The sequence below is a fragment of the Peromyscus californicus genome, unplaced genomic scaffold (genome assembly GCF_007827085.1).
Source record: "Peromyscus californicus insignis strain IS unplaced genomic scaffold, ASM782708v3 Scaffold_9__1_contigs__length_137607984, whole genome shotgun sequence".
Lineage (NCBI taxonomy): Eukaryota > Metazoa > Chordata > Mammalia > Rodentia > Cricetidae > Peromyscus > Peromyscus californicus.
Genome location: NW_026294617.1, coordinates 70,059,129 through 70,114,524, shown reverse-complemented (window position 1 = coordinate 70,114,524; position 55,396 = coordinate 70,059,129). Strand labels below are relative to the sequence as shown.

At 47.9% G+C, this 55,396-nt stretch overlaps 3 protein-coding genes and 1 non-coding gene across 5 annotated transcripts; 3 read left to right on the top strand and 1 right to left on the bottom strand.

Moving 5' to 3' along the window:
- The first annotated feature begins 9,256 nt into the window (after positions 1-9,256).
- Snapin (SNAP associated protein) lies at positions 9,257-12,174 on the top strand. The gene is made up of 4 exons (XM_052731074.1): positions 9,257-9,453; positions 9,712-9,758; positions 10,044-10,162; positions 10,970-12,174. Exons 1-4 carry the CDS (start codon positions 9,311-9,313, stop codon positions 11,069-11,071), a joined length of 411 nt encoding a protein of 136 aa, XP_052587034.1. The 5' UTR covers positions 9,257-9,310; the 3' UTR covers positions 11,072-12,174.
- A 472-nt stretch (positions 12,175-12,646) lies between these two features.
- On the bottom strand, positions 12,647-24,043 carry Ilf2 (interleukin enhancer binding factor 2). Its single transcript, XM_052731073.1, has 14 exons — positions 23,921-24,043; positions 23,102-23,161; positions 22,732-22,774; positions 19,633-19,737; positions 19,064-19,141; positions 18,684-18,786; positions 17,384-17,449; positions 15,382-15,498; positions 14,899-14,977; positions 14,408-14,495; positions 13,740-13,801; positions 13,549-13,663; positions 13,288-13,378; positions 12,647-13,149 (listed from the first exon to the last, which is right to left on the bottom strand). The coding sequence occupies exons 1-14, from the start codon at positions 23,923-23,925 to the stop codon at positions 12,989-12,991; spliced, it is 1,173 nt and encodes a 390-aa protein (XP_052587033.1). The 5' UTR covers positions 23,926-24,043; the 3' UTR covers positions 12,647-12,988.
- Positions 24,044-24,209: 166 nt separating this feature from the next.
- Positions 24,210-24,281, top strand: Trnam-cau (transfer RNA methionine (anticodon CAU)). Its single transcript has one exon. It is a non-coding gene; the product is annotated as a tRNA-Met (tRNA).
- Positions 24,282-32,100: 7,819 nt separating this feature from the next.
- Positions 32,101-47,116, top strand: Npr1 (natriuretic peptide receptor 1). 2 transcript variants are annotated; one of them, XM_052731391.1, is made up of 22 exons: positions 32,101-33,238; positions 33,945-34,144; positions 34,731-34,844; positions 35,246-35,381; positions 35,689-35,780; positions 36,453-36,588; positions 36,772-36,856; positions 37,398-37,518; positions 38,304-38,378; positions 38,601-38,678; positions 38,989-39,093; positions 39,367-39,441; positions 39,538-39,694; positions 40,090-40,245; positions 40,490-40,658; positions 41,319-41,465; positions 41,587-41,710; positions 41,830-41,898; positions 42,344-42,518; positions 42,711-42,809; positions 46,284-46,375; positions 46,501-47,116. In XM_052731391.1, the coding sequence occupies exons 1-22, from the start codon at positions 32,530-32,532 to the stop codon at positions 46,561-46,563; spliced, it is 3,177 nt and encodes a 1,058-aa protein (XP_052587351.1). In that variant the 5' UTR covers positions 32,101-32,529; the 3' UTR covers positions 46,564-47,116. The 2 variants fall into 2 exon arrangements, with proteins under 2 accessions (XP_052587351.1, XP_052587352.1); XM_052731392.1 differs by having other exon boundaries at positions 32,109-33,238; positions 39,370-39,441.
- Positions 47,117-55,396: the final 8,280 nt, after the last annotated feature.

Below are 55,396 nucleotides of genomic sequence, written 5' to 3'. Positions count from 1 at the left end.
CACTGCTGCCTCATGGAAAAGTTCAATTCCCCCGCCAGCCATAGGCCCTTGAGCCTCACCTGCTGTGTGCAATTCTCAGCGTCTCTCCTAAGGCCTGTTTCCATGCCTGCCATCCTCATTTGATGATAATGTCCTAGATGGACCGACCAGAGAGCAAACCTTCCTGACTCCTGATCAGCCTTTGAAACCTCAGTTGCTATCTACTGAGGACTTGCCTTCCAGAATTAAACAAGGCCTCATTGTGCCCCATTGTGCACTGGGAGCCTAGAAAGTTAGTTGACCAGCTGGAGCTCTACTGAAATTTGAAGCTGAGGAAGGACGAGCCAGGACAAGGGCAAAAGGCTTGTTTGTAATCCCAGCACTCTGGAGACTGAGGCAAGAGGATTACATACAAGTTGAGGCTAGCCTGGGCTACGTGTCAAAATTATAAGAAAAGGCAGTAAGTGCAGTTACAGCAGATAAAAATATGTTAAGTGTCTTGGAGCCACATGGGTGTGAGAGATTTCTGTGTGTTAATATTTCGTCTGCATGTGTGTGTATGTACCATGTGTGCCTGCTGCCCTCGGGTCACAAGGAAGACATCAAATCCCCCAGAACTAGAGTTGCAGATGGTTGTTAGCCACACACTGCTGAAGCACCACCCCCATTCAAATATCACAGTCCTGGTGGGAGATGGGACTACAGGGTCAAAGCCCTAGCTACCCAGTCACTATGGTAAGAGCCCTAAGGTACCTCCTACCCTGGGTCTCTCGGGACCTAATTTCCTGGCAACCAAGCAGCATTCAGACTGGCAGGCCTAAGAAGGCAAGGGCCCTAAAATGCCTGGGACTCTGAGAGGGCCACACCTGGCATCTAGCTTCTCCCTTCCTGTCCAACTTCAGCCCTAGTGTTCCCACTATCCAAGGGGGCTTGAGCCTCATTTTCATTGCCTCAAATAACCTCATGTGCAAACACTGTCATCATGACAATACTATTCTCTGGACTCTGGTCCCATACCTCCTGCCCATACCCAGCACTACTCTATTAACTAGGGATCCGCATCCAGATGTGTGATGTTCTGCCTCCTGTTTTGTATTTTGAGACTGATTCTTGTTTTTTGTTTTCGAGACAGGGTTTCACTGTGTAGCCCTGGCTGTCCTGGAACTCAACTCTAGATAGGCTGGCCTCAAACCCAGAAATCTGCCTCCCTCCTAGAATTAAAGGATTAAAGGCGTGCACCACCACCACCTAGTGGTAAAACTAGTTCTTACTGATACAGCATAAACTGCCTGAATTCATGGTCCTGCCTCATCCTCCTGAATGTGATTATAGGCACGTGCCACCATGCCCATCTGGTTCCAAGACTCTTTTGCTTGGTACGCCAGTGGGGAGTGATTCTGGTGCCCCCCTGCTCACTATAGATGGTAGAGTGGAGAGGGATAGGGATGGAAGTTCCCACTCCTTGGGTGGCCTCCAACCTCCTTCACACCCTGGCTAGTGATTCAACCAAGCATGCTGGGGAATCCAGGATGACCACATAGCTTGGGGCAATGTAAGGACAGAGGGATACCATGAAGCAGGCCAAAATGACACCTAGGGAATGGAGACAAGCCAAGAGCAGCTGTGGGGTCTGTGCTGTTAGCAGCAAATGCCCATCAGGCCCAGGCCATAACTAAAGGGTGCTTTTGATGCCTTTTTACGGGACTCACTTCATTTAGGTTTGACTTGTGTCTGCCTTTTTAACCCTGACTATCAAATCAAGACAGATATCCATGGGAAGGGGATGCAATGGAAAAGCTTTCTGGAAGTGTGATGAGTTGGGTTCTCCCCAAATGCCCTGCAGTCTTAAATTCATTAGCAGATTCTCCAAAGGGAAGAAAAACACGGCTGAGAACAGATGAGGGAAGGCCAAGGCCAGGACCACACCCTCATTTCTCATCCTTCGTGATTAGCAGCAGTTGGGGCATCATCTGAGATTTCACCCAAACAGATGGCTGCTCTCCAGGAATAACTGTCAGTAAGCAACTAGAGCCACATGCTGCCTGACTGGCTGTGCTTAACCTTTCCAACACTCACCCTACTACTCTTTCAGTTCCTCCACTGAAATGTGGGGGACCTTAAAGTTCTGGCCTCCTAGAAGGGCAAGCCCAGAATATCCCCATCTTTGTTCTTTGGACTTGACAAGAGACCAAAGGTATCTGGTGCCAAAGTCCTTGGGTAAAGTTAGGCATGATTCTCATGCACCTTCCCCTTCCACAAGTGCACACTATCTCACCCAGGAGAAGTACAGGGTGCAGATGGCCTCCAGGCAGAGACTTTGTGCTACCTGAGCCCACACAAGTATTCTTGCAAAGCTTCCTTATGCACCTACCTTAAGGCAAGGAAAGCAGAAGGCAAGTCAGCCTAACCACTGCTGAAGGGGTGGGGAAGTAAAGTCTGAAAAGGGAGCTTGAAGTGAGGCAGGGCCAGAGCCTCCAGGACAAACAAGCTTGGGAGCAGTGGCATCCTACAGCACCAGCCCAGCTGGTTAGAAATCCAGGCAGAAGGGAGGGTTGACAGCACAGCTAGGTCAGAGTATACGGTGCACCAGCCTGCTTACAGAAATTTGTGTCATCTGACCTATGACAAAGCAGCCAAGACCACAACTTAAGACACTGTCATGGTGGGCAACATCTCCAGGCTGACTCGAGGAGTCATCCCTGCCATGACTGGGGAGAGAGGCACTGGATTGAGGTGGTTGGGGAGCAGTGGGATTACCTAACAGACCATAAAAAACGAAGTGATTTCTCCTCGTGGAGAAGTTGGAAGGATTAGGGAGATACCTGTCCAGGCTGAAGGTGGCTTGTTTGGGTAGGTCTGATACAGGGGATTCTTGAGTTAAAAGTCAGGGAGGAAATGAAATGTGACGCTGAAGAACTGAGGCCCAAATTGGAGGCTAAGAAGTCATCCAGCCCCACCTTGTAAGAAGCTGTTGGCATTGTGATGGTGGACAGTACCTGTAAACCCTCTGCCTAATCTTTGTGAACACTTAGCAGTCACATTAATGGCATCAGATCATCACACATCCAGTCTGAACACATGCTGTTATACCAGGTACCACTGTTGCTGCACTGTGGGGGTTTGGGGAGGAGGCAGGGCAGACTGCAGATTGCAGAAGTGAAAAGGCTTGATAAACCCCAAATGTCCCATGCTGGACCACCCTGGAGAAAACAAAAATCAAAGACAGACCCACCAAAAAGTGAGTTTGCAGAGGACCACAGGGTTATCGGGATGTGAGAGGATCATGATCTCTGCATTTTCTTGTACAACTCCCCATTAATTCTGCCCTTTTCTTCCTTCCCTCTCCTAACTTCAGGTACTGTCTGCCCTTTTCATACTTTGTAAACATTTTGATACAGTTCTCTCTAAGAAAACTAAATAGTCCAGGTGTGATGGTGTAGGTCTCAGCACGAGGAAGGTAGGAGCAGGTGGATCCCTGTGAGTTCAAGGCCCATCTGGTCTACAAAGGAAGTTGCAGGCCAGCCAGGACTACACAATGAAGCCTTGTCTCAAACAAATGAAAGAAAGATACCCTCACAATACTATATTAACTCTTTGTCTACTAGTAAAAATAGTTCTGGATCCCTTGAATGTTTCCTTTGCCATCTGACAGAGAAGGCTGGAAAAACATTGAGGAGGAAATGCTGCTTTATGGCTCTGGTCGCTTCTCCCACACCAAAGGTCCTGGAATGCAGAACAGCCATTGGCACCCAGGGTCCTCAAGATGTTTAATGTCAGCATGCTAAGAGGGCTATCTCCCATAAACAGCTTTAGCAGGAACTCCAGAGGGCAGAATCCAGCACAGTCCACCAACATGGCATTACAGTAATTTCTATGCCACTCAGTGAGCTTGATCTATGCCCTTTTCAACAATATCTGTACCTCAGATCTGAGATACAGGAATTTAGATCTCTAGTGGCTGCTGCTACTCTGCTTATCTGCTTTTCCCCTGTATGCTTGATCTTTGTGAGCTCTAGACCAGCCAAGGCTACATAGTGAGACCTGCCTCAAAAACAAAACAAGAAGTGTGCATAACACGATCCACTTTAAGTATGTTTAAATATACAGTTTAGTAGCAGCAAGTGCATAGCCATGTATCTTCCTAAACCGGGACTCTACCCATTAAGCAATCCTATTCTTCACTCCACCCAGTCCAGTTGTACTTTTGTTGTTTCGCAATGCTGAGAATCTAACCCGGAGCCTCGGGCATGCCCCATCCTACATTTTTATCTCTATGAATTTGACCATTCATATAAGTGAAACCATATGATATTTGTCCTTTGGAGGCCAGGTTATTTTGTCCTTAAGGGCCATACCTAGCCTAGCCGATATCCGGATTTCATTCTTTTTTTTTTTTTTTTTTTTTTTTTCTTTTCGTTTTTCGAGACAGGGTTTCTCTGTGTAGCTTTGCGCCTTTCCTGGGACTCACTTGGTAGCCCAGGCTGGCCTCGAACTCACAGAGATCCGCCGGCCTCTGCCTCCCGAGTGCTGGGATTAAAGGCGTGCGCCACCACCGCCCGGCCGGATTTCATTCTTTTTGTTTTGTTTTAAGATTTATTTATTTAGCCAGGCAGTGGTGGCGCACACCTTTAATCCCAGCACTTGGGAGGCAGAGCCAGGCGAACGAATCTCTGTGAGTTCGAGGCCAGCCTGGTCTAAAAAGCGAGTTCCAGGAAAGGCGCAAAGCTACACAGAGAAACCCTGTCTCGAAAAACCAAAAAAAAAAAAAAAAAAAAAAAAAAGATTTATTTATTCATTAATTATATGCAGTGTTCTGCCTGCATGTATGCCTGCATGCCAGAAGAGGGCACCAGATCTCATTATAGATGGTTGTGAGCCACCACGTGGTTGCTGGGAATTGAACTCAGGACCTCTGGAAGAGCTGCCTGCTGGTGCTCTTAAGCTCTGAACCACCTCTCCAGCCCCCAGATTTCATTCTTAAATCCATTCCTTTTAAAGGCATATACAGCTTTTTTTGTTTGCCAAAAAACCAAAAAACTAACTTGGAAAGAAAAATACTCAACTTCATATGGAAAATCAAAAGACCCAGGATAGCTAAAAGAATCCTGTATAATAAAGCAACCTCTGGAGGCATCACCATCCCTAACATCAAGCTCTACTATAGAGCTATGGTAATAAAAACAGCTTGGTACTGGTATAAAAACCGACATACAGACCAATGGAATAGAATTGACCCTGACATTAATCCACGCACATATGAACACCTGATTTTTGACAAAGAAGCCAAAACTATAAAATGGAAAAAAGAAAGCATCTTCAACAAATGGTGCTGGCATAAATGGATGTCAATATGTAAAAGATTACAAATAGATCCATATCTGTCACCATGCACAAAACTCAAGTCCAAGTAGATCAAAGACCTCAACATAAATCCAGCTACACTAAACTTAATAGAAGAAAAAGTAGGAAGTACTCTTGAACACATTGGCACAGGAGATCACTTCCTAAATATAATACCAGCAGCATAGACACTGAGCACAACAATTAATAAAGGGACCTCTTGAAACTGAGAAGCTTTTTAGGGCAAAAGACACGGTCAATAAGACAAAAAGACAGCCTACAGAATGGGAAAAGACCTTCACCAACCCCACATCTGACAGAGGACTGATCTCCAAAGTATATAAAGAACTCAAGAAACTAGACATCAAAATACTGAACAATCCAATTAAAAAATGGGCTAAAGAACTAAACAGAATTCTCAAAAGAAGAATCACAAATGGCTGAAAGACATTTAAAGAAATGCTCAACATCTTTAATCATCAGAGAAATGCAAATCAAAACAACTGAGATACCACCTTATACCTGTCAGAATGGCTAAGATAAAAAAACATTAATGACAGTCAATGTTGGAGAGGATACGGAGCAAAGGGAACACTCCTCCACTGTTGGTGGGAGTGCAAGCTTGTACAACCACTGTGGAAATCAGTATGGCGGTTTCTCAGAAAATTGGGAATCGATCTACCTCAAGACCCAGCCATACCACTCTTGGGCATATACCCAAGGGATGCTCAATCATACCACAAAGATACATGCTCAACTATGTTCATAGCAGCACTATTTGTAATAGCCAGAACCTGGAAACAACCTAGATGCCTGTCAACTGAAGAATGGATTAAGAAAATATACATATACACAATGGAGCACTACTCAGCAGAGAAAAACAATGACAGCATGAAATTTGCAGGCAAATGGATGGATCTAGAAAAAAATCATCCTGAGTGAGGTAACCCAGACTCAGAAAGACAAACATGGTATGTACTCACTCATAGGAGGATACTAGATGTAAAACAAAGATGACTAGACTGCTACTCACAACTCCAGGGAGGCTACCTACCAGGGGGGACCCTAGGATGACTATGGCTTATAATAAGTTTTGGTTTTACTCAATCACTGGGCAAGCTTCAGTGAAACATTTCACTATTAGGATAAGAATTTATACTGTATCAAGCTGATAATAGAAAAATAAAAAAAAATTTAAAAAAGAGGTGACACCAGGGAGGACAGGGGAATTCGTGGCTGATATTTAAAATTAAATTAATTATAAATAAAAATATTTTTTTAAAAAGGCGGTGGTGGCGCACGCCTTTAATCCCAGCACTCGGGAGGCAGAGCCAGGCGGATCTCTGTGAGTTCGAGGCCAGCCTGGTCTCCAAAGCGAGTTCCAGGAAAGGCGCAAAGCTACACAGAGAAACCCTGTCTCGAAAAACCAAAAAAAAAAAAAAAAAAAAAGATTTATTATGTATACAGTGTTCTACCTGCAGACCAGAAGAGGGCACCAGATCTCATTACACATGCTTGCCAGCCACCATATGGTTGCTGGGAATTGAACTCAGGATTTCTGGAAAAGCAGCCAGTGCTCTTAACCACTGAGCCGTCTCTCCAGCCCAAGGCATATACAGTTTTATGCATATTTGATGCTATTAAAAATATTCTTGGGGGCTGGAGCGATGGCTCAGAGGTTAAGAGCACTGGCAGCTCTTCTAGAGGTCCTGAGTTCAATTCCCAGCACCCACATGGTGACTCACAATCAATCATCTGTAATGAGATCTGGTGCCCTCTTCTGGTGTATAGGAATATATGCAGACAGAATACTATATACATAATAAATAAATAAATAAATCTTAAAAAAAATTGTTGGATGGGGAGAGGTTGAAGAGATGGCTCAGTGGTTAAGAGTACTTACTACTCTTGCAGAGGTCCCCAGATGGGTTCCCACATCAGGATGCTTATAAACACCTGTTAACTCCAGCTCTAGGGGATCCAACACCTCTGGCCTCAAAGCTCCAGGGAATCTCATGCTTCTGACCTCCAAGTATACCTGCACCCATATACACACATACACACACACACATAGTTTTAAAGTGATAATTTTAAAAATACCAATTGGGGGCTAGAGAGATGGCTTAGCAGTTAAGAGCACATAATGCTTTTCCAGAGCACTGGAGTTTGGTGCCTTGTACCCTGGTCAGGCAGCTTACAACTGCCTGTAACTCCAACACTTCTGATCTCCCTAGGTACCTGCACTCACTGCAGTCATGTACACACACACACACACACACACACACACACACACACACACACACACACACACACAGCAGGGCCAGCAAAACAGCTCCAAAAGTTAAGATGCTAAATCTGAAGCCTCAGGACCAGGGACTCACATGCTGGAAAGAAAGAACTGATCTCTCACAAGTTGTCCTCTGACCTCCACACATATGCCATGGCACAGGTATCTATATACATACATATGAACACACACAAAAGAAAACTGAAAATCACATTGCAAACTTCTTTAGGAGCCAGACCTGGTGCAAGCCTGTGCCTGAAGCAGGAGGATCACATACTCAAGTCCTGCATGAAACTACAAAGCAAATTCAAGTCCACTATGTCAATTTAGTAAAACCTTATCTCAAAATAAAAAATGTAAAAAAAGTGGGGTGGGAGGGTAAGGTACTATGGGTATATAGCTCAGCGGGGCAGTTGTCTAGCAATCATGAGGAGGCCCTGGATTCAAACCTCAGGGATCCTCCCCTGCCCCCAAAACAAAAAATCAGCATAAAAATCTTTAAAGCGCAGGGCGGTGGTGGCACATGGCTTTAACCCAGCACTCGGGAGGCAGAGCCAGGCAGATCTCTGTGAGTTCAAGGCCAGCCTGGTCTACAAATCGAGATCCAGGACGGGCACCAAAACACCAGAGAAACCCTGTCTCGAAAAAAAAAAAATCTTTAAAGCCTGTCATGGTGGCACAGGCCTGTAACTCCAGCACTAGAGAGACTGAGACAGAAAGATTGTGAGCGCAAGGCTAACCTGGGCTACATGGCAAGACTCTGTCTAACAAAAAAAAATAATACAATCTTTAGAAATATAAAATTTGGCCGGGCGGTGGTGGCGCACGCCTTTAATCCCAGCATTCGGGAGGCAGAGCCAGGCGGATCTCTGTGAGTTCGAGGCCAGCCTGGACTACCAAGTGAGTTCCAGGAAAAGGCGCAAAGCTACACAGAGAAACCCTGTCTCGAAAAACCAAAAAAAAAAAAAAAAAAAAGAAAGAAATATAAAATTCACCGGGCAGTGGTAGTACAAGTGTTTGATCCCAGCACTCGGGAGGCAGAGAAAGGCAGAACTCTAAGTTCAAGGCCAGCATGATCTATCCAGCACTAGTTCCAGGACAGCCAGGGCTATCCAAAGAAACTCTGTCTCAAAAAACAAAATAACAAAAACAAAAAAGAAATATAAAACTTTAACATGAATATAAACTGGCTTTCTTATCGATTCCCACGGGAAGGCTATGGACAACAGCACTTATTTTCACTTTAAAAAAAAGTGGGGGGGGGAACAAAGGTGAGGCATGGTGGCACACTCCTTTAATCCCAGCACTCGAGAGGAAGCCGCAGACGGGTCTCGGTGAGTTCGAGGCCAGCCTGGTCTACACAGTGAGTACCAAGTCAGCCAGGCTCGGTACACTGTGTACTCACTGTGTAGAGAGACCCTATCTTCAAAAATACAATAAAATTTAAAAATATCCAATCCAAAAACATGGTTCCTGTGGGCTCCTAAATCTGGATCCCGCCCCCTTCAGGCCTACGAAAGAACTACAATTTCCAGAGGGCTCTAGCCCCGGCCAAGCTCGCCCGCGGCTCTCTGAGGACTCCATTTCCCAGCTATCCCACTGCCGTGCGGACGGTCTCCCGGAGCGCCCCCTCGCGGCGCTCCGCGGCGCGCTGTAGTTCCCGGCGGCCCTCGCGGCAGGCTGCGGGCGTCAGGGCCGTTCGTGATGGCCGCGGCTGGTTCCGCTGCCGTGTCAGGGGCAGGGACCCCAGTGGCGGGGCCCACAGGCCGCGACCTCTTTGCCGAGGGGCTCCTGGAGTTCCTGCGACCCGCTGTGCAGCAGCTCGACTCTCACGTGCACGCGGTCAGGTGCTGGACCGGGAGGGCTGGGGGCGGGGCCTCTGGGACTGGCTTTGTAGGGGCGGGGCCTCGGAAGGAAGAGACCTGCTAAGTTCTTGAGACCCAGACTCTCCGGGGAAACTGATGTTGAGGCTGGGTAAAAGAGGCGCGAGGGCGTAGAGGAGGCCTTCACGTGGAGGTTGGCTTGTCTCAGTACTCGAGGAATAAGTAGAATTAGTTTCCCGCGTTCCGTACACTGACCGTGTAGGCCTTTGTACCTCTTTGCAGAGAAAGCCAGGTAGAGCTCCGGGAACAAATTGACAACCTAGCTACAGGTGAGTGAGCACCCGGACTACCCAGAACCCTTGAACTCACTTTCACGAGCTTTGGTTTCCCAGGCTTTAGGCTAGGTCGCTGTCACTTGTTTCCTCAATATCAGAACTACCCACGGACTCTAATTTCTGGGGATATCTTAGGACAGAATGAAAGGGAGTGACGGGAAGGTGTCTCTGGTCACACGAGACTGCAAGAGTGTTTTTCATCCCGTTCCTCTTTAATAATATTCCCTAAGAACAAAACAGTGAGCCATTAGATGTTGGTTACCCATTTCCTCTTCCTAGAACTTTGCCGGATCAATGAGGATCAGAAGGTGGCCCTGGATCTGGACCCCTATGTTAAGAAGCTGCTTAATGCCAGGCGACGAGTTGTCTTGGTGAACAATATTTTACAGAATGCCCAGGTAATAAAATAAATTTAAAAAAAAAAAAACAGGTGGTGGTGGCGCATGCCTTTAATCCCAGCACTTGGGAGGCAGAGGCAGGTGGATCTCTGTGAGTTCCAGGACAGCCAGGACTATTAACCCAGAAAAATTCTGTCTCGAAAAACCAAAAAAAAAAAAAAAAAAAATTAAAAAAAGGTTTCCTGGCAGAGCATGGTGACACATAATGAAATTTCAGTGTTTGGTGGACTAAGGCAGGAAGGATGGCTGAGACTTGGAGCATAGCCTGGACTACACAGGGGCTGTTAGATCACCTAGGCCTATATAGCAAGACCCTGGATCAAAAAAACAAAACAAAATTCTAACAGTTCTTTATCCTGCTTTATGTCTTCAACACAGTGAAAGCCACCAAAAATTTTAACTACCGGGGAAAGGGCAGTGTTAGCTAGTCTGATAAAAAAAGGCCCATTAACACCCCACCCCTCATACTAGGCCTCAAACTCAGGTCCTCTACCATACTGGACAGGTACCCATAAACCTAATTCTTAATATCTAGTGGCTATCATTTACAGGCTTATAGGACTGACTTTAAGAGAGCCCAAACCAGCCATGCAGTGGTGGTACACACTTCTAATCCCAGGACTTGGGAGGCAGAGTCAGGCAGATCTCTGAGTTTGAGGCCAGCCTGGTGTACTGTGCAAGTTCCAGGACAGCCAGGGCCACACAGTCTTGAAAAACCAAGCCTAAGATACCTTTCGGCGGCGCCTACTCGACTCAGGTAAAACCTTTTACAGCAGTTGTTAGATTCCCTGTCTTCCTGTCTCGTAGGAACGGCTAAGGCGGTTAAACCACAGTGTTGCCAAGGAGACAGCTCGAAGGAGAGCAATGCTGGATTCAGGAGTTTACCCTCCTGGTTCTCCAAGCAAATAATAAGAGGGGCCTGTGACCTGAGTACAAGTACTGTTTTCCAGCTGCCTTGTTTTGGTAGACATGAGAAGATTCCAGGAAACAGTTTGAACTGTGTACTCATTCATGTAACAGCCTCAAGAAATGTGCATCCTGCAGGACTATCCTGAAGAACCTCCATTACAGCTTGTGCTTCCAAGAATAAGCCTCTACCTTTGGGTTTTGTTTCGGGAGACAAGGCTCAATACGTAGCCCAGGCTGGCCTCAAACAGGAGGTCTTCTTGCCTCCATCTCCTGAATGCTGGGATTATAGGCATGTGCCAGTGTGCTTGGCTCAAGCCTCTATATATATTCCCACAGAGAATGTTAAGTAGGTTAGGCATCATGTGGTAGAAAAACACACCAGATTTAGTGCAGAAAGAATATGTCCACTCCTCCCCTCCATGCATTACCATCGTTCCTCTCATGGTTATGACCTTTTCAGATTCATCTTTACATATATCCCATATATTTTAACGTTTGGGTTAACTCTTCTTAGCAAGTATCACAACCGTTGCCTTCATTACTGAGCATAACAAATGATATGAGGACTAAGGTCAAGGGCAGAGAGCCTTGACAACTGAGAGTCCCCGAGCTTTTTCTTTTTCTTTAGAAGCTATAATTTTAATAACTGGAAGGACAGCTCAGTGATTTAAGAGCACTGGCTGTTCTTCCAGATGATGGAGTTCAGTTCCCAGCACCCACATGGTGGTGGTTCACAGCAATCTACGACTCCAGTTCCAGGGGATACAATGCCCTCTTCTGGCCTTTTTGGGCACAGCACACTCACAAGATGCAGACGTAGTTGCTGGCAAAACATCCATTCACATAAAAAATTAAAGCTAAATATTTTGAGTTCCATTTTTTCCAGGCCTAGTTAACCAGTGTTGACCATCCTGTTACTATCTTATTACTTGGACCTGGGCAAGGTTTCCTTTACCTATAACTTCACTTGCTTTGTTTTCAATTGACTTAGGCAAAGTCAAGGTAATAATCTATCCTCTTGACTACCCTGGCTTGAATATGTTAATAGTATTGTTCAGCATTATTAAATAAATGCTTGTATTGGTTATTTTAACAAAAAAGGATTCATCTTTGTGGTTTCAAAGGATTTAGGCCATGGTCACCGTGATCTGTTTCTGGGCCTGTCAGACATGATGATTGTATGCTAATCAAGTTTCTCCATCCCATGCTGGCCAAGAGAAGGGAATGTTGGGATTCTGCCTGTTTTCTCTTTTATCCCTTTATTCTGTCCAGGCACCCAGCTCATAGGATGGTTTTACCCACATTTAGGGTGGTCTTGTTGCTCAGTTAATCCTCTAGAGAAAATCAAGTGTGTCTTACCAACCTCCTAGGCCAAGCTGACATGAAAATTAACCATCACAATGTTTAAATGTATTCCAGTTTACTCTCAAACATAAAGATTCCAAGAGTTCATTACTTTTAATTTACACAGTTTGAAATTGCAATCTCTGTTTATAATAAGATTCAACTTTAATTCTAAATGAAGTATATAAAAGGCAGAAATGGTTGCTACATATTGAAAAATAAGACCAAAAACCCTGCTAGGAAGTACTTTAATGTTTTTCTTAGAAAAAAAAACTCAAAACACTTGACAGTTTACAACATTTCAACAGGAAGAACTGGTTGGGAGTGGGTAGGTTTAAATACTGGGAATGTGTGGCATTCTGCTTCATTCAGGTGGACGGATGGCATACACAGTCACAAACAGGAGACTTCTGGCTGCTTAGCCTCTATCAAAACAGTGGAATGACACACTTTTCTTTACAGCTTGTTTTCGTCCTTCTATCTCCCTATGCCACAGAAATGCCACCATATAAAGCCCCATAGCAGCTGGCTTAGGCTCATCTTTTCCTTGGACAGAAAAGAGTAAAGGGAAGTTCATTCCTGAGTCTCCATACTTTCTTCTTCTTCCCCTTGAGGTGGCTCTTCTGTATTCTCCTCCTCCTCTTCTCCTTCCTTCTTCTCAGGTGGCTTCTCATAAGCCTTTTCTGAAGGTGTCACAATCACTCCATCCCAGGTAGATATTTCAGAAGCAAGATCTAGGAGAAAAAGATAAAACCCATTTCATACAGATAGCTCAGTAAACAAAGTAAGCTATATCCAGAAATAGCAGGGCACCTTAAAATGCAGCTCTCTAGAGGTCAGAACCCCTGGACCACATCCCAAGGAGAACTCACAGCTGGCATCCCCCTCCTGGCCAAGGATCTTCCTAAAGCCTCCATGTGAGAGAATTCGAACCAGAGTCTGAGCTGTATAGCAGACCATATCCTGAAGAACAAGGAGGGTAAAATCAGCCCAAATAAAGAGGTATACATGACTAACATCCATGTGAAACAGATGAAGACAGTTTTTAATCTCAAGTTCACTCAGTCTTCAAGAATCCCCAGTTCCCCTGCCTTCCGGCCAGCACCCCATTCATTTCATGGTTGTGTTAATACCTGCTGTTCTAGGGTCATGACTGTGTGCACTCTGAAGTTGCCACTTTCACAGGGGTCAGTGATGCCCACTGACCCTGGCAGGAACAGTCCTGCAGCCAGAATCTGCAAGCAACGCCTGGAACACAAAGACACTTAGAAAGCATACAAAACAGCTTACAACCCAAACCCAAACCCAAAGAAGCATGCTATACCTGTATGCCACATTCAGGGCCAAAGGCTGTCTGGTGGGGTTGTTCATCACAGCATAGTGCCCCTGGAAGAGAGAAGTCTGGCAATTCTATGTTCAAACACACTACAGCTTCAGGTAATGAGGAACACTAACTGTGACGATGAGCCGAGAGCAGTAATGGAAGCACACAGTACTTGCACTAAGAACTGAAAACCTCGGCGAAGCAGTAACCTGCCAATCTTCCTACACTGTTCCCCCACTAAACTTGGGTGGTGACAGGGTTCCCTAAGTCACACAAACTAGCTTCAAACTCAAAATGCTCCTGCCTCAGCCTGTCAAAGACTGACCAAAATTTCTCTTAAGCTTCATTCAATTTCTGATGTCGGTAGGTTCAAGAGTAAATCAAGCTGGGTGTGGTGGCACAGCCTTTTAATCTAAGTACTCTGGAGGCAGAGGCAGGAGGATCCGTGTTCAAAGCCAGCCTGGTCTACAGAGTGAGTTCCATGACAGCCAGGGCTCCACAGAGAAACCTGTCTCAAAACTAAATAAATACAGACAAAGAGTGACTCCAATTGCACCCTTGTTCCTTCTTGTGGTACTTGCAATTGCCCCAGGGCCTCTCACATACTAGACGAGCACTCCTACACAGAGCTACATCCTCAGCCGCCTTTTTTTTTTTTCTTTACTTACAAGTAGGTCAAGAATCCAGGGGGTGAGAGGCTCAAAGCCAGGAAAACGAATCCTCAAGTCCTTCAGCAATCTGATGAGAACTTTAACTCTGAGTGTAAGAGACCCATAGATTAGAGGTAATAACATCATACTGGTATGGCTATACTATTTAGAGAACTTCATATACAGTGCACACCAGCTGACCCAGCAGAGATAGGCCATTTGTTCGTAAGTCTGACAAACAGTTCAATCCCCAAGACTCACATGAAAGGAGAGAACTCCTTAAAACTGCCCTGAGACTAAACAACTGTGACCTGTGTATATGCCCGCGATAAAACATTAATATATCCTCCTTCAATCTTGTTTACTTAGGTAAAAACCAAAACCCAAATATCACATCTGAAACAGTTCTGTCAGAGGAAGCAGGGGTGTGTACTGTTACCCATGTAGAGGCCAGAACCTCTACCCTCCTCAGGAAGGGCTATCTCAAACCAATAACGAATTAGACTCACGTGGACTGAGAAGCGTTTTCTTCAAACCAGCGGGCATGCCGGATGGCCGCTAAGGCGCTCTGCAACACCTTGATGTCCACTGAAGACAAGCACAACAGACTAAGGAACTTTGCTATCAAGTATGCAACAGACTCAATCCTGGACCTGTCCAGGAGTGTGGCAAGCCATATATCCAAACACTACTGTTCCTCCCCAGCCAAATCAGAAAACAGGCAATATACATATCTTTCCCAATAATCTATTTCCCTTCCAAATATTTATACAGGCTCTTAACTTTTTTTTTTTTTTAATCTTTTTCTTCAAGTTTTTTTCTTTGCAATCCTTTTTAAGGCTTTGAAAAATCTCACTAGGAAGCTGGTAAAACTATTTACAAATTATGGAGAAAGTAAAATTCCCTCACAGTTAACTCAATACTAAAATTTCCTGAAAGTTTCAAAGCTTTGGCTGTCTCTTCCGCCAGAATGGGGAGAGGAGAAGACTTACAATGAAGCTCTGGATCCAGTTTTCGGAGATTGGGTGGCACTGTTGTAATGAGAATTTTCACCGTAGCATCAGAAGAGCTAATTTCAAAGCCAGTTTCATTAGTCAGCATGGTCAAAACTAAAAGAACAAAATAATCAAAATATGTAAGACATATTTGTTCTGTTTTGCTTTTATTATTAAATTATATTTATTTTAGAGCACCTGTAGAGGCCACAGGACAACCTTTAGGAATCAGTTCTCTCCTTCTACCATGTAGGCCCAGGGAACAAACTCAGGTCATCAGGCTTGGTGGCAAGCACCTTTACTCACTGTGCCATCTTGCTGACCCGTTTTGCTTTCGAGACAAGATCTCATTTAGCTCAGGCTGCCTTTCAAATCATTGTACAGCCAAGGATGACTTTGAACTGCTGATCCTTCCTCTACCTCACTAGCATGTATGAACATGTGCCACGAAATCTGGTGTATGTAATGCTGAATAATGATCTCAGACCTTCACACAGGCTAGACATGGACTCTGTGGTCTAGGAAGCACAGTTTTTCTGTTCTGAGCAAGCTCACTGTTCTGGCTGCATTGGAAACACAGTAAAGAGAAGACCATGGGCTGGAGAGACGGCTCAGAGGTTAAGAGCACTGGCTGCTCTTCCAGAGGTCCTGAGTTCAATTCCCAGCAACCACATGGTGACTTAAAACCATCTATATTGAGATCTGGTGCCCTCTTCTGGTGTACAGAAATATCATATACATAATAAATAAATCTTAAAAAAAAAAAAAAAAGAGAGAAGAGTTCTTCTTTCTCAAAAACAGAGTGTTTCTTGTAAGGGAACTCGGGGTTGAATTCCCCTTCATAAACTGAGTTTAACCACATGCTGTCTCTTTTCCTACGAAGAACAGTTCTTTTCTGGTAAGCAAAGTCATTATTAGGCTCCCATTTTTGTTTTGTGACATAAGGTCTTACTGTGTATATAGTTCAGGATGGCCTTAAATTACCAGTCCTCCTGCCCTAGCTTCTCAAATGCTGGGTTATAGGTGTGCCACAACTGGTTTAACAGGTGGGTTTTCTGGCAGTGGATTAACTTTTTTGTTTTTGTTTTGTTTTTTTGGTTTTTTTTTTTTTTTTTTTTTGGTTTTTCGAGACAGGGTTTCTCGGTGTAGGTTTGTGCCTTTCCTGGATCTCGCTCTGTAGACCAGGCTGGCCTCAAACTCAGAGATCTACCTGGCTCTGCCTCCCAAGTGCGGGGATTAAAGGTGTGCGCCACCACTGCCCGGCTGTTATTTAACTTTCGATGCAAGATGTATATGCATGTATAAGTAGCAAAGGCTGGCCTCAAACTCCAGACACTCTGCTTATGCCTCCCAAGTGCTGGGATTACAAGCATGCACCAAAAAACATCAATAGGAGCTTAGATACCAGTCACTGGAAGGTGGCAGCAAGGAGATCATCAGGAGTACTAGACCAAATTGACATGATTCCCATCTCAAAAGGTGGGGGAGGGAAGGGACAGGACAACCTGAAGAAACACGAGGTCTGGAGATGAAGCTCAGTGGCCGACTGATCGTCTAGCACGTATGACAGGCACTGTGTTTAACCTCAACCCCATACATACATTACAAATTCAAGCTAAGGGTTATTTCTGAATTACAGAGTTTTAAAGCAGAAATCAGAATCCAGTGGTGCACACTTATCCATGATCCTAGCACTTGGGAGGCTAAGGCAGGAGGAATGTAATTCGAGGCCAGCCTGGGCTATGGAGTTAGTCTTTGTCTCATAACCCACCCTTCATAATAAAAAAATAAACTGGATACCTGAGACTCCTGCTAACCTTCGACCTACACGAACCTGACTGTGAGCCGAGCTGTGGCTGTCACTACATAGACACTGGGCACAAACTCAAGACCTTCTGAGGGGTCCTGTGCTCTTAGGCTTTCCATGACCTACATGGACCTGACGGTTGTGAGCTCAGCTTCTGCTGTCACTACATAGACATGGAGGACAAACCCAGACCTTCTGAGGGGTCCTGTGCCCTCAGGCTTTCCACGACTTTGTTCCCCAAAGCAGCAACAGCTTCCACTAGATGGGAAAAAAAAGACATTATGAATGTTACAGTAAGGCATTTTATGGATATTTCTTCTATCAGTAAACAACTTGGCATTTCCATTTATACCCCACAGACCAAGCTTATTCAATTAGAACAAATACTCTTGCCAGGGGGAACAAAAGCCTGACATGAGAATTGGAAGTCTCAAGCAACAAGAATTCTCAGGTACACACCTTTTTACTTCTTCTTTCTTTTTAAATTCTTTTATTTTCCGAGATAGGGCTTCCCTGTGTAGCCCTGGCTGTTCTGGAACTCACTCTGTAGACCAGGCTGGCCTCAAACTCAGAAATCTGCCTGCCTCTGCCTCCTGAGTGCTGGGATTACCACCGCCGACCAATTTACATGTCTTCTTTCTACAGTAGTGTTCCCAGGTCAGTGGCATTTAGGACATGTGGGCGGGCAATTCTCTTCGGTGAGGACAGGGTCTGTCCGAGGGCTCTAGGTGTTCATGAGCACCTCTGGCTCCTCTCCCTACTGATGCCAGCACTCACTGGCTGAGATAGTCAACAATGTGTCTGGACCAACCAATGTCTCACAGGGAGCAAAACTGAGTCCAGGAGATAGACCTGGACTCCGGCACTGGCCACAACTTGTTCTAGACATGCACTACAGTTTGTCACTTATCACTCCAATTGCATTAAAAAATAAAAATAACAAAACACCAAAGAGCCTGGTGTGGTGGCACACACCTTTAATCTCAGCACTCAGGAGGCAGAGGCAAGCAGACGTCTGAGTTGGAGGCCAGCCTACTCTACATAGTGAATTCCAGGACAGTGAGACCTTGTCTCAAACAAATAAATTTACTATTTTCTTTCCACACGTGCATACTCACACACAAATAAATGAATAAATAAATAAACAAACAAATAAATAAACCTGGGCTTTAATTCTTTTTTTTTCCTCCCCCAAGACAGGGTTTTTCTATGTGTTGTTTTGATGCCTGTCCTGGATCTCACTCTGTAGACCAGGCTGGCCTCGAACTCACAGATCTGCCTGGCTCTGCTTCCCAAGTGCTGGGATTAAAGGTGTGTGCCACCGCCACCCGGCCTGAGCTTTAATTATTAATATCCCTAAATCTAAACTCAATGTTTAAGAAAGTGGGCTGGAGGGGCTGGAGAGATGGTTAAGAGTACTTGTTCAGCAGGGCAGTGGCATGTCCAAGGCCATGTCTCATCCTCAACAGAGAAAGTCAAGAGGTACACTCACATGTTGGCAGGATCTTTAGTATGACCACCAAGTCTGCCACATTGTGTCCTGTAGTCATTGTCCCCTTTTTATAGGATCCCACCTGGCGGACTTCTTCAATTTGCTGTTGAAAAAAAACCAAAGGTGCTGAGTCCCCACAGAACTGTTTCAGTAGCCTTAATACTCAGATTTGGAAGCAGCCACGATGAAATCACATTCCCCAAACAACCACACATGACTAGACCAGTGAAACAAATCCTGTCCTTAAGATCAGGAGATCCAGAATGTCCCTGTACTTTTCCACTTGGGGCTTTGATTTGAAAGATTAACAGGCAAGGGCCAAGGAAATTTCCATACCACCAAGGGTGCCCTTTCTTAGGATTAATTCATCAAAAACTCACCACTTCAAATGTCCCTGGAGCCACTATCAAGTTGTCAATCACATTGTTTATTTTTGTCACCAAAGAAAGGATAGAAGCCTAAAAAACATCACAAAGCAAAAATACCCTCAAGCACAAAACAACATATTTAATCTGTTTGAATCATCACCAGACTCTCCACCTACAGTAAGAAGGGGGATGAATAATTAAACACTGGAGAAATTTGGGCTCTGACAACACCCTTGACGGGAATCAAACTCAGGCCCCAAGTGTGCTAGGTAAGTGGTCTACCACTGGCTTACATCCTAGGCAAGACAACACTCTTCTTAACAGATGGATTATTAACTCTTTCACAATTTTTTTCTTTTAAATTTCACAGGCACATTGGTGTTTTTGCCTACATGTATGTCTGTGTGAGGATATCAGATCCCATGGAACTGGACTTACGACAGCTGTGAGCTGTCATGTGGGTGCTGGGAATTGAACCCAAGTCCTCTGGAAGAGCAGCCAGTGCTCTTAACCACTGAACCATCTCTCCAGCCTAATCTTAACTCTTTAAGCCCTTAGCACTGACTCAGGGAAGAACATACCTGCTCAGCAGAATTGGGGGCAAGGTCCTGATTCCTCTTCAGCAAGGCTTCACTGAAGGATGTTTCATCGGGTGCAGGCTTGACTCGAGGAAAAGCCATTTCACACTAAACCAGAAATTAAACTGTTATTTACCAAAAATAATGCACAGAAGAGTTTTTTTCTGATACTCAACAGAAAAATTCTTCTACACTTGTAACCCTACTACTTTCAAGACAGAGAATCAACGGTTCAGCACCAGCCTGCACTCCAGGAGACCTGGTATCAAAACTGTGTAAGCAGGGCCCAATGAAATGGCTCGACAGTAAAGGCCCTGAGTTATCAATACCCAGAGAACCAAATCCTGCAAGTGGTCCTCTGATGTCCACACATTTGCTGTGGTGTACGTATGACAATAAATGTAGTAAAAACACTTATAATTATTATCATCATCATCTTTATCATCATCATCATCATTATTACACCATCACCATCATCATCATCATCATCATCATCATCATCACCATCACCTGTTTTGGGGGGAAAAGAATTTTCTCTTTGTATTCCTGGCTGTTCTGGAACTCACTCTGTAGACCAGGCTGGCCTTGAACTCAGAGATCTGAATGCCTCTACCTCCCAAGCACTGGGATTGAAGGCGTGCAACACCATTGCCCAGCTATAAGAATATCTTTTAAAAATAAAAATAGGAGGGCTAGAGAGATGGCTCAGTGGTTAAGAGCACTGGCTCCTCTTTCAGAGGACATGGTTTCAATTCCCAGCACCCACATGGCAGCTCAAAATAGTCTGTAACTCCGGTTCCCTCACAGACACAAATGCAGGCAAAACACGAACACACATAAAATAAAAATAAATCACTTACATAATAATAAGAATAAAAAAAATAGGGGCTAGAAGTCAGGTATGGTGGCACCCGATTTTAATTCCAGCACTCAGGAGGCAGATGGATGGATCTCTGTGAGTTCAAGGCCAGCCTGGTCTACAGAGTGAATTCCAGGACAGCCAGGGCTACACAGAGAACATCCTGTCTCAAAAAAACAAAACATCTCCCCCAAGGGGGGGGGGGGGGGTCTGGGGAGATGACTCAGCAGTTAGGAATACTTGCTCTTCTTACAGAGGGCCCAGGTTCAGTTCACAATACCCACAGAGAGCTCACAGCAACCTATAATTTCAGTTCCAAGGAATCTGACTCCCTCTTCAGCCTCCACTGTTACTAGCACTAGGCATATATGGTGCACATACATACACTCACACATAAATCTTTCGAATAACTCCATCCCCCCACCCAAAATTCTACAATTGATTCTGTTCTTCCATCTGCTCCATTTCAAAGCCATTACACCCAGCTTGCAACACTTGCTCTTACTTTTTAACTCCTTTGGATGTTCAAGTCCAAATATAAATAGGAAGAACCTAGTTCAAGTTCTCATTACCCTGTTGCTCTGGTCTGTTTTTTTGATACAGGTTCTATTTTATCATAGGCTGGCCTGAACTTGCTATGTAGCTGATGCTGACATTAAACTTATGCTCCTGCCCCTGCCTCCTGTATGCTTGGATTACAGGTGTGCACCACCATACCTGACATAGGAAATGCCCTGGGCTCTGTGCATACTAGGCAAGCACTCTACAACTGAGCTACATCAGCCCACATTCTCATTACCCTTGTATTAAAAGAAATAATCTAGAGGCTGGGGAGATAACTCAGCAGATAAGAATACTATTGTTCTTCCAGAGAGCTCAGATTGGTTCCTAACACACACGGCAGCTCACAACCTCTGACAACCTCTTCTAGCCTTCAAGTGAACCAGGCATGCAAAGGGGTAAACATACATACACATGAAATAAAAATAATCCACTGTGAAGTCGGGGTGTGGTGATGTACACCTTTAACCTGGGGCGGTGACAGAGGCAAGCAGATCTCTATGAGTTCGAGGTCAGCCTGTTCTACAGAGTAATTTCTAGGACAGCCAATGCTACAGAGAAAGACCCCGTCTAGGGGTAGAAAAGAAAATCCACCACTTGTGGTAGTACACACCTTTAGCAGTCAGGAGGCAGAGGCAGGCAGATCTCTATAAGTTCCAGGCCAGCCAAAATTATATATACAGGCATTGTCTCAAAAATAAATAAGCTGGGCGGTGGTGGCACACACCTTCAGTCCCAGCAGTCTTCTAGGCCAGCCTGGTCTACAAAGCGAGTTCCAGGATAGGCTCCAAAGCTACACACAGAGAAACCCTGTCTCAAAAAACTAATAAATAAATAAACAAATCCTAAAAATTATTGAATTTATATTATAATCAAATATTACAGAACAAATATTACAAATATTATAAACTGTAAAGGAATTATCTTCTCTACCCTGTTTATACTGTTTTCTGTTTTGTTCTTGTTGAGATTGTTCACTATAGTAGCCCAGGCTGGCCTTGAACCTTGGACAGAGTCCTCCTGCCTCAGGATCCATTACTGGGATTACAAAGGAATCACAAAAGGATTACAGTCACTTTGAAGACTAGCTGGCCAACTGGCTTGTTTTTAAATCTACTTATTGTGAATGTGTTGAGTGTCTCAGTGTATGTTTGTGCACCCTGTGTTTGGGAGTCTGTGGAAGTCAACAGAGACATGAAATTCTCTGGAACTAGAGTTACAGACAAATGTACACTGTGATGTTGGCGCTGGGAATCAAACCTGTGTCTGCTACTAGAGCCATATTATACACGTGTATATATACACAGAGTATATAACAATAATAAAATAAAACTAGAAATTAGGGTTGTAACAGGGTTAGCATGCTAAAGGCCCTGGGTTCAAATCTCTAGTACTCAAACTAAATACATAAAAACTTAAGCCAGATATGACAGTGCATGCCTATAGTCCCAGCACACTCAGGCTGAGACAGGATGGTGCATTTGCCATCAGCTTGGTCTACACTGTGAGTTCCACGCCAGCCAAGCATACAGAGAAAGAACCTCTTTCAAACAAAACACTACATGCATTCATGAATCTACTCCAAACAATATTTGACTTCATTAACAAGGAGATTCTGGGCTCTATTTCTCCATCTGTAAGTGAGCAGTAGTCAGTAAAGTCCTCCAAAGCCAAATACTCACCAAATAGAAATCAAAAGGGATATGGGGCACAAAAGGCCTGAACCTGAAACACAAAAATAATCCAAAATTATTCAAACAGAAAGCAAGTGAGAGGTACACAATGCACCAACTTTGATTTTTAAGAATTTGCGCCCGGCGTGGTGGCACACGCCTTTAATCCCAGCACTCGGGAGGCAGAGGCAGGTGGATCTCTGTGAGTTCGAGGCCAGCCTGGTCTACAGAGTGAGATCCAAGACAGGCACCAAAACTACACAGAGAAACCCTGCCTCAAAAACAAAACAAAACAAAAAAAGACTTTCACAAAATCAAGTAGAACAGTCCACTCCAAACTCCAACAAACCAGGGCAAAGATGCAAATAGCCACACTCACCCTCCTCCAGGGCCTCCTCTGGAACCAAAGCGCCCACCACGACCACGTCCTCTGTCACCCCTAAAAATGCATACATTTTACTTTCACCTCGCTGAAAAGCATCTCCATCATACCAGCCATGTTATTTCAATTTGACTTACCTCAACTGCTTCCAACTATGGAAGTCTCTTTCCCCCAATTCCAAACGGTGCCCAGCCCCACCCCCACCGCCATGACGTCCTAATTCTGGATTTTGGGTTTTGAGCAGGGGTCTCCTGTATTCCTGGCTGCCCTAGAACTCTTCATGCTGCTGCCTGACCTCCCAAGTGCTGTGATTGCGGCGTGTGACACCACAGCCGACTTCTAATCCTGGATTTTATCAAAGCTCACATCAGGAGAATACGAGGTTCAGACCCTGACACACATACCCCTACTAAGTAATCCACGACCGTGAGGCAAACCAATCCTAACAAAGTAAGGTGACTTCTCTTTTATTAGCACAGCATAACAGTTACCAGGACATCCTCTCGGGCAAACACTAGGCACTAAAAAAAAAATGCGCAGCGCTCCAGTCATCTCACTGCACGCCGAGGATGCTCTTTCTGGTCAGTGAAGACACTCCTTAACATCACCCCGGGCCCCGGAGGCTAACCCAACTCCCCTGCTGGCCCCGGCCCCCTGCAGGCCCGGTTCCCCGCCTCCACCAGCCCCCTGCAACTCCGTTCACGCCGGCCAGGTTTTCCGCCAGCCGCCCAGATACAGGCCCTCGGCCCTCCGCCTCCGTTTCAGTCCGCCCCCCGAGGTTTCTGGAGGAACCTTCAAACACCTCTATCCACTTACCTCATGGTCGGTCCACTTAATCCTGAACAATGGAGCCCACTCAACCCCCCTCTCCCTGGAAGAATCAGGTCCGCAAAGAACCGTCTGCCGCCGCGTCCCAACAAACGCCAGCGCGATAGGCTCCCGCCTCGCTCCGTCCTTCTTGATTATTGGTTAATTCAGCAACCAATGAAAAAGGCCCTGTAAAGAGCCAACCAATAAGAAAACATAACGGAGGGGGCGCTCAGAATTCGGGACAGTGAACAGGAAAAGTTCTTCTAGGGAAAAATAACACAAGCAAACAGTGGGTAGCAGAGTGGCGCAGCGGAAGCGTGCTGGGCCCATAACCCAGAGGTCGATGGATCGAAACCATCCTCTGCTATCGGAGACTTACATTTTTATTCGCTTTGGGCGCCTTCGTTTCGGTGATACAAAAGCAACCTTATTTTTCTGCAGTAAGAGACATCATTGTTTTTCTTCTCCAACATTTTTTGATTTTGCTTTTTCAAGACAGGGTATTGCTTGGTCACTCCGGCTTACGTAGTACTCGTTAATATAGCCTCACTCTCAGCAATCTTCACGCCTTAGCCTCCCAAGTGCCGGCATTTCAGTCGTGTGCCACCTTACCTGAAAAGGTAACTTTTACCCTATGAAAATACCAGGAATAATTTAGTTTCATTTGCCTCCATTATTCCTTCGCTATTATTTCTGTTATACGATTCTTTTTTATTGAAAAAATTTTTCATACACTGTATTTTGAGCATGTATTTCCCCTCCCCCAGTTCCCCCCAGATCCTCCCCACTTCGCTGTATTATGGGATTCTGACAAGTACTGATGTATTGTTTACTTTTGTAGGCGTGTATTCCTTCCAAGTAACCTATCCCCACCTAGATTAAAACAAAGAATACTTTTATCGGGTCGGCAAGGTGGCTCAGCGGGTATAAGCTGCTGAGACCCACGTGGTAGAAGAAAAGCGGCGACTTCTGCACATCGTCCTGCGACCTCACGATGTGTGCTGTGGGTGCGCTGACCCCCATAAGCACAGCATAAATAAATTTAACAGAAATTTTTTCGAAAGGAATATTTTGGCAGAGCATGGTGGAACACGCCTTTAATTCCAGCACCTGTATGGCAGCGGCAGGAAGATCTCTGTGAGTTCAAGGTCAGCTTGGTCTACATCACCGGTCCATGCCAGATAGTGAGATACTGTCTCAAAAAACAATAGTTTATGACCTCAGGAAGATAACCATTCTGGATTTCTACTATCATGGGTTAGGTTTGCTTTTAGGTTTTTTTTATTTATTTATTAGGGCTGAAGAACTAGCTCAGAGACAGCTCAGGAGTTAAGAGCATGCACAGCTCTTGCAAGGGACTGGAGTTTAACTGCTCTCTTTCCGCCTTTGGGGCACTGCACACAAAAGCATACATATATACAACACACACATAATTTATTTATTTTTTTATTTTTATTTGTTTTTCGAGACAGGGTTTCTCTGTGTAGTTTCGCGCCTTTTCCGGAACCCCCTCTGTATTCCAGACTGGCCTTGAACTCACGGAGATCCGCCTGGCTCTGCCTCCCAAATGCTGGGATTAAAGGCCTGCGCCGCCGCCGCTGCCACCGGCCTACATACACATAATTTAAAATAAATGAATGAATGAATGAATGAGAGTGAGTGAGTGAGTGAGTGAGTGAGTGAGTGAGTGAGTGAGTAAATAAATAATAAATCTTAGAGCCAGGTGTAGTGGCGCACTCCTTTAATCCCAGCAGAGGCAGGCAGATCTCTGAGTTCAAGACCAGTCTGTTCTACAGAGTGAGTTCCTGGACAGCCAGGGCTACATGCCTTGAAAATAATAATAATTTTTTTTAATATATATTTATGGGCTGGAGAGATGGCTCAGCAGTTAAAAGCACTTGTTACTCTTGCAGAGGAGGAGGTGTCAACTCCCATCACCCACATAGCGACTTACAACTGTCTGTACTGCGGTTCCGGGGGTCCAAGGCGGTCTCCTGACCTCCACAGGCATTAGCCATGCATGCGGTGCACAGACATACACGTGAGCAAAACACTCATATACATAAAATAAGTAAATGTAAAAAATATTTTTAAGCTGTTGTTAGAAAAGCAAGTGTTTTATTCGTTATTGTGTGTGCATGATTTGAGGGTAGGTGGGGGAGAGGAGGATGTGCCACAGCCATGTCCCACTGAGGTCTTTCACATGAGTCCTTAGGACCTACTCCACATAGTCTCGCTATGTACACCTGCACCTGGAACTTGCCAAATTAGCCTAATCATCATAACTCCTCCTGCTGCAGTAGTCTGCCAAATGCTGCTGAGATCACACCCCAGCGTGTGTGAGTATACCCAGCTTTGTCTGTTATTTTCTTCTCATTTTTAAATTCTTACATTTATTTTTCTATACTTCGTGTGTGTGTGTGTGTGTGTGTGTGTGTGTGTGTGTGTGTGTGTGTGTGTGTGTAGATCAGAGGACAACTTGCCGGAGTCAGTTCTCTGCTTCCACCCTAGAGGTCCTGGAGACTGAACTCAAGGCCTCACGCTTTGCAGCAAGTATCTTTACATCTGGATGACCCCGCTTTTGGGACTGGGGTGAGGATGTAGGGGGCGGGTCTTCTGGCTTCTTGCACTTGTTCCATGGCGAGACTCTTCTGAGTTTTTGGAGTTTGGTTACTTTGTTTTGTTTGTCTTTGGGATTTTTGTTTTTGTTTTTGTTTTTATTTTTATTTTTTTCTTCAGAGCTGAGGACCGAACCCAGGGCCTTGCACTTGCTAGGCAAGCGCTCTACCACTGAGCTAAATCCCCAACCCTTTATTAATTTTTTTTTTATGTGCATTGGTGTTTTGCCTGCATGTAGGAACCATCTCTCCAGCCCAGTTTTTTGTTGTTGTTGTTGTTGTTGTTGTTGTTTGGGGGTTTTGTTTGTTTTTTCAAGATAGGGTTTCTCTTTGTAGACCAGGCTGGCCTGCAAGTCAGAGATCCATCTGCCTCTGCCTCCCAAGTGCTGGGATTAAAGACACGCAGCACCACACCCTGCCTTGCTTTTGTTTTTTGACACAGTGTCTTCTGTGTAGCTCTGGCTGACCTCAGACTCACAGAGATCTACCTCCTCTGCCTCCCGAGTGCTGGGAGTTAAGGCGTGGGCCACCATTCCTAGCATTCTTTGCTTTTCTTGTTTCACCAGAAATCTGACCTTTTGCTCAGTGCATTATTTACCTGATTCTTAGCTTGCGTGGGAAAGGTGACCAGGACCTGGTGTCTCTTCCTGTTCACCTTGCCTCCTAACCCGTAGCACCTTGCAGGAGTGCATCTCTGTCCACACTGGCCATTCTGATGGCCAGATGCCAAGTGACAAGGCCATTTCGGGAGATGACTTCTTCAATATCTCGTTTAGTGAGCAGGTGCTGACAAGGGTGTGCTGACAGCAGTTATTAGAGACGGAGCCCACAGTCATTGATGAAGTCTGTACTGATACACCTCCAGCTGTTTCATTCTGAGCAGTTCATCACAGGCAAGGGAGATGCTGCCATGAACTATGCCCAGAAGAACTACTCATGGGCAATGAGACCAATGACCTTGTCTGGGATGGAATTTACAAGCTCACCAGCCAGTGCTCCAGCCTTGTTTTTCTATACCTTTGGTAGGAAACTGGCTCAACGTTCTCCTTGCTGCTGATGGAATGTCACTCTGCTGATTACAGGTGGAGTTTTTCGCTTAGCCTGCCCCGGGTTTTCACAGCCGTCTTTGAACACTACAACTCCACCTTCATTATATTATCCTGCAGAACTCCCATTGTGTCTTTATGGCAGACAATGAGGTCATCTATGACATTTGACACAGAAACTTCAATATTGCCAGGCAGTGATGGTGCATGCCTTTAATCTCAGCATTTGGGAGGCAGAGGCAGGCAGATCTCTATGAGCTTGAGGCCAGCCTGGTCTACAGAGTGAGATCCAGGACAGCCTGGGCTGTTACATAGAGAAACCCTGCTACAAAAGAAGAAGAAGAAGAAGAAGAAGAAGAAGAAGAAGAAGAAGAAGAAGGAGAAGGAGAAGGAGAAGGAGAAGGAGAAGGAGAAGGAGAAGGAGAAGGAGAAGGAGAAGGAGAAGGAGAAGGAGAAGGAGAAGGAGAAGGAGAAGGAGAAGGAGAAGGAGAAGGAGAAGGAGGAGAAGGAGAAGGAGAAGGAGGAGAAGGAGAAGGAGAAGGAGAAGGAGAAGGAGAAGAAGAAGAAGAAAAGAGAAAAGAAAAGGAAAGAAAAAAGAAAGAAAGAAAAGAAAAAAAAAAGAAAAGAAAGAAGAGGAAAAAAGAAACCTCAATATTGAGTACCCAACCTCCATTAACCTTCTGGCCTTCTTAGCCAGATCATTCTTCCCTCCCATTTGACAGCTTTCCATTCCCACCTCCCTGCAGCTGCATACAGCCCTGTCTTCTCTGCTGAGAAAGCTTCTCAGGAGCAGGGGTCTTTAGCAGAGGCCCCTAGTGCTTACTTGGAGCTACCCAACCAGATGGTAAAGTGCGACCTCACCACAGTAAACACATGGCTTTGAAGCCTAGTGTGCCATGGTGATGTGGCTCCTAAAGAGGTCAGTGCTACTGTTGCCATCATCAAGACCACAGACAGCACGGAGTTTGTATTCTCATACTCCGGTGGCCTCAAGGCCGGTGTCCATCTCTCCCAGTGTCACCTGATAGAGACCTGGACCAGCTACAGTGAGCTGTGCATGCTGAACACCACCACTGCCACTGCTGAGGCCTGGGATCACCAAGACCACAAATCTGATATGTGCCGGGTGTACCTTTGTTCACTGGCTTGTGGGTGAGGGATAGAGGAAGGGGGGACTTCTGAGGCCCATAAGGACACTGTGGCCCTAAAAAAATATTATATAGGGAGGTCGGTGTGAATGCCGTTGAGGGGGAAGAGAAGAAGGAAGGGAATATAATTATCCATTCCTTTCACTGCAGCTGCAGGCCTTATTCCTGGAAATTTACCTTCAACCTTAGCTGACAGCTATTAAAAGCTTCCTGATTAGATTATCTTCTCTTGCCTTAAAAAATAATTCATCTGCTGGGCAGTGGTGGCACATGCCTTTAATCCCAGCAATCAGGAAGCAGAGGCAGGAGGATCTCTGTGAGTTCGAGGCTAGCCTAGTCTACAGAGTGAGTTCTAGGACAGCCAGGGCTACACGGAATAACCCTGTCTCAAAAAAAGAAAAGAAAAGAAAAAAAATAAAATCATCCAACATTTCTAGTTGTTTGCTGCTCCAGATTTCACCATACTGACAAGAATTCAATAACCCAACGCTGCTCTGGTCCAGTCATTTCCTCTGAGCTCCAGCTGCATCAGACACATATGGAAACCTCTACTTGGGTATCTACAGGCACCTCAGGTTCAATAAACTAGTTACCACCCACCCAAACCTCTTGTTTTAGTTTCTCAACTACAGAGGTCATGTCCCTTAGGTCCTTCCTTTTTCTGAGTCCAGCTAACGGTACTTATGAAGCAGCAGAAGCTGCTGTACACCCTACATGCAGACTCGACTTCCCACTACATAACACCTTACACCTGTCACAGAAAAGCCTTCCTGATCCCATTTCCTCTGCCCTATTTCCTGCTCAGTCATTCGCACTCCCAGGTCCAATGACAGCCAGGGAATGTCCTTGAGTGAAATAAGGTGGGTAGAGACGTGTTCCCATTGATCGTGCAGAAAGGGATGCCGATCCATGTCACTAGCTTTTTCAATATTTCAAGAAAAGTAGGGGGCTAGAGCAAGGACTCAGTGGTTAGAGTGCTTGTTGCTGTTGCAGAGGACCCAGGTCCAGGTCAGGGTCCCAGCACCTTTGTGGGAACAACTGCTTGTAACTCTAGCTCCAGGGGATCAAAAGCCCTCATCAGGCCTCTAAGGTCACCTGCACGCACGTGAACACACACACACACAGACACAGACACAGACACACACACACACACACACACACACACACACACACACACACATACACACACACAATCCCTCAAACACACAACAATAAACAAATCTTTTAATAAATCTCTCTCTCTCTCTCTCTCTCTCTCTCTCTCTCTCTCTCTCTCTCTCTCTCTCTCTCTCTCTCTCTTCCAATTAGGGAGTTGGAAAGAGGGCTCAGCAGTCAGAAGGGCATACTTCTGTGCTGGCAGGCTGCAGTTCTGTTCCCAGTACCCGGGACCCATGGCTGACAACTTCCTGGACCTCCAGCTAGCTCCAGGGGATCCCATGCCTTCTGGCTTTCCAGGGCACCTGAACTCCACTCAGACTTAAAACTTAAGGAAAACTACTTTTAAAAAACAGAAACTGTCAGGTGTGGTGGTGCACGCCTTTAATCCCTGTACTCAAGAGGCAGAGGCAGAGGCAGATGGATCTCTGTGAGTTCGAGGCCAGCCTGGTCTACAGCGTGAGATCCAGGACAGGCACCAAAACTACACAGAGAAACCCTGTCTTGAAAAACCAAAAAGAAAAGAAAAGAAACCAAACAAACAAAAAACAGAAAGACAAATAGTCATGAACCATCTAGTGTTTTGCTTTTTGAGACAGGGTTTCTCTGTGTAGCCCTGGCTTTCCTGGAACTCTGTAGACCAAGCTGGCCTTAAACTAAGAGATCTGCCTGTCTCTGCCTCTGCCTCCGCAGTTCTGTGATTAAAGACATGAACCCACCACTATCCAGTCATCTGCTATTTTTTAAGCATGGACAATTAAATAATGGAGATACTGAAAGCCTGTCTCCAAAAAAAAAAAAAATCTCCTAACACTTCCTGTATAGAAAATAGACTTCAGCATTTTGCTCTCTCCACATAATTCCCTTTTTTTTCTTAACTAGAGTTATTTATTTTAAATAGCAATTGTATCTGTTTGAATGGCACGTGGGGGGAGGCGTGTGCCCTCAGGTCAGAGTTGTTGGCTCCCCTGGAGCTGGAATTACAGTTGTTTGTGAACCATTTGCTACAGATGTTGGGAACTGAACTCTGTTCCTGTGGAAGGGTAATACACGGTCTTAACCGCTGAGCCATATCTCCAACCCCAAATACCCTTTTTCATCTTTTTATCCTTGTTGAGTTTTTTCTCTTTGGAGGTTTTCCTGGCTCCAGTCCAGATAGAATTATTAATAACCCTCATCTCGGTCTCTGAGCATATCCTTGTCTTCTTTGCAGTGCCTTAAAGTATATTGTATTGTGGTTATTTGTCCTCAAAAGCATATATATACATATATATACATACACATATGTGTGTATGTGTGTGTGTGTGTATTTCATCGTTATGCTGTCAGCATTTAACTGGCACTTGACACAGATGCTCCTCTGGAAATATTTGCTGACCTTAGATCCTGCTTAGACTGAAGGCTGGTGAATGCGATGGCGCAATACGGGTAATGAATGCGGATGACCATTAGAGGGCAGACTAATCCCATGGCGCTTCGGCCCAACAGCCCAGCAGTTTGGTGTCCCCAGACTCCTCGCGCCTTCATTATTCTTCCCGTGTTCATTTCCAACTACAACCTCACAGGTCCCATTTTAATAATCTTCTACACAAAGCACTCAAATGATGTTACATCTCTTCTCTAGCCACCCACTCCTCCCCGTCCCCACTTTCCATCATTATTTGGGAACTAAAGAGTTAACTCCACCCTCCCACCTGGTCATCTTGCTCTGTTAATCTGCGCGATCTGGGAGGCGGCGGCGAAGAAGAAAGGGGAGGTTCTCGTTGATGGACTGTGTAACCCGGACTCTGGCTCGCCTCCACTTGGTTGCCTTTTCCAGAAACCCTCCCAAACTCCTACAAGCCACACACACCTTTTCCGGCCGAGATCCAAACAAGCCTCTATTTCCCTCTTCCCCAAAAGGAGCCAGGTAGGAGAGGAGAGCCCAGGAGGGGCGCCAGGGCCGGGGAGCAGCTTCCTTACGCCTCCCTCCTCAGCCTTGCTCTCCCCACGGCCTGTGCGCCCCGCCCGCGGGGGCTGCCAGGGGAGGGAAACCTCGCACCGCGGCAACGCGGAGGGAAGAGGGTCAGCAATAACCACGCGCACGCCCGGGTGGGGGCCAGCCGTAGCCTAGGCTGGGCAGAAGGAGTTAAAGAGCCGGGATTGGCTCCCTGGGCTTTCTTGTCACCGAATCTGGGAGGGGAGGATTCGCTGCCTGGTTCGGGACCTTGTGGTCCCGTCCCCCCCACCCCTCCCGCCTCCGGAACGGCCGGAGACTTGAGCCAGCCGGACGCCCCTTCTGGCACACTCCTGGGGCAAGCGCGAGCGCACACTCCCCTTTCCTCGCTGGCGCTCCCTCTCGCCTCGCTCCCTCCGGATCACCCTCTCGCTCGCTCGCTCTCCACCGACTCCCTCCGGGTGCTGCGCTCGCTCCCACCTGCTCCGAGGAGCCCTCCGCTCCCGGACGCGCCCAGCTTAGCGCGCTTCCTAGACGACCGGACCGTCGCAGCCCCGGCAGGCAGCGTGCTCTCGGGGCTGCCGCTGCGACCCACCCCGGCCCTCGCTCTTGCTCTGGCTCTCTGGATGTCCGCGATTCGCCCCTGAGCCCCAGGACTGCGAGCAGAACATGGTGACAGCGCTGTCCCGCCGCCGTTGCGCTCGCTGAGGCCATGCCCGGCTCCCGACGCGTCCGTCCGCGCCTGCGGGCGCTGCTGCTGCTGCCACCTCTGCTGCTGCTCCGGGGCGGGCACGCGGGGGACCTGACGGTGGCCGTGGTGTTGCCGCTGGCCAACACCTCATACCCGTGGTCGTGGGCGCGCGTGGGGCCGGCCGTGGAACTGGCTCTCGAGAAGGTGAAGGCGCAGCCGGACTTGCTGCCGGGCTGGACGGTCCGCATGGTGCTGGGCAGCAGCGAGAACGCGGCGGGCGTCTGCTCCGACACCGCTGCACCGCTGGCCGCGGTGGACCTCAAGTGGGAGCACAGCCCCGCGATGTTCCTGGGCCCCGGCTGCGTGTACTCCGCTGCCCCGGTGGGGCGCTTCACCGCGCATTGGCGGGTGCCGCTGCTGACCGCCGGCGCCCCGGCTCTGGGCATCGGGGTCAAGAACGAGTACGCGCTGACCACGCGCGCGGGGCCCAGCCACGTCAAGCTGGGCGATTTCGTGGCTGCGCTGCATCGACGGCTGGGCTGGGAGCACCAGGCGCTGGTGCTCTACGCGGATCGGCTGGGCGACGACCGGCCTTGCTTCTTCATAGTGGAGGGGCTGTACATGCGGGTGCGTGAGCGCCTCAACATCACAGTGCATCACCAGGAGTTCGTCGAGGGCGACCCCGACCACTACACCAAGCTACTGCGGGCCGTGCGGCGCAAGGGCAGAGGTGAGGCGGGCACCCACTCGGACCCCTGGCTCTCGCGGCCTTCTCTCCGGCCTGTCCAGGGCCTGGCATTTCTTCCCCCTTTGGGAGCCAGGCATCCTCCTGGCTGTTTCTCTTAGGGTCTTGCCCAACACGACTTTCCCACCTCGGAGTTTCTAGTTCCCTCTCTTACAACCCTTCGGCGGCGCCGGGTTTGCATTCCTACCCTCTCCCCCACCCCCACCCCTTTCCTCCAGTCTCCCCGTGACCTTCCTGCCGCGGACTTTTCCTGAGTTAAGCGCGGAAGGGCCTAGTTCTAGCGCTACTGCGTCCTCTGCTTGGTGCCCGGCTTTTCTTCCTCCTGTTTTCGCTCTACACTACCACGTTCTCTCTCCTCCAGTTTCTTCTCTTGCTCCTACACGAGCTCTCGGGTTCCTTCTCCCGCTGGCCATTCTCTGATTCTTCCTGCGCCCTTGGTCCCCCACCTTCTGTGTTCCCTCCTCTCACCTCTCTTTCTCCCTCCCTACTCTGCACACCTTCTTCCCCCATCTTTCACGGTCTCTTGCCAAGGCCCAGACTGAGCCAGGAGTTGGTGCCATTTAAAGACTACAAACTCAGAATTCCCTCCCTTGCAATGCCTTGTGTGTTCGTTCTTGTGTGCCCCCCTCCCTCTCTCCCTCCCTTCTTTCTCTCTCCCTCACCCCCCCCCCTTCTCCTTCTTTCCTTCCAGTTATCTATATCTGCAGTTCTCCTGACGCCTTCAGGGCTCTGATGCTTCTGGCCATGGATGCCGGCCTGACTGGGGAGGACTATGTTTTCTTCCACTTGGATGTGTTTGGGCAAAGCCTCCAGGGTGCTCACGGCCCTGCTCCCCAAAAGCCCTGGGAAAAAAGAGATGGGCAGGACAGCAGTGCCCGGCAGGCCTTTCAGGTGAGTGCTGGGGTTGTTGACACATCGTTTCTGGGCACTATGCCCCTACATGTCTGAAATGATTCCAGAAAACAGGTTTTGGATAGTCAGAGAGTTGTACAATGAACTCCATGGGATTTGGGCGCTTCAGAATCAGGAGGCTAAACAAGTAATAGAATGGATCTGAAGTAGGAGGATCTTAAAGACCCATGAACTAGACAGTTCTCGAATCTTTTGCTCAAGCATGGAGGCTACCTCATAAAGGACACAGGGTTCAATTTGATCTTTTTCTTATTTAATATTTATTGTTTACTTTTTGTTTTTGTTCGTTGGTTTTGAGCCAGGGTCTCTCTATGTATTCCTGGTTGTTGTCCTGGAACTCATTATACAGACCAGGCTGGCCTCAAACTCAGATTCTCTTGCTTCTGCCTCCTCCTGGGTGCTAGGTTTAAAGGTGTGTGCTACCACACACAGTCATTCAGTTTGATCTTGACCTAAACAAAGAGGCTGGTCTGGGAGGTGGGACCCCAGATGATTGGGACGCCAGGATACAGGGGGGACTGGGGTCAACTCCTAGGACTCCCCTTTTCACGGATTCCTTCCTCAGGCTGCCAAAATCATTACTTACAAAGAGCCAGATAATCCTGAGTACCTGGATTTTCTGAAGCAGCTCAAACTCTTGGCTGACAAGCAGTTCAACTTCACCATAGAGGATGGCCTGGTAAGAGGGGGTCCTAGGAACCGCCAGTGTGGATCTCCAGACCCTAATTCATGGCTCTGCCATTCTATCCCACTCTCTCAGGCATTCTATTATTCCATCTCCTCTTCTTCCTATTATTTCTGTTTCTCTTTTGATGGTGGAGGGAGACAGCGGCAAATTCAATCCTTGAACCTAAAGTCCTCATCAGGGAAGTGGGAATGACATAGCCTGCCCTATCTACCTAACATGACTCCGAGTGGGGAGCAATGGTAGATGCAAGCATATCTGTTGAGCATCACATCTCTGTGGAATATGGTTGTTTTCTGTATCCTCTTCCAAGCTCCCAGTACCCCCCAGTTCCCTACCCACAGCACTACACTTTGTTACTCTCTGCCCTGTCTGAGCTCTGCTTGCTTCTACAGGAGAATATCATCCCAGCATCCTTCCATGATGGGCTCCTGCTCTATGTCCGGGCAGTAACAGAGACTCTGGCACAGGGGGGAACTGTCACTGACGGGGAGGACATCACTCAGCGGATGTGGAACCGAAGCTTCCAAGGTCAGGGCCCAGAATTAACTGGAATGGGCCCCTTTGGCAGTGGAAGTGAGAGGGAGCCCCAGGTGCCCCAGCAGGAGACCACAAAAAGCCTGATATCCATCCAGTCTCCTAAGTTCCCTAAAATTCTGTGTGCCGAACCTGCCACTCCCACCGGCAACATAGCTGACCTTTTCACCATTACGCATGTGTCCATATTTGTGTCTACATCTCTGTCTCTATCTTGAGAGAGAGAGATGGTTGGGATGAAGTGAGGTGTCTCTGAACCTCCATTTTTTCAGAACACAGCTTTCCTCCCCTATGTCCCTAGGTGTGACAGGATACCTGAAAATTGATAGCAATGGAGATCGGGAGACCGACTTCTCCCTCTGGGATATGGATCCAGAAACAGGCGCCTTCAGGGTAAGTTCATGCATGCACCAAGAAGACAGTGCCAGGCAGGAATGGTGTCTCATCCTCCTACCCCCTTTCCCCCCTTCCCCAGCATCCCTGCCAGGTATGAGAATACTGGATAAGGCAGGTTCAACTCCTCAGTCTAGGGAGCAACCAAAATGATCAGGATGCACAGGGAACTCCGGGTCTGAAGAGAGAACAGAATCCTTCCCTTGAGGAGTTCCTAAGACAGCTGGGACCCCATCCTAGCAGAGACAGGTACTCAGAGCCAAGAAGAAGGCATGTGTGCACCTATGTAAACGCAGCAGGGACAGGAAGGGACAGAGGTCAAAGGCACTGAGAATCAGATCTACCGGTGAAGGCCTGAAAGAGATATACAGGGATTAGTCCTGCAAGTGTAGACCGAGGTGTTTCTGTCTTGCAACCAATGCCAAACTTCCTGAGTATACAGTTGGGGTTTCCATTGGGATTTCCTACGGGTACTTCTCTACAAAGCCTTTTAGTGTTCAAGATTTTTGCCCCTTAATGCTTTGGGCATAGATTTGAACTCTCTGGATAGTCCCAGCAGGAGCCTGGTGAGTAGTTGGTAGCCCAGAGACAGGTCCTAGAAACAGAGATTGACAAGCAGGAGGCAAGATGGTTCAGAGGCTACAGGCACTCACCACTCCTGATCTCCCTCAGGTCGTCCTGAACTATAATGGGACTTCCCAGGAGCTGATGGCTGTGTCAGAACGCAAATTATACTGGCCGCTGGGATACCCGCCTCCTGACATCCCTAAGTGTGGCTTTGACAATGAGGACCCAGCCTGCAACCAAGGTGACTGGCCCGTGCTGCCAAAGTTCTGTCGTGGAGACACTGGCTCCTCCCTGGGGAGTTGGAGGCCTTCTGCCTGACTGAAACTCCCTTCATTTGTCATCTGTTAGACCATTAGACGATTCCCTTCCCTGTTGTCTAACAACCCCCCCCCATCTCTCTTCTCCAACATGGACCCTCCCACAGACCACTTTTCCACACTGGAGGTTCTGGCGTTGGTGGGCAGCCTCTCTCTCATTAGCTTTCTGATTGTGTCCTTCTTCATATACAGGTAAGTTAGGGACTAGGTGAGGCTGGGGAGACTTGGGAGCCCAGAGAAGGGAGCAGGAGGAGAACAGGCCTGGGAAGGAGCCTCACTCGGGAAAAGAATACTTATTTCATTCCCTCAGGGAGGAGGCAGAAGCTCCAGATTGGAGTCTGGGAAGGATGGAGCAGTCAGGTTGGTTCAGGTTGGGTTAGAGCTACAAAGCCCTATCTAGGAACTCAGAGGGAACAGAGAAGTTGGGAATGGCATCATAGCAGAGGGGATACTGATGTGGAACTGGCATCTTTTGCTGAGGCCAGATGGAAAGCAGTTCAAAACCTTCAGGTACTGGCCCACAGTAGTTGGCCCTAAATGATGAACCCTGCTGTGACTACCTGGATCTCCTGTTGTGAGGTAGAATTTCCCTCAGGCCCCAGGCCTCCCAACTCCTAGTTCAGAGAACAGGACTCCCTCGCTCATCTCTTAGCACATGAAATGTCCCAGGGCTCTGAGGGGCTGCTGCGCACCCCACTGGGCCAGCGGCTCAGGTGCGGACTTCCCATCCCAGGAAGATGCAGTTGGAGAAGGAGCTGGCCTCAGAGTTGTGGCGGGTACGCTGGGAGGATCTGCAGCCCAGCAGCCTGGAGAGGCATCTTCGGAGTGCTGGCAGCCGGCTGTCCCTGAGCGGGGTGAGAACACTGTTGTCCCTGGAGGGTGGGAAGAGTTGGGTATCAAGGGTGATGCCTGCCTGGTGAGTAAGTAGAAGGCGATCTTAAGCTGGACTCATACCTGGAATCAGGACTTGGGAAGTTAAGACAGGAAGATTGCTTCAGGTCTGAGGCTAGCCTGTGCTACGGAATGAGACCCTCTGTCTTAGAAAAGCAAATCCGGTGGTGGTGGCGGTGGGTGGCGCACGCCTTTAATCCAGCACTCGGGGAGGCAGAGGCAGGCAATCTCTGTGAGTTGAAGGCCAGCCCGGTCTACAGAGTGAGATCCAGGACAGCCAAGGCTACACAAAGAAACTCTGTCTCAAAATAATAATAATAATAATAACAATAATAATAATAATAATAAATTAAAAATAATAATAAAAGCAAAACCGAACAGAAGAAGTCTACCCCCAGCTCTGCCTTCACTTGCTATCTCTGGCATTGTCTCAGGTGAGGGCTGCAGCTACAGCCTCCCTGACAAGGCTATTTCAAAGGTCAAAGGTCTAAGTAAATACACAGCCCTGAGTCTAACATACTACAGAAAGGAGGGTGAGAGCTAGCCTCGGTGGCTCACACCTGTAATCCTAGCTTGGGAGGCTGAGGCAGTAGCATTGCTAGGAGTTCCAGGGCAGCCTGGGCTAAAGAGTGATACCCCCATCTCAGGAGGGTGACACAGATAAGGGGTAGTGTGACTGAATGTAGAATTTCTGGGATGCAGACTGGCCCCCGGGGCTGACCATGCAGTCTGTTGTTCCTCTCTGCAGCGAGGTTCCAATTATGGCTCCCTTCTGACCACAGAGGGCCAGTTCCAAGTCTTTGCCAAGACAGCATACTATAAGGTAAGGTCTGGGGAAAGAGAGACTGTTGATCCTCGGGATTCAGGTGGATTCCCAGTGTGCTCTGAGAACTAAGAGATGGTTCTGAGGCGGGCCACCAGAGGACAGGGGTGGGCTTTTAGAACAAGGTAAGGACCTGGGGTCATGGATGGGCTTTCAGAAGCAGTTGGGGAGGGGGGTGTCTCAGGCCATACCCTGCACAGCACGTCTCCATTTCTTGCTCAGGGCAACCTCGTGGCTGTGAAACGTGTGAACCGGAAACGCATTGAGCTGACACGAAAAGTCCTGTTTGAACTTAAGCATGTAACGTAGGGGAATGAGGCCGTGGCCTGGGAAGGGACCCCTGGGTACTCCAAGAGAGTTGGCCAACAACTGATTATGGAGGGATCTGTAGATCTGGGATGGGCCCTTGAGTCTTGTGGGTAGGAAGAGGGAGATCAGTTATGAGCGATCACTGGGTCCTTCGGGGTCCAGATGTGTTGTCCCCACAGGTAGACAGCCTGGAGGATGAGAGGTTAGAGAGCAGATTCTGAGCAAGGACATGTTAGCAAACACGTGACTTGGTGAGGTGTGAAGCCTCTGCCAAGGGCCTTGACACCGTCCCAACCTGCAGATGCGAGATGTGCAGAATGAACACTTGACCAGGTTTGTGGGTGCCTGTACCGACCCCCCGAACATCTGTATCCTCACAGAGTACTGTCCCCGTGGGAGCCTACAGGTGAGTGGAACAAGGGGGTATGTGTGTCAGGAAACTTGGCTCTTACCCCACTGACCATATGAGTCTAGACAAGCCTCCCTCTTTCTGGCTTTTCTCAGCCCTCTCTGTAAATGGGAGTCGGCGGGGGCGGGGGGGGGGGGGGGGTCTGGGTCGGGGGCAGGCATGGTAATGGCACTAGAGTGAATCCAAGTGTCCTGTTATACCAGTTTATGCCAGTAGCTTCCTTGTGCCCTCCTCCTACGCCCAGGGGGTTCTGACTCTTGCTGCCCCCAGCAGGACATTCTAGAGAATGAGAGTATAACTCTGGACTGGATGTTTCGGTACTCACTCACCAATGACATTGTCAAGGTGAGTCCAGAGGAGCTCACTGGGTACCAGGCAAGGGCTGGGCACGGTTGGAAGTCACATTCGTGCCCAAGCCCTCTGCCTTCCTAAATTTCCCAGGGAATGCTCTTTCTACACAATGGGGCCATTTGTTCCCATGGGAACCTCAAGTCGTCCAACTGCGTGGTAGATGGGCGCTTTGTGTTAAAGATCACGGACTATGGGCTCGAGAGCTTCAGAGACCCGGAGCCAGAGCAAGGACACACCCTCTTTGCCAGTGAGCCTGACTCTTGACCCCCTAGGCTTTTGCTGCCAACACAGCTGAGAAGGGCAAGTGAGGCCGAGCCTCTGTTTGACGTGGGTACATCTCTCACCTCCAGGCTCAACCTTCATTGGTTAAAGAGGTCAGACTAAACAGTCTCTAGTCCTCTGGTTCTCGGCGCTGTGCAATGTCCACAGGAGGGCTCGCCACTGCCTTGTTCCCAGCTAATCTTAAACTGTCCAATGCTTTCTTTTCTCAGCATTATCGGACCATGCTTTCTTACTTTTATTATGGCATTTATTACCCATGAGATATGATAGTCATCTGCTAGTTTTCCTATCAGAATGTAAAGTGCCTTACATTAAAGAGCTTTGGGGCCTCTCCTCTGACTCCTCACCTCTGATCCACAGAAAAATTGTGGACCGCACCTGAGCTCCTGAGAATGTCTTCCCCGCCTGCCCGTGGCTCCCAAGCTGGTGACGTATACAGCTTTGGCATCATCCTTCAGGAGATTGCCCTCAGGAGTGGGGTCTTCCATGTGGAAGGTTTGGACCTCAGCCCGAAAGGTGAGGATCATGTGGCCTATACCCCAGCCAATCTTGACTAACCCATCCCCAGAGAGGGAACCCCTGCAAACACCCCTACCCTTCCTTCTGGAGTGGGGGAGTCAACCACCGTCCTTTGCTCCATGGCTGACAGTGACCAGTCCACTCTGTGCTCTGGGTCTGGACTTGACCCACCTGCCCCAGCTGGTTGTCCAACTAGGCCCTGGATAATACCACTCTTCTGTGCATACCCCTTCCCACACAGAGATCATTGAGCGTGTGACTCGGGGTGAGCAGCCCCCATTCCGACCCTCCATGGCTCTGCAGAGCCACCTAGAGGAACTGGGGCAGCTGATGCAGAGGTGCTGGGCAGAGGACCCACAGGAGCGGCCACCCTTCCAGCAGATCCGCCTGGCACTACGAAAGTTTAACAAGTTAGTGGTCTCTTCCCACCACTGCCACAATAAAGCCGACCTGAAATCTGTTTCTACAGTGGCAGAGGGAGCCCACTGCGGCCCATCACAGCCTCACAAGCATCTGCCTATGTGTATAACTTGGCTGTCCCCACAGCTCTCTACCATTCACAGTTCATTCCTCCTACCAACATTGACGCTCCACACCCTTCCTGTCCGCAGCCCTACACTGACCCCCAGACTTACGATAAATAAGCGTAGATGGTCCAGATTCCCCAGCCTCTTCCCACCTCCCCACTTAGTCTCAGTCCTACTCCAAGTCCCTACCCCAGCCCTTCCCTCCGGCCCACTGGGGCCTAGTCTCTCAGACATGTCTCTCGGCTGCCTGTGTGCCCATCACTCTCCTCAACTCATCCTGCCTCACTTCCTCTCCACCTCCTTCCGACTCACTTGTGTTCAATAAGAATAAATAAGACATCCAGCTCGGCTCAGAGGCAGGTGGATGTCTGTGGGTTCGAGGCCAGCCTCGTCTACATGGCAAGTTCTAAGACAGCTAGGACTGTTTAGAGAGACCCTGTCTCAAAGGGGGGAAAAAAAAGTGGTAAGTGCCTGAATGTGGGCACTGCCAGGCAGGAGCAATCATCTCATCTGTGCCCCCACCACATGCCCCACGGCCCTCAGGGAGAATAGCAGCAACATCCTGGACAACCTGCTGTCACGCATGGAGCAGTATGCGAACAACCTGGAGGAACTGGTAGAGGAGAGAACACAGGCCTACCTGGAGGAGAAGCGCAAAGCTGAGGCCTTGCTCTACCAGATTCTGCCTCAGTGAGTGCTGGACTGTGGATGCGAGCATTCCCATGCCTGCACACGCGCACGTGCGCACGATCACATAGCCCACTCCCCACCCCACCTCACCTTCCGGTCTCTACCTGCCCTCACCCCTCAGCTCTGTGGCTGAGCAGCTGAAGAGAGGCGAGACAGTCCGGGCGGAGGCCTTTGACAGTGTTACCATCTACTTCAGTGACATCGTGGGCTTCACAGCGCTTTCGGCGGAGAGCACACCCATGCAGGCAAGTGGGGTTCGGCCACGGGCCAGGTAGGGTCAGCTTGGCCTTCTGGTTAGCACTCCCCGTTTGTCCCTGCTGGGAACCCACATTCCCCATTTCTCTTGGCGTCCCTTGCCTTCCAGGTGGTGACCCTGCTCAATGATCTGTATACCTGTTTTGATGCTGTCATAGACAACTTTGATGTGTACAAGGTGAGGGTGTGAGTAGGTACAGGAAGGACAGGCAGACATGGACAGAATAAAAAAAAATGTTCAGAGGGGTACACTGGATGGGAAAAAAAAAAAAAGGCCAGACAGTGGTCATGCCTTTAAACCCAGCACTCGGGAGGCAGAGGCAGGCATGTCTCAGTGAGTTCAAGGCCACCCTGGTCTACAGAGTGAGTTCCAGGACAGACAGAGCTACACAGAGAAACCCTGTCTCCAAAAACCAAAAGAAAAAAGAAAGCAAAGACCAAGGACATGGGCAAAGAGACACAGGGGACCCAGGAACAGACAGAAAAACTGGGGATGGAGGATGTACAGTGACAGGCGGGTTGATAGGGACAGATTGACAGACAGTGAACATGGATTGGCAGGCTCACCAGCACAGGGAAAGCTCCAGTCCTCCTGTCCCTCATTCTCACGCCACGCCCCACAGGTGGAGACCATTGGCGATGCTTACATGGTGGTGTCAGGGCTCCCAGTACGGAATGGACAGCTCCACGCCCGAGAGGTGGCCCGAATGGCGCTTGCTCTGCTGGATGCTGTACGCTCCTTCCGCATCCGCCATAGGCCCCAGGAGCAGCTGCGCTTGCGCATTGGCATCCACACAGGTCAGCCCACAGAAGGCAACTGGAGTCAGATCCAGGAGGCTAAAACTAGAGAACGAGCGGTTGCCCTTGCTTCTAGTCCGCTTATCCCCTGCCTTTCCTTACACATCCTGGGACCACATATCCCAACTCCTACCTCTCCTGGAGTGCCCACCTACCTCCTCTAACATCCCTGGGCTTCTTTTCCCCGCCCAGGTCCTGTGTGTGCTGGTGTTGTAGGGCTGAAGATGCCCCGATACTGCCTCTTTGGAGACACAGTCAACACAGCTTCAAGAATGGAGTCCAATGGAGAAGGTAGTAGAATGTCCCTCCTAGAGGGAATAAGAAAGGCGGCTGGCAAAGGCTTCCTGCTGCTTATGCCTGCCTAGTTTCTCAGCTAGCTCCAGCCTTCTCTCCTCCCACACTGCCTTTTCATAACGCACATATCCCCCACATTGTAAATCTAGGCTATTGCTGTGTGTGTGTGTGTGTGTGTGTGTGTGTGTGTGTGTGTACAGTGGATTGAAAATGCACTAATCCCACCTTACCCACCTTACCTATGAACATCATAGCTTAATTAGGTACCTGAATTGTTTTCAAGGCACTTTCATTAGCCTACAGCTGAGCAACGCAATCTAACACAATCCCCTTTTCCCTCTGTGTGTGGCATTAGAGATTTAACAAGTGCCCTGACACTGAGATATGTGATAGAAGATATTTATATTCTTTATTTTAATGTGGATCTCATTAAGTTGCTCAGGCTGGTCTTCAGGCTGGTCTTGAACTTATAATTTTCTTGCTGTAGTCTCTCAGTAGCTGGGATTACAGGCCTAAGCCACCAGCCTGGAAAACAAAGTCTATTTTATAATAATAAAGTATCGAATGTGCTCATATACCCACAAAGATAGGTGTTTTGCTGGTGAGGTGCTCAGTGAGTTAAGGTGCTTGCTGGCCAAGCCTGATGACCTGAGGTTGATCCTTGAGACCCACATGGTTCCAGGGGAGAATGGATTCTCACAAGTTGTCCCTCTGACCTCCATATACTCACCACATACCCACATACATATGTACACATACAATAAATGAATGAGGTCAGGCGGTGGTGGCACACGCTTTTAATCCCAGCACTCGGGAGGCAGAGCCAGGCAGATCTCTGTGAGTTTGAGGCCAGCCTGGTCTACAGAGTGAGTTCTAGGACAGCTAAAGCTACACAGAGAAACCCTGTCTCGAAAAACCAAATAAATAAATAAATACCACAATATGCCAGGAGTGTTGGAGCACATCTTTAGTCCCAGTTCTCAGGAGGCAGAGACAGGCAGATACCTGAGTTCAAGGCCAATCTGATCTATACAGTGAGTTCCAGGACAGCCAGCACTACCTAGTGAGACACTGTCTTGAAAACAAAACAAAAAACAGCCTGGTCTACAAAGTGAGATCCAGGACAGGCACCAAAACTACACAGAGAAACCCTGTCTCGAAGAAAAAACAAACAAACAAACAACAACAACAAAAAAAAAACACCCCCACACATGATGTCCAAAAATGTCCTCTCCACCCACGATACATAAATAAATGTAGTTTAAAATGTAAAGACTTATGAGAGAATGCAGTATAAAATTGTCATTCATCTTTTCTGGGCCTCAGCTGCTTCTACATATAGTATTCCTGTTTGCAGGCTGTAAAAGATCTAGCACAGCTCTGGGTAGTCAGTAGGCATCTAATAAATGCTTGTTTCCACCCCACCCTTTGGTCTTGCCTCCTGTTCCCTCTATTTTTGCCTGCTAGGTATTTGTTGTTTGTGAATAGTATCTCAAGTTGCCAAGGCTGACTTGAGACCTGATCCTCTGGCCCTCACCTGAGCGCTGAGATCACAGGATTGTACCACCTTGCCCAGTTGTATTTGATTTGGTTTTGTTATTTTGCTATGAATTTGCTAGGGTCTGGGCTGACCCTAGTTGCTTCCCCCCAGCCTCCCAAGTGCTAGAATTACAGACAATTCCCTGCTGTATTTGACACAATTCAATTAAGTAAATAGTTATCCAGCAACTCCCTGCCTCCAGGTTGGGCGAACTGAGAAGGCCATGTGACCCTCACCTGACCCAAAGCCCAAAGACGTCCTGTTCAGCTGCTAATGTTTGCACCTCTGTTTGGGGCTGATGTGGAAAGAACTTCACTCTTAGATCATTTTTCACAGAGCACATTCTCAGAAGTGGGTCAGCAACACAGGATACCATGAAGACACAGGTTAGAGTGCTTCAGAAAGAATGTGGGAACAGTGGGTCCTCACTGACCTCCTGCCATAAAAAGAGAGTCTCCCTGCAGGTGGTGCATTCCTATAACCCCAGCACTCGGGAGGCTGGGGCTGGAGGAGTCCAAGTTTCAGGCTAGCCTTGTCCACAGAGTGAAACCACATTTCACAAAACGATGTGTGTGTAGTGGTGGAGGAGGGCGTCTACAGATGGCTCACTGGGTACAATGCTGGTTATTCAAGCATGAGGACTTGAGTTTGGATCCCTAGATGGGCACTAGAGCGTGTAACCCCAGCACTGCCTGGAGGGACAGAAACAGGTAGCTTCCTGGAGTTCACGGCCAGCCAAGTCTAGCCCAAACAGAGATCACCACAGTAAGGCTCAGACTCAGTGAGACCCTGTGTCAAAGTAGAGAGTGACAGGAAATCCGAAATTCACCTCTGCCTCCAGGTGTGTACACATGCATGCGTGCTGCTGTGTACGCATGGCACACACAATATTCAGTCAAGTAACTGATCACAACAACTGACATAGTGTTTCCTGTGTGCCACACTGTGTCCAGATACTTTGTAGGTGCTTTATCTGCTTATTTGAGGTGCTGGAAATCTAAGCCAGGTGAATGAGAGTGGGGTTAACTCCATACAGCACCCACCCTTTGAAATGAGCACTGTCGCTGTCAACCTTTTACCGACTAGGGAGACAGGGTTTCTCTGTGTAGTTTTGGTGCCTGTTTATCTTAGTTACCTGAGGAGTCCAAGCTGAGCCCCTCTGCAGTTAGAGTTAGAGCAGCATCTGCAGTGAGGGTTCCTAACCAGTGCTGTGCACCCCTTCCGGAACTGACTGAGTCTCAAAAGCAATGTCGTGCAATAGTGTTTTCCACAGTCACAAAGATGCTCTGTAATCCATAGGTACAGTATGGTAGCCTTGCATCTCATCTGCCAATTGATGGCTTAAAAGATGTCCAGGGAGCCGGGCGGTGGTAGTGCACTCCTTTAATCCCAGCACTCGAGAGGCAGAGCCAGGCGGATCTCTGTGAGTTTGGGCCAGCCTGGTCTGCAGAGTGAATTCTAGGACAGGCACCAAAACTACACAGAGAAACTCTGGGGGTGGGGGGCAGGGGGGGGGATGTCCAGCGAGGACTATAACTTAGTCCTTAAAGTGCTTGCCTAGCAGCAGAAAGCCCTGGGTTCAATCCCTGACACCACATAAACCAGACTTGATGTTTGCCTGTCACCCCAGCACATGGGGGTGGAGACAGGAAGATCAGGAGGTAAAAGTCAGTTTAAGTAAGGAGATCTTATCTCAAAAGAGAGGTGAAGAGGGCGTGGAAGGGCCAGAGCGTTGGCTCAGCAGTTAAGAGCACATACTGCTCTTGTAGAGAACCCAGATTGTGTAGTCACACTTTACAAGGACAGTCTAGGACTTCCTGAGCTAAAGGAAGCCATTGCTATCCAGCCCACATTCCCAGTCTTATCCGCCTGCCCCCACCCCTGCTCCCACCCCGGCACTCCTCAACTTCCTCCACCCCTGTCCTCTCCAGCCCTCAAGATCCACTTGTCTTCTGAGACCAAGGCTGTGCTGGAGGAGTTCGATGGTTTCGAGCTGGAGCTTCGAGGGGATGTGGAAATGAAGGTAGGAAAGGAATCACTCTAGTCCCCAGAGGATCCCAAGGCCACTCCCATCTTTACAGTTCTCAAGTGACTTGGGCAAGTAGATGTGCCGTTCCCTACCCAACCTTCTCTTTTTATTTTTTCCAGGGCAAAGGCAAGGTTCGGACCTATTGGCTCCTGGGGGAGCGGGGGTGTAGCACAAGAGGCTGACCTAAATCTCCTGCCGTCCCTCTCTCTCATCACCTCCCTTCCCTGTGCCGGAGATGACAGAGGCCCCCAGCTTCCACCTCTCCCACAGCAGCCGAACCACTGCAGAAAGATTAGGGACCTGAGCTGTGTTCCAGCAGTCACCAGCTGTGACCTCTGAGAGAGGATGGAGATGGTGGGGCCTGGAGGGGACCCCGTGAAACTCACAGGGCTGACTGAAATACACAGTCACTCCCGGTGGCACACTCGGAGCACACGTACCCTGTCCCACCCTTCCTCAGCTGCCAAGGTTGGGAAGGCGACTCCTTGTCCTCCCTCAACTCTGCGCCACTGTAACTTTTATAGGGAGGGAAATCGCCACCTGAGGGAAATTGAAAAAGAGACTCTAGGCAGGCGTTTGCAGGAGGTGAGCAGTCACGGGTCACAAATCCTCCCCTCACTCCCATCCCACCCCACCCCACAGACCTTGCACACAGTGCACCAGGGAGAAGAAGGCCTGTGGTCTCCATGCCTTTGCTTCTCCTATGAGCAAAAACCATTAAAGTCTTCCTTCCTATGAACAGTCTCTTCTTGCGGGGAAGGGGGTTGCTGGGAAACAGTCAGGTTCTTTCTCAGCTTCCAAAAGAGTTGCCTTCAACTCTGTTTCTTTTTTGTTGTGGTTACAAATTGTACACTTTTAATCGAAGAGACCCCACAATTTCCCAGCAGTGCTAAACTAGTCCCAACTAGCCGGGCGGTGGTGGCGCACGCCTTTAATCCCAGCACTCGGGAGGCAGAGCCAGGCGGATCTCTGTGAGTTCGAGGCCAGCCTGGGCTACCAAGTGAGTTCCAGGAAAGGCGCAAAGCTACACAGAGAAACCCTGTCTCAAAAAAAACCAAAAAAAAAAAAAAAAAAAAAAAGAGTCCCAACTAACTTTTGTTTACATAGGTTGTGTTTGTTGATGCTGGCCTTGTTAAAATTAAAAAGAGGCAGGGCTGTAGTCCTAGCCACTTACTGAGGCCGACACAGGAACATCAAAGGTTCAAGGCCAGCCTGGACAACTTAATAAGCTCATCTCAAAAAAATAAACTGGCCCTAGATGTTGGCTCACACCTGTAATCCCAACATTTTGGAGGCCGAATCAGGAGGATTGCTGGGAGGGTAAGGCCACACTGGGCTACATTCCAAGCCAGCCCAAGACCTTGTCTCAAAAAAGGTCTAATAGGCCGGGCGGTGGTGGCGCACGCCTTTAATCCCAGCACTCGGGAGGCAGAGCCAGGCGGATCTCTGTGAGTTCGAGGCCAGCCTGGGCTACCAAGCGAGTTCCAGGAAAAGGCGCAAAGCTACACAGAGAAACCCTGTATCGAAAAACCAAAAAAAAAAAAAAAAAAAAAAAAAAAAAAAAAAAAAAAGGTCTAATAAAGAGGTTGAGGATGTGGTTCAGCTGATAGAGGGCTTCCCTGTGGTGCATCAAACTCTGGGTTCTATCTTGGAGGTGGAGGAAGGAAAATCGTAAATTCAAGGTCATCCTTGGTCACATAGTGAGTTCAAGGTTTACAAAGACATTTTTTTTAGTTTGGTTTTGGTTTTGGCTTTTTCAAGACAAGGTTTCTCTGTGTAGCCCTGGTTGTCCTAGAACTCACTCTGTAGCCCAGGCTGACCTCAAACTCACAGAGATCCACCTGCCTCTGCCTCCCAAGGGCTAGGATTAAAGGCGTGCACCACCACTGCCTAGCTCTAGATTTATTTTGTGTGTATTGAGTGTTTTGCCTGTTTGTATGTCTGTGCACATGTGTTATGTCTGGTACCCTGGTACAGAGGCCAGAAGAGGACAATCGATCTTCTGGAGCTGGAGTGAGAGGTGGTTGTGAGTCACCATGTGGGTGCTGGGAGCTGAACCCGGGTCCTCTGCAAGAACAGCAAATGCTCTTAACTGCTGAGCCAGCTCTGTCTGCAGCACCTCCGCTATCTCCTCACACCAGCAAGGACCTTCTCAAGAGAAATGGGCCTCTTCAGTGAGGGGCCGTGATTAGTGATGCTAACCACTGAGCCATCTTTCTGGCTCCTCATGGAGCCTTTTGTTTTTATTTATTTTTTTTTTTATTTTTTTACTTATTTTGTGTGTGTCGTAGGGGGCAGGCTCACACAATCCGCTGCATATATGTGGAGGACAACTTTCAGGATTCATTTCTCTCCTTCCACCAAGTGCCGTTACCTGTTGGGCCATTAGACTGGCCATTAGGGGTCCCTTCGAGACTCAGTTGTGGTGTGGGAATGGGGTTCTTCCGCTTCCCTACACTCCATTCCCTGTGTCCGCGTAGGCAAATGTGACTTCACCCTCTGCCCCTCAGGAGGGCTGGAAATGCCCTGGCAGTTGGCTGAATGCTTGCCTAGTATTCACGAAGCCCCAGGTTCCTGCTCTAACACTGAATTCGTGGTGATCCAGGCCTCTGATTCCACCATTCCAGAGAGATGAAGTTGGAGGACAATCTGAACTACATGATAACCTGTCAAAAATAATGAAGTCTCAGCTGGATCCAGAGTCCTCCTTTCCCAGCTCCAGCCACCTAGCACCTTCCTAAGCAGTCCCGCAGGAATGTGGGGGAGAAGGGCCGCTTCACTTCCCCCACAGGGAAGCCAAGTGCCAGACATTTCTTCATCACCATCCATCAAACGCAGACAGGCCTCTGCCCTGACCTCCCCAGGCCTCTTCCTGGAGCCTGTGCCAAGTGGGACCTGGCGGTAGGGTGGGACACCAGGGGCTTAAGGTCTGGCTACCAGGCAGTCGGTTCTCTTGTGTACATCAAAGGTGGCTGGAGGGCTGACGAGATTTACCGAGAGGGTGCTTGCACTCACTCACCAGCCAAGCTTCGGATGAGAAGCTGTAGAAGGAAAGATGGTTGTCCTGGCAACCAGGGCACTCTCAACTTTCTGTGGGCCCTGGTAGCCATTTTAACTCCCATGCCCAATTCCTCCCAGGAACTGTAGACAGACCCCCAAGGAGAGGCTATGATGTAACTACTACAGGGGCCTATGAGATGATACACCAGGCTGGGGCATCCAGAGAGACTGGCTTTGGGGAAGAGAGACTGAGATGAGGTGGGGAAGGGGGTGGGGAGCTGGATGACTGAGGAGCTCGGGCAAGACAATTCTAGGAAACTGTCGGTCAGATCCTTCCGGGGCAGCCAGGCTCCAGCGGGCACTGGGAGGGGATGAGGCTGGGAGGGGGCCCTGCGGAGACGCCAAAGGGGTAGATGATTTCTGCAACCCCAGAACTTTCACTGGAACTGAGGAGATTTCCTTCCGGAGTTAGGCCCCTGAAGCCAGGAAGAACTGGGAAAGCCATTACGGGGAGTGAAGGGGAGTGGGGGGGGGGGGGGGGGGAGAGGCGAGAAGGCCCCTCCCCTAAGCAGGGGCTCCGGCCCACGTGGGAGGGGCTGTCTAGCTTCAGAGTTTCCTGGGCTGTCCAGCCTAGTGGGCTAGGAGGAGGGGAGGAGAAGGGCAACAGGGTTTCCCTGGAGTGTGCTTTGTGTAATAACAACAGCAACAATTGGCATTCGGCTGTGCCTCTCAGTGGACAAAGGCTTTCACATATATTATCTCATCAGCCCACGTGACACCCCTGAAAGAGGAGGGCAGACCAAGGAGGCCACCCAACTGCCAGTAGGAAGGCCCAGCAGAGGTCCAGCTGTGGACCCACAGCTCCAGCTAGGCCAGGACCTGGAAAAAACAGAGCTGACGTAAGCAGACAAATATCCTCCCCCACTCCCAGCATACGTCAAAGCACTCGGGTAGTTTATCATAGTGTTGCATTTATTTGCTGCAAAATAATTTATACCTTTCAGGATAGATCTACAAAAATAATTAATGACAGAGACCAATTTTGCAGCCTTGAAGCCATTTTTAAATTAAGTTGCAGAAACGATAAAAAGTATTTTTTTTTATTAACAATTTTAAAAATATGCCTTTCAAGAAGATTTAATCTCTCTGGGTTGGAATGCAAATGAGACGAAGGATTAGAATGCAGATAAATTTGGTGTTGCACAAACAGGGATGAGGATGGGGATGAGGATGGTGTCACTAGCACCAGAAGGAGTTCCCTTCCCTCTCAGGGACCTCTGTTCAGTTCATGCTGGATCCTTGACTACTTGGCTGAAAAGAATTTTAGGATCAGCCAAGACCAAGCCAAGTTAGTGAGTTTATTAAAATTATATAGGAAAAGGACAATATGCAATCCAAAGGCCCAAGAAATACGTGTAGGTTGCCATTGGCTGTCTTTACAATGACTATTAGCCGGGCAGTGGTGGCTCAGTCTTTAATCCCAGCACTCAGGAAGCAGAGGCAGGAGGATTTCTGAGTTCGAGGATAACCTAGTCTACAGAGTTCCAGGACAGCCAGGGCTACACTGAGAAACCCTGTCTCAGAAAAACAAAAATTAAAATTAAAGCAATGGCAATGTGAATGTATATATGTATAGAGAATATGTATGTGTATAGACATGTATATATATATTGCTCAAAGGATGCATTTACAACACAGTTTAAAGATTAAAGCTTAGAATTTAAATTTGAAAATTAAAAATATATAAGCTATTTTATTTGGGTTAGAGACAGGGTCTATGTAGCTCAAGCTTACTTCTGCTTCAATATGTAATCATGATGGCAATCAACTTCTGATCCCCCAGCCTTAATCCCTCTCAAATGCTGGGATTACAGGTGCATACTAGCTCACCAGTTCATACCATGTGGAGGGTAGAACCCAGGGCTTCGCGCATACTCAGTAAGCATTCTACCAAGTGAACCACAGTCTCAGCCCTACGATTTTTTCCCCTTAGTTTTTTTTGGGCTCTAGAGAGATGGCCCAGTGGGTTAAGTGCTTTGCTGAGCAGGCGTGGAGTACCCACTGAAAGCTGGAGCAACAGCACTCACCTGTAACTACAGTGCTGCGGGTAGAGGGGAGCTAAGGGACCACAAATCCAGCCAAGTCTGCAAGCTCAGAATGTCATGGCAGTGAGAGTGCCAGAGGAGGACACCTGAGGCCAACCGTCTGTCCTCCGTCTGCAGTGCACACGCGGCTGAGCACTCATATATATACCACACACAAAGAGCCACAAAAGGATTCTGGGCCTGAGGCCATGGTTCTGTGGTAGAGTGGATGCTTAGCATACATGAGAGCCTGGAGTCCACACAGCACTAGGGGGAAATTTTCTTTTGTGAAATAGATTGTGGTTGTGGTAAGCTCATATATTGGAATGCTTAGTCATCAGGGTTAAATGCTTAGTCATTTAGTCAGGGAGTGGCACCACTTGAGAAGGATTAGGAGGTGTGGCCTTGTTGGAGTAGGTGTGGAGGAAGCGAGTTACTAGGGGTGGGCTTTGAGGCTTCAAATGCTCAAGTCAGACCCAGTTGCTTTCTCCTCCTGCGGCTTATGGATCCAGATGCAGAACTTTCAGCTACTTCACCAGCACCATGTCTGACTGCTTCCTGCCATGCTGATAATGGACTAAACCTCTGAAACTGTAAGCCAGCCCCAATTCAATGTTTTCCTTCATGAGAGTTGCCGTGGTCATGGAGTCTCTTTACAGCAACAGAACACAAAGACAGTGGTTTTATTGCCAGGCGGGTAGTGGCACATGCCTTTAATCCCAGCACTCGGGAGGCAGAGCCAGGCAGATCTCTGTGAGTTCAAGGCCAGCCTGGGCTACAGAGTGAGTTCCAGGAAAGGCGCAAAGCTACACAGAGAAACCCTGTCTTGAAAAACAACAAACAAACAAAAAGACAGTAGTCTTATGAGGTGCAATTTAGATTTAGGGATGGGAGAGGAATGCTAAGAGAGCAGAGCCCAACTTACAAACATTCTGGCCCTGAGGAGGCATAGTTTGCTGATTTTAGCATCCTTGTTTGAGATTTCTTTGGAAGAAGGCACATTATCTCTTCGGCAGGTTTGGCTTTATCAGCTACAGTGCAGTTTTCCGTCAGTGAGCACGAAAGGCAATCTAGATCCAAGGGTAAGAGGTTCCGTTCCCTTTGCACATCCTTTCGTTTTATCCTATCCCGACTCCACCAGGAAAAGGGGGGAGGGCTGGCAGGAAGGAGCTCGCTGGACAGTAGCTCCACCCCAGTGTGAGAGAAAAATCACTACTCACCTACTTCCATCTGACACACACCCACCCCAGGGAGAGACACACGGGTTGGTTGTCCTTTAAGAAACTTGGCAAAGATTCTGTAAGTGGGGCTGGAGACATGGCTCAGAGGTTAAGAGCACTAGCTGCTTCTGTAGGGCACCAGGTTTCAGTTCCCAGCATCCACAGGACATCTTACAACCATCTGTTAACTCCAGTTCCAGGCAGTCTGATGCCCTCTTCTGGCCCCCAAAGGCACTGCACATATATGGTACACAGACATACATGAAGGCATACATACAAAATATTTTTGGTTTTTTGTTTTTGTTTTTGTTTTTTTTTTTGAGACAGGGTTTCTCAGTGTAGTTTTGGTGCCTGTCCTGGATCTTGCTCTATAGACCAGGCTGGCCTCGAACTCACAGAGATCCGCCTGGCTCTGCCTCCCGAGTGCTGGGATTAAAGGTGTGCACCACCACCACCAAGCACAAAATATTGTTTTAAAGATTCTACAATCGGGCTGGAAAGATGGTTCAGCGGTTAAGAGAACTGGCTGCTCTTCCAGAGGTCCTGAGTTCAATTCCCAGCAACCACATGGTGGCTCACAACCATCCGTAATGAGATCTGTTGCCCCTTCTGGTTTACAGGCATACATGCAGACAGAACACTATACATAATAAATAAATAAATCTTTTAAAAAAGATTCTATATTCAAGTATAGCTTTATAAAGATTTATTATTATTGGTTTTTTGAGACAGGGTTTCTCTGTGTAGTCCTTGCTGTCCTTGAACTCACATTGTAGACCAACCTGGCCTCAGCCTCTGCTGGGATTAAAGGCATGTGCCACCACTGCCTGGCCAAGATTTATTTTATTTATTTATTTTTGGTTTGTGTGTGTGTGTGTGTGTGTGTGTGTGTGTGTGTGTGTGTCTGAGTGTGTGGCAGAGTCCTTCTACATAGTCCTGGCTGTACTAGAACTCTATCTTTAGACCAGGCTGGCCTCAAACTCCCACCTGCCTCAGCCTCCAAAGTGCTGGGATTAAAGATGTGCACTCCCGAACCTGGTTTAAGATTTATTTTATCCAGGGGCCATGGTGGCACAAGCCTTTGATCCCAGCACTCGGGAGGTAGAGGCAGGCGAATCTCTGTGAGTTCAAGGCCAGCCTGTTCTACAAAGAGAGTTCCAGGATAGCCAGGGCTGTTACACAAAGAAACCCTGCCTTGAAAGAAAAAAAAAGAGATTTATTTTATTTTTAATTATGTGTATATGTATGTTGATATCTGCACATGAGTTCAAGTACCAGGAGAGGCCAGAACACCATACCAGATATCAGATCCCTTGGAGTTGGAGTTACTGGTGGTTGTGGGTTGTGAGCTACCTGACATGGATGGGTTCTGGCTTCTGGGAATTGAACTCAGGCACTGTGAAAGAACAGTATTCACTCTTTTTCTTTTTTCTTTTCTTTTTTTAAATGTTTGAGACAGGGTCTCTCTACATAGCTCTGGCTATCCTGGAACTCACTTTGTAGATGCACCTGGCTTCTAACTCACAGAGATCCACCTGCCTCTGCCTCCTGAGTCCCGGGACTAGAGGCATGTGTCACCATGCCTGGCCAGTATTCACTCTTAACTCCTGAGCCACCTTTTAGCCTTGTATATCTCCTAGTAACTGTAGCAAACCTCTGGACTTGATGCTGCCATCCCAATATTACTGCTTTTGCTTCCAGATGTGGACAGCAGATGGTCTACATTGGCTATTGTTTGTCCTGTGATCACATCAGCTTGTCATGTCTCAGCCCACCAATTCCCAGCAGGCAAAATAAACCAAAATGCCATTTCAGTGTGGATATGTTGTTCAAATCTTAGATGGTCTGTTTTTTTTTTTTTTTTTTTTGTTTTGTTTTTTTTGTTTGTTTGTTTTTCGAGACAGGGTTTCTCTGTGTAGCTTTGGAGCCTGTCCTGGAACTCACTCTGTAGCCCAGGCTGGCCTTGAACTCACAGAGATTCTCCTGCCTCTGCCTCTCAAGTGCTGGGATTAAAGGCATGCGCCACCACCGCCCGGCTTTAGATGGTTTTTTAATAAAATACCCAGAGCCAGATATCAGGGTGAAAGCTGAAAGATCAGAGAAGCAGAACAGCGAGCTACTAGTTCTCACCTCTACGAAATCCTCAGTTTCAAGAGAGCGAGTTCCTGTTTCCTCACGCCTTATGTACCTTTCTATGTCCTGCCACATTACTTCCTGGAATTAAAGGCATGTGTGCTTCCCAAGCAAAGGCATGAGATCTCAAATGCTGGAATTAAAGGTGTGTGCCACCACTGCCTGGCTCTGTTTCTCTCCTATACTGGATCAGATCAATCTCATGAAGCCCAGTGTGGCCTTGAATTCACAGAGATTCAGACGGATCTCTGCCTCCCCAGTGATAGAATTAAAGGTGTGTGTCACCACTGCCTGACCTCTATGTCTAATCTAGTGGCTGGCTCTGTCCTCTGATCCTCAGGAGAGTTTATTCGGATACACAATATATCATCACATGGATACATGAATCCTTCTCTTCCAATGTGCTTCAGATATTGTCACTTAGAGCACTTGTACATACATACATACATACATAGTGGGGCAGTGTGGTGGTTTGAATAGGAATGGTCCCCATAGGATCATAGATTTGGGTGCTTGGTCCCCAGGGAATGGCACTATTGGAGAGTATGTTAAGGACCAGGAGGTGTGGTCCACACCAG

Bases quoted from the DNA above. Each gene is read 5' to 3' on its own strand.
- Snapin (XM_052731074.1), top strand. From the start codon at position 9,311: ATGGCCGCGGCTGGTTCCGCTGCCGTGTCAGGGGCAGGGACCCCAGTG. The intron at 9,454-9,711 runs GTGCTGGACCGG...ACCTCTTTGCAG, and splicing joins TCTCACGTGCACGCGGTCAG to AGAAAGCCAGGTAGAGCTCC. The intron at 10,163-10,969 runs GTAATAAAATAA...CCTGTCTCGTAG, and splicing joins ATATTTTACAGAATGCCCAG to GAACGGCTAAGGCGGTTAAA.
- Ilf2 (XM_052731073.1), bottom strand. The intron at 14,978-15,381 runs GTAAGTCTTCTC...GCTTGTCTTCAG, and splicing joins ACTGGATCCAGAGCTTCATT to TGGACATCAAGGTGTTGCAG. The intron at 14,496-14,898 runs GTGAGTCTAATT...TCTTACACTCAG, and splicing joins GAAAACGCTTCTCAGTCCAC to AGTTAAAGTTCTCATCAGAT.
- Npr1 (XM_052731391.1), top strand. From the start codon at position 32,530: ATGCCCGGCTCCCGACGCGTCCGTCCGCGCCTGCGGGCGCTGCTGCTG. The intron at 35,781-36,452 runs GTAAGTTCATGC...GATCTCCCTCAG, and splicing joins CAGAAACAGGCGCCTTCAGG to GTCGTCCTGAACTATAATGG. The intron at 39,094-39,366 runs GTGAGTGGAACA...TGCTGCCCCCAG, and splicing joins GTCCCCGTGGGAGCCTACAG to CAGGACATTCTAGAGAATGA.